Raw genomic sequence first — 60,369 nt, forward strand, 5'->3', positions numbered from 1 at the left:
TTTTTTTTTTAAAGAAGTCATAAAATTATATCTCCTGCCAAAAAAGATCTATTTCAGCCCTGCTTCTTCATTGGACATAATTTGAGTGAATGCTTGAATGTTTGTATCAAGTGCCATACATGACTGCTACACTCAGAAAACACCAAGGTTTCAAGGGCTACTCAGCCTTTAAATACTCTCTTTTTTTTTCTCCCGCGTAGACCGCCACCATCAGCAGCCGATGCCTCCGACCCTTCAGCTGGCATCATGAACATGATGAAGCAGATGTATGATGAAGGTGACGACGAGATGAAACGAACCATCGCCAAGGCGTGGACGGAAGCCAGGGACAAGAAGGGCACCATGGATCTCCCCTGAGGGGGGAAAACCAGAACCCTCTTCTCTTGGTCTGCACCCCTCTCCAGGGATTGGCTCGGAAGATTGACCCAACTTGTAACTGAACCAAAGGAATTCTGTTCCACTTGTACGTAAACTTATGAAAAAAGCAAGTAGGCCAGCCAACACAGCTGGCTGGTCTGGTGTGTGTGAACTTTGGCTCCAATGAAGTTTCTGCTAAGATTGAAAGTTCAGGTCCCATGTGACGGGAAAAAAACGAGGAAAAAAAACTTTAAAAAAGGTTGCAAATGTCAAACATTACTAGAAGAAGCAGACATCTCACTGATACTGCAAGTAGTATGTATGTACCAGTAAGATGCCCACAGAGTGAATGCAAAGGGTTTGCTGATTTCCAATACCCAACAAGTGACATGGACAAAACATGGTATTGTTAGAAAGTGTTGGAAAGTGCTGTCCAACATTAAATCAGGTATGAGGTATTTCAATTGGCTTTCATCATGAAGTTCCTAGGAATGCCAGATCTGACACTGTGACAGGTAGCTCTGAAACTATGTATGAAAAAAAAGTTAAGCAAATCTTAATAGCTCTATGTTGTTTTCAAGCTGATACCAAGACACTTTAACAAATCCAATTACAGTGCACTCCAGTTATAATGAGCACGGTTATAATGAAATTATACTTACAATGAAGTAAAAATTCAGGCCACAACATTATTTGCTCTTTTTTTTTTCCTTGTTCAGTTATAACAAATTCTGATTTAACAAAAGAAAACTGTCAGTCCCAAGGACTTTGTTGTAACAGGAGTCCAGTGTAACAGCCACTGCTTGTTTTATGGTACAGAGTGGAAGAAACATCGAGAAGATATATACACTTTGCATGAAATGTAGCCAGAACATTTGCCATGCATACACATTATTCTCCTAACAAGAATAAAGTTCTGATGACCTTTGTTCTCTAAATTTCCATGTGCTTGGACACTGTGTTAGTACATACATATTTTTTTGTTTTGTTTTTTTACCTAGAAAAGACCTACACTATATACTCTATGAGACCTACAAAGTTTCATCCTTAGGAATACACTTGAGATCAGTGGTAAACAGACAACTTGGGAAGAGGAATATTGCAGAATTACAATGTACTTGTGGATCAAGTCAGTAAAATTTTTCAATGTGCAAGCCATCAGCTGAGTACAAATGTAAAGAAAGAGAAAACAATCAAACTGATACTAGTTTGAACCTGTTCCCTCATCAAAATCATGTGACTACAATGTGTAGCTCAGACAGACAAATTTAAAATGTTGAAATACATGTATTGAAATAAAAAATCTCATCTTGCTTCATGAAAAGAAAAAAGAACAAGATTGTACCACCACACAAGGACTTCTTTATTTGAAGAGTTTGTTCGCAAAAACCAACAAGTCCATATTTGCCAAATGGAGATATTTGCGATTAAAGGTCAAGAAAAATAAAGGGAATAATAAGAACATTTTTCTTCTTTTGACCATAACTTCAAAAATGTGCCTTTATATATAGTATATCATTTAAAAGGTATTATTTTGTACTTTATGACAGAGACCATACTTCAAACTCTTCAAAAATTGACTTACCGGTTTTTGCGAACAAACTCTTCATTTGTTTTATGAAGGACATATCTCCACCTCTCAGGCCCAATAGGTCACACTGTGTATGTGTGTGTTTGCTTGGCCAGTGAAATCCAGTAAAATTGGTCAGTTGCTTCTATCCACCAGTGTTAGGAGTATACCATAATGGGTAGACAGGATAAGAATGTTTATGTCGGTTGATCAGCATATGTGTGTGTGCTTGTAAAATGGTGATTGACTGGAATTCTCCCCAGGCAGTGGAGAGTGATTACTGTCAGTGCTAATTGGAAATAACTATCCAGAGACCTGGGTAATGGTAGAGGGCATCAACATTTTTAATAAGTCTGAAATGTGTAGCAAAAAAAGCTGTTGAAAACTGCTTATCCAATAGTGGCGAGCCAATGGAGTAAAGTGGAGGAAAAAGGAACCTGAGCTTTTGTCTGAAATGTGCTACAATAAAAAAAAAAGTTAAAAAAACTATTAAATGATAAAAATATCATTTTTTTTTTCATATGGCTCTTTTTTTTTCTGACAAGCTGAACCATTAAAGGGGAATTAACCCCCAAAATACATGTTGATTGAGTGAATGGAGTAATACAGCAATACATCAGTGAAAGTCTGAGGAAAATTGTACAATCCGTTCAAGAGTTTTGGTGATGAGACCGCTAAATCAGAAGACGTGTACGGATCATGACATGGACTACCACATAAAGAAAATATAAAGATTTTTTTTTTTCACTTTTCTAGCATAATGAAAGACCACTAAATTTACCTCTTTCAGAAAGCAAGGGGAATAATACAGCTGTATTTAATACCCTTGTCATATTATGTCGGTTACTAACAAGTCCAGGAAATATGTACTTTTCATAGTATTTTGTGGAATTTTCTTTATACTTTCTTTATATTGTAGTCCATAAGTGGTGTCATGATCTGGGCCCTGTTTTATGAAGAGTTATAACTGATTATATAGTTGATTTCCATGGTAAGTCTATGGTAGCCTGTGTGGTAAGGAATCTATTTTATCTTTTGGTAAAACGGGGCCCTGTAGTAGTATTCTGATCCGGTGGTCTCGTCACCAAATTTGAAAAATTCAGAACTTTTCAACAGATTGTCCGATTTTCCTCAAACTTTCCCTGATGTCTTCTACTAATATTGCTGCGTTCACTCAATCCATGTGTATAAATGTATTCTTGGTTTTCTCATATAAAGTGAGGTCATTGCACTCTGATATCCCACAGTACATATCTGTAATTCTATCCATGTGTGTGTGTACTACAGTGTATTACATGTAGTGTTGCGTTCAGTCTTGTTTATGACTTGATCCTTGTGCACTGTGGTAATCTACTAGTACGTACTTGGTGTGCAAGCCAGCTGCCAGCTCTCAGCCATGAGTGTAAATCTTGCGACACATGTGAGCACAGTGGGTGAAAAGGTCACGTAAATTCAAACTAAAACATGGTACATGTATAAGCACTACGATTCATCACATTAGAGTACACATGAACAAGTCTAGTTTATAAATCGTGTTTATTGTTCCAGCTTGCTCCACCTATAATATTCAAATAGTGTGAAGGTAGACATTCTTTTTGTGAATATCTGCATTACAGTTGAAATCACGCAATAAAAATCTGCCTGCGTCTGCAACCCAAACTGCAACCCAAACTGTCACATTTTGATTTCCAGTGCCATCAGGACAAGCTGTATCAGATCTACCAAGCTAAATCAGGGCCACAACATTCCTCTGTCTGGATAGGAATAATCTTTTTTTTTTTACTTGCATGAAAGTTGAATACAAGTACAATGCATTGCCTACGTTGATGCGTCTCCCTCAGTCCCATCAGATTGCCTCATGCGGAGTAGACTGGACTGGATATGTCAACCACATTTAACTATACACTGTTCAAGACTGGAAGGCAAAGTGAGGCAGAATTATCATGTTGAACAAAGTTTTAAAGCAAAGGAAAGTCATCCATTCATTCATCTTTATGCACTATTCTGAAGGGCTGTCTGAAAGGTGACTTACATACCCACAAAATGGCACCAGCTGGGGTAAAATGTTTTGGCTTTGTCATGATAGAGATACAAAGGAGATGTCATAAGATGGAAAATAAATGCACCAAATGATATTAAGACAGAGCAAAAGAAGCTACAAGTACATTTGTAGGAACTACATGAATACTTAGTGTGTCTGTCCTTCATGGCAACTCTAAGATGGTGTTTAATTATTCAGGATGAAGTAAGCATGATCACTGATATACATGTACATTGTACAATTTGTACATTGTAATTCATAGGTTGAAGTAGCAGACTAATTTTGATTTTACCATTGTAGGGACTGTATTAATTTTTATCAGAATCAGCTGCTTGCACTCAGTTGTTTTATTCATATACATTGAACAACATATCCTATGGCTCTTACATCTTACAGTCTGAAATCTTTCTCAAGTTTGATTGTGAAACTACTGAATTTTATTTACTTACATTTCTTTTTTTAAAGGTCAATTATCCATCATAATAGCACACAGGAGCAGCTTATACATTGTACTTCTGTGTGATTGTGTGTGGCACTCAGAAGAGAAACTCACAACTTCTGCTCTACCCAAACACTGTTTGCTTTAATGTCACAAACAATTGTTAGAGTAAGCAGTGTAGCCACTGTGCTAAAAGAAAAAGAGATGACCTTGAAGATTGTACATGTACTGCATTAGCAACCAGCTCAAAATGTATAGGATAATGAATTTCTCTCCCCCCCCCCCCACCCCCCAACCCAATAAAAAGAATACAGTGTATATACCAGACAAAACGAAAACACCAACTCAAGGACACCAGAAATCATTTCTCTCATCCTGGACCAGTCTCTGATATCAGAGAGACATTTGACTTGAACATTATCCAAGGGAGCACTCCTACGTTGACCAATCATGAACAAAACCTACTGTACTTTTACTCATAACATTAACTTCACTTGATCACTTCTGGTTCTAGAGAAGACTCCTACATATTCAGAGGCTTTGGAATACCCCCCCCCCCCCAACCTTATGAAAAATTGATAATCCTTCACAGGGTGTTCAAGAAGGTGAAAGCATAAAAAATTTATACACAGCGCATGTAACATTCAGCAGACAGTAAGTTACTAAAACTGCAATGGCTCACCAAAGCTTAGGTAAGCTAAAAATCACACACACTTTATTTGAGTCGGCCACCCATGACTGCTCAATTAAAAAAAAAAAAAAATAATAATAATGATAATAAATAATTAATAAAAAAAGACTTGATTGACAGATCCCTTGGATTGGCACCACTTCTGATGCATCTATTTGTTTTGGTCGGTTACAAAGTGATCCATTAAAAAGTGAAGAAGTTTCCCCCAAGATGTCATTGGATGTAGCCTTCTGCTAGAGACCACTGCTTCGATCCATATCAACAATGGTTTGTATCTTGGCACTTCTCTTCACTGGAGTTGACAATGATGCATCTGCATACGGGTGAACTCCAAATCTCTTTAAGCTGGAAAAGATCTTGACCATGTCAGCTCCTATCAGGAGAGGATCACTATGATGTCCAAGCTTTCATTGCACACAATCATCTTTACATCAGCTCTATCTGGGTTTCTGTTAATCACACCAATCAATGTTGAGTGTCTCATCATTCAAAAATGGGTTCATTGTTCTGGGTCTGAAGTACAGTCTAGTTGTGACATCACATGACAGCACACTGCTCTCCACTGGGTAAACCTGGTATTCTTGGCAGTCCATTTTCATCAAATGTCAAACCGGTGTTCTGTAAGGAAATATGAATTGAATTGAATTGAATTGAACAGGTTCTTTTAAAAGTCATGTCTGGCAGCCAAAGGCTGAATTGCACATGTTTTGCAATCAGTCATAAAAACAGAGAGACTATTTCAGTGCCCTGTACAAACAATGATATAAAGACATGATATTAAAAAAGAACAAATACTACAGTAGTCACATGTGACAAATCACAAGAAGTGGTCGATCAATGAGGGGACCAGCCCAATCAATTATAGAATTGCTTTTACAAAAACAAAAACAAAAACAAAAAAGAGATAGAATTATCCTGTCAACACGGCAACACTGCTAAATACTGAAAAAATAATATAATTACTATTACAACTGATAATGAAACTTTATCAGTGAGGGTACCAGCCCGATCAATACTCGGATTACTCAGATTACTTTATCATAAAGAAAAGAAACGAAAGAAGAAAATGGTGGAAAAGAACAAAAAAATTCACTGTCAACATATCATTACACAGCTAATCATTGAAAAGTGCCATTACTATTTCATCTACATATATTGATTTTGATTAAAAAACAAAAAATAAAAATTACCCATCTGCACATCACATTCATCACATGTGCCAAATTTCAATAAAAATGAGCAATATTTCTTTTTTTTCCATAATTATCATCATAACAGCTCATCCTTCTTTTCATAATCATCGTGACAGCTCGTCCTGCAACATAAATAAAACATTTCTTTTAGGCCTACATATCAAAGAACTATATCCATCGGAAAAACTAAACCTCAATTCAAAATCTGAGATAAAAAAACAAAAACAAAAACAAAAAAACCTCGACACCTTGTACATAATTAAAGATGCAGAATTATGGACTTTGATGCACACTTTCCAGTAAGTTTTTACTTTTGGCAATGAAAAGAGAGAGGTTAATGGAATGACACCAACGGCAATTATTTATGTCGCTGATTGTTCATATACAGTGAGTGAATGAAGGGGCTCTGGCGTTAGCTTTGGTGTCAGTATTTTTTCGTTTCTATTATTCCCAATGCAATTGATTCAAGCCTATACAGTTGTGAGATTCACACACAGAGAGGTGATAGGAGAGAAAAGAGGAGACATTTTTTCACTCCATTCTGTGCATTACAGCAATGGGAATCATTTCACTACAGCAATCTTACTATGGTTGTGTGAAATGTGGAACACATTTCAATGAGGTTTATGAGGAATATACAGGAACATAGAAGACAGCTTATCTAGGGTTATTCAGGACTACGAAACAAAAAATAACAAAACTACATTAATTGTGAGGTGCAAATTTGAATCAGAATTCTGAATCAAATCGAGTAGTATGTATGAGTGTATTTACCATGTCACCAACAATTTCAGCTGGGGGCTGACCGAGACTTTCCATCTGTTATACACAAACAAGTTATAAAAATTATATCTTTATATATTTTTGTTTGAACAAAGGGAGAAATCAGATAACTGATTTGAATGCATGGCATAAATGTGCACTGATATTATAGGGAAAAACAAAATAAAGAAAAATAGTGCACAGTGTTGCTTGAATAATATCCACACAAAAGTTTCGTATAGATGTGGGTGCTCCATAACTTGCTACAGTCTATCTCTAGTCGAGATTTTCTATAGAAGAAATGAAAAGAATGATTTCAATGCATGTATTCACCCAAATCACATCTTCACATCCACAAAACAGGTTCTAGCAATGCTTCTTGACATCATGACAGTAGAGCTATTTTCACATCCCTTCATATTCTATTCATAATTCTTTGCCAGACAGAGCTGAATGAACCAAACAAAAACTGTCGTGTTCATGCTTTCTATGGGATAGGCCCAGTTTACCAACCTGACCAAGTTAAATAACTTTCAGTAGAATAAATCAAAATCAACATTGATGTCTATGTACTTCTTAATAGGATTAAAAAAAAAAAAGTTTATCTTCCTTCTAATAGCCAGAGTTCTCTTGGAAATCCTACCTTTTGAATAAGGTCCATGATTTTTGTCATCCTTTGTTGACGAACTGTCACACTGTCAGAATCCTGCTCCCCTTCATACTCAGTACATAAAGCCATCATGATTCTATGCTGCTCACTGTACCTCTGGTGATCAGAGCTGCTTATTGTTGTCTTGTTCTCATCCAACCAACCTTGGTACTACGTGTATTTCATGAAAAAAGAACACAAACAATACTGCATTGAGGTTTTTGTTTTGTTTTTCAGAAACCCTTATTAACATAAAAACAACAATAACCAAACAAACACAATAACAAAAAATAATACTCCAGCTTTGTTGATATAAATTTGACCTATTAAAAGTATGCAAAAAAATATAACAGACAATTGATAGTAGAGCTAATTCATTCATTCATTCACCTAATATTATTATTATTACCATCATTATTATTAGTATTATTATTATTATTATTATCATTATTATTATTATCATTATTATTATTATTATTATTATTATTATCATCATCATCATCATCAAAGTCACACTCATTTTTTTTCTTTTATTTTCATTCTTGTTTACACAATTCTATGCTTTGACTGTGAGGAATCTAAAACACATGAAATTCATCTCACCCTGCCAAGGAAAAAGTTTTTAGACCACATGAGTCCTTCCCGCTCTTCAACATACATGCATTAGTTTCACAACCTCAGCATATCCTAAAGAATTATCTTTCTTCATGAATTGGGTAGTCCAATGTTACTATGGTACAGCATTTCACTGTCAGACTTTATTCTTGTTTTTCAAAATGTGGTGGCGTTTTGTGATTGTTACTTTTTGCAGGAAAATGTTTCATGTATTTGGTATGTAAGTATGGATTAACAGTCGACCACCTTTAAACTGAAAGAGTCAACTAAAAAAAGCTCATAAGATGAGATAAATGCTATGCAGACAAACCTTGTCCACAACTTCCTTAAGAGACGGGTAGAGGACGTCCTTAGAGAGGAGACTGTGCATCATAGTCTGAACCATCGGCAAAAGTTCTGCATCTCCCTCTTCAAGATTCATTCCTCCAAGTGATCTCAGGAGCTCTTCATCCGGTATCTGACCTTCCTGGAAAATTACATATCGTTTTAGCTCACATTTCTATACATGCTGTCATGATCAAAATGCCACACACAATCCCCAAATCTCTGGCTGTACAGTATCATCAATAAAAACATTTTTTGGATTACTATTCTGACCATAAAATCAGTCCTAGCAAGTTTGTGCCTAACCAAACTCATTGTTATTCATCAATAATCAGCGTTTGCACATGGCAATTCCTCTCTTAGAAGAACTATTATTACTTTTCACAGTGATTTAGAGCTATTTAGAGATGTCTATTTTGTTTATTTAGGCAAATCATGAAATATTCTTCTGCATTCCATAATCTCAAAGAAAAACTGACTGAAGCAGAAGCTAGACAGTGTCTTATTTTGAAGAAGTGCTGATACTTTAAGAATTGATTCCTCCTCAAATCATTTTTCCTCTCCCACTCTCTCAAATCAAGACAGAGTACTAATAATTGAAAAAACCAACACTGGCATAACAAACAAGTAATACCATCTTGAAAATTCCAGAGTACTTTTTTTTTTTAATAAATCAAATAGAGTGGTTCCAAATTACACAAAATCTGTATTCTATACAGTCACACACCTATGTTTCTCATCTTGGCTGAAGCTATAATTTTGTAAATTACTGTGACATTCAGTTCGTAAAATGTAAAATGCTACTTATAGACAGTAAACCAAGATCTCCCTTTGAAAGACATTACTTCAATATGGATTGTCGACCAACAATGCGCATTTGAATTGTGTTTTTACCGAAGTCCTAGATTTCAAGTTTAGAGTGTGTGAAGAGAAAAAAACAGAAGGAGGAAAGAAAGGAAGAAGAAAAAGTCTGGATACACTTGCTCTATTTGATGCTGATTTTGTGTGCCATTCTTTACCTGTAAGTCTCTTGCATTCTGACTTCATGAGTCATTCATTACCTGTAAAGGCCACCACACACTACATGATCAGACTGGCCTTAAAGTCTTAAGCCAAGCTGGGTCTTAAGAACAGTCGTACGACCGGACACCGCACACTATACAACCTAGTAGGCTTACGACTGTAAAGCGCGCGCAGTGCGCACTGCGTGCGCTTGTATTTTAAAGGACAAGTCCACCTTCATATACATAAGGATTGAGAGAATGCAGCAATATTAGTAGAACACATCAGTGGAAGTTTGAGGAAAATTGGACAATCCGTTCAAAAGTAACGAATATTTTAAGTATCTGCGCAGTCACTGCTGGAAGAGAAGACTACTACAGTGTATGATGTCACATGCGTACAACTATATAAGGAAAATAAAAAGAGAATTTCACAAAACTTTACTTTTTGAATAAAGTGCACATTTCTTCGACTTGCTACTAACGTATGTTAAGGATAATATTATTCCCTCTGCCTTCTGAAAGAGAGAAAGTCGAGTGTTCTTTTGTTATGCGAGAAAAATGGAAATATGTTGAATTTTCTTTATTCTTTCTTTATATCGTTGTACTCATGTGACATCACAAGCTATAGTAGTCTTTTCATCCAGCCGTGACTGAGCAGAAACTTCAAAAATTCATAACTTTTTAACTGATTGTCCGATTTTGCTCAAACTCTCACTGATGTGTTCTACTAGTATTGCTGCATTCACTCAACCCACATGTCTATGAAGGTGAACTCGTCCTTTAAGTACTGCATTGTGAATGTCTGAAAGCCTGCGAGCGGTTGTAGAAATTCAACGTGTCAAATCTCTATGACTGGCGCTACGACCCAGTCTTACAACTATAAAATGGCAAGACTGTGTCGTCACACTTCTAGTCTTAACCCGTTGAGGACGAGTCCCCGAGTATACTTGGGCAGGTATCTATGGGAAATGCGTGCTGTAGCAAAAATCAAATCGTCCTCTCAAGGGGTTAAGATCTTAGGACCGGTGAATTGGGGCAAATTCGTGTAGTGTGCGGCAGGCTTAAGTCTCTTGCATTCTGATTTTGTGTGTCATTCTTTACCTGTAAGTCTCTTGCATTCGGATTTTGTGTATCCTTCTTTACCTGTAAGTCTCTTGCATTCTGTGCCAGTCTGGTCATTGTGTCTGCTAAGGTGGAAGTCAGTTCATCAGGATTGTCAGTACTCCCATCAGCAGACACCCCTTAATGGCAGAGAGAGAGAGAGAGAGAGCAAAGAGTGAAAGGGTCAATAAGTCTATAAACTTTCACCTGTTGATCAAGCTATCATCAATTTTTTTCCATTTTTTTTTTTTTTTTTTAGATTGAGGATTGGTGAGCTCTTTTGGCCTTTCTTTCTAAAACCTATTGTACATGTACCTGACATAAAAATAAAATCACAGAAAAATAGAACAAAGATTTCCATTTGAATAGCACAGTTCCTTACCAGGACCCTTTGTTATGCAAATTCCATTATTTTAAACACTTCAAACATGTTACCTCTTTGAATTATTAAAATCAAATTGTGCAAATGATTCCAGCACGAAGGGGTAAAACCTAATTCAGTGACTTCAAGTCAATACAACCAACATTTGTCATCATCTTAGGAGAGATATGGCATCTTGGCATAGCATATCAATTGTTCTGTTTTGTTTTGTTTTGTTTTCAATGACTCTGTGAAAATCACCGATCATATCTTACCATATTTATCATATTGTTGACTTTGGAAGACATTTTGACAAATCAAGAAAGGAAGAAGACGGGATTATTTTGATTTAACAGAAGAAAGCCTGCACACATGTATCACTATCAAATTTATAAGGCTATTAACATTCTATTTTGTTTATGAATCATGCATAGAAGAAAAGAAAATGAAAACAAAAAAGAGAACCTTTAATACTCATCATACTATTTGCATCTTTAGGTTCTAAAGTATCTACAGCCATGGATTTACTATGTGACTCACATTATGCACATACTGTAACTTATCTATCAGAATTTAATATTTTTGTAACAAGCCTGGATTCTGCATCCTTTAGAACTTACTTTTTAACCTGGTACGATGAATAAATCATTTCAATAAAGAACAAGAAAATAAAGCAAAGCAATAATAATGTGTGTCTAAAGATTCACTGTGCCAAGATTCCTACATGTCCTAATAATGTTCCTTTGAGAAAAGTGCTAAATTACGTCTTCTCTTGGAACTCTTCATACAAAGAAGCTCTATGATATTCCAATAAAATCCCATTGCACTGCCTTGACTTACATGAGTTAGCCGTCATTTTTAATTTTTTTTTTTGGGGGGGGGTAAAAATCCAAGTTTACGCACTTACATCTAAGTTAGACATTTAACCCTCCAAGGCCCCCCCCCCCCCCCTTGATGTTCCGCACAATGTATCGCTAACGCGAAAAGCTATCGCCGTGATGTTTCATGACTTTTTTCTTTGAGTCTCCCGCATTGTTTGACATCAAATTTGCAATGCCCGGGAGCGTGGTTCCGAAGTTGCAAATAAATATGTACGTGCATGTCAGACCTAAAACCGCTCAAAAACGTGAATTTCAATGCTAACTGTGCTTACAGGCAAATTTCATAAAAGTATGATTATTTTTGGATTTTATTGATTAAAATCAATTGATAACATATTTTCTTGATTGGAACAAGTCGCGGACAAGTTTCATCGAAAAAACAATGAAAAACATAAAGTCCAAAAAACAAAGAAATACATAAGAAATTTAAAAAACAATTTACTTAAGAAATTTTTTTCGGATGACACAATTTTTTTTTCTCTTATATTTGCTCAGGACACAAGAAAATGTGTCCATTTTGAGCTTTATTTTAATAGTGATTTATACCAAATTGTCTGATTTCATGCATCATTATTCATAAATTAGCATAATTTAGCATAAATGATAATCTTTCTTAAAAATCTACCTCTGTGGTACTTTAGATGACATCATAGGCAACGTGTGCGCCAATTTTCGTCTTGATCGTGCGGTCGACGGCTGAGATCTGGAGGGGGGGCCTGGGAGGCCCCTTCCCGGCTCTAAGATTTACCTAAATAGCACGGCCTATTAACCCTAACTGCACTGGGGGGGGGCCTGGTTGGCCCCCCCATACTTTTGGCGATTGCATCGCGACCGCTGAGAACTTCGGATTCTCGCTTCATGACTTTTTCCCCTGAAGTCTTGCGCACATTTTGATACCACATTTGTCCATATCGGACCTACCTAGGGGATGTTATGGGCCAACTAGTATGCGCATGTCATTAAAACGGCTAATCGCTGCATATATTTGTGTACAGTTACATACTGTCAATAGACCATGACTTGCATTACTCTATAAATTTTGCTCAGAAATTGGTTTTCCACTTGGTTCATGCTTCTATATTGTTCTAAAATAAATTGGGCAAAGTTTAGAAACAATGATATACATGTACATAAGGAATAGAAAACAATAGAAAACATAAGAAATAAAAACAATACAAAACATAACAACAAAGTTGTTTTTTCTCGTTTTTTTTTCTCTCTCTGATTTATTTCACATTTGGGAAACATTATTCTTCATCATTACACAGTTTTCATGTAATTTTGTACTTGTTTAGGCTGAAATTATGAAAATATCCCCCAAATGCATAAAATACGCATTATGAATAATCAATTAGCTAATTATGAAAAAAAATTGCATAATTGATTAAAATAAATTACACTATCAGATTCAGCTTGCGAAGATCTATCAGCATGCAAATTTTCAAGTTCATCGGACATTGCGTTTCCGAGATCAATGGGGGGGGGGGCTCCCGCCCCCCCCCCCCCCCCCCCCCCCCAGTATTTTCATGGAGCCAAATAGCCTAGTACAGTAAGGGTTAAGTTAGCATACAAAAAGTGTAAGACAGCAAAATACATGTACCTGATGATGGTGTGGGTGGAATGGGTCCCATCTCGGCTAAGTTCTGGAACATTTTCTGGAGGTCAGCTGGCATGCCTGCATCCTCTCCAAGATTGAGATCTGACAATAATCCGAGAGAACGTTGCCAAACTCTGCCTCAGATTGCATAGCAGCAGGGCTCTCAGAGAAGAGAGCTTCAAAGAGAGCATCTTGACTTGAAGGAGTCTTGCTTTCCTATTACACAGTCAATGAAATATTTGTAAGTTTTCCTCTGTGAAGTACACCATATCAAACAGCTGGCATGGATTGGTTCATCTTGAAATTGAAAAGTACAGTTGTACAAGAGCTTCACACTTATAGGACCAGGGGGTGTTTCATACAAATGACCTACATGTAAGAACAATTGAAACACATTCTGATGTGCTTTGCCTATGTAGATCAGAATTTCAATAATTCATCACAAAAATTGATCACCAGCCATTTTATTAGAGTCATTCCTAACTTTAAGAACAGCCTTATGGAACATACCCAGGTGTTCTGTTTTGTTTTGTTTGTTTGTTTTTTTGTTTGTTTTTTATTTTTCCACAAAGGGTCATACAGTGTACCCACTAGATATGACTCAGGCAAACGACTTCCATGTTCAAACTATTTCAAAGTGCTGTCCGGTGTCTTTGAGTGGACAGGAACTTTGCCTGAGACCTGGGTCTGCTGACTGAATGGCAGACATACTATTTAAACACTTGGTCACCTTGCTTCAATGAATGTGAATTGATTTGATACCAGATAATGTCCTTACATTGTAGTTGTATTTTCTTGACACAAAATCCCCTTAAACCAACATCTTATCTAAACTGTATCAGAGTCAAAATTGTGTGTAAACCATGGTTACAATGTAGGTCACCTTATTTTCCTTCTTTTCTTCTGCATCTTGCACTTTTGTAGTAAGAATGTTCAGTCCAGGAGTTGATGTGGCACCACCATCTTGTGACGAGGCACTAGCTGACGGGGGATGAAGAGGTCCATCAAAATCACTCAGTGCACCTGAAAAGCATGACCAGAGTAGGATGATAAATTATGTTCAGTTACATAAAATTTACTCCAGAAATGCATACACCTATGATTAATCCTAACTAGGCCGGGGGGAGGGGGGAGGAGGGAGGGGAAGGGGGAAGGGCTCTGAGGCCCCCCCCCCCCCCCTTGACATTCCGCGCGATGTACCACTAACACGAAAAGCTATCGCCGCGACGTTTCATGACTTTTTCCTTTGAGTATCTGCATCTTTTGACATCAAATTTGCGATGCCCGGGCGCAAGGTTCCGAAGTTGCGTATAAATATGTACCTATACGTGCATGTCAGACAAAAAATTGCTCAAAAACATGAATTCATACAATTTCAATGCAAACTGTGGTTACAGGCAAATTTCATAAAAGCACAATTATTTGGGGGTTTTATCGGCTAAAATTATTTCATAACATATTTTCTTGTTCGGAACAATGTCGCAGACAAGTTTCATCGAAAATAACAATCAAAACCATACAGTCAAAAAACAAAGAAATACATTAGAAATTCAGAAAACAATAAAATGAGAAATTTTTTTCTGATGGCACAATTTTTTCTCTTATATTTGCTCAGGACACTCAAAAAAATATTTACACAAAAAATGTGCCCATTTTGAGCTTTATTTAGTGATTTATACAGGGATCATTATGCATATAAAAATTAGCATAATTTAGCAAAAATTATATATATTTTTTATTATCTTTGTAGTACCATACTTTAGATTATGTCATAGGCAATGTGTGTGCCAATTTTCGTTGTTGACGGCCAAAATCTGGAGGTGGGAGGGCCTAGACCCCTCCCCCCCCCCCCCTTTTCCAGCTAGGGTAGTTGACTTGAAGCTGGAGGTGTCTGGGAGGAGAGGGGGTAAATTGAGCTTGGCAAGGAGCTGCTTCCAATAGGGGATGGAGGGGGTGTTGTTTGCCAGTGCATGGAGGAGGATCCTGTGCTCGAATCTGTCTGAAGACAGTGTGACTAGTTGTCCTAGAGAGAGGATAGGGCAAGTCCAAGATAAGGTCCCCTCAGAAGGCAAAATTTCATCTTTGCTCAATATTGACATGTTTGGTATCATTTTGAAGCTTATGAGTTGAAGTTTTGATTTCCATGGAGGAAAAAATGATATTATGTAAATTTATGCAAATTTCAAGGGCTTCATTTGCATATATGTGAAACACAGCGTTACGTATGGGACATTTTATAAAAATTCATATTAATTCAAAGGAAAGCAAATAATATTTGATTAATATGTGGACATAAGAAGTTCATCACATAGTTTAACTTGGTATGAAAATTTAGGGATTATGCAAATGATTATGCAAATTAGCTCGTGTCCTATCATGAGATGTCCCATACGTAACAAAATGAGGTCATTTTTTTAGGTTTATTCTGAAATTGCTAAGGTTATTTTAATGCCCTTTTGGAAAGTTCTAATTTATTGTTTAGAGAAATTAGATACCAGAGAAAAGAGAAAAAAAAGTAAAAGAAATATTTTTTATTAGGCATTGAAATAATGTTACGTATGGGACAAATGCGTTACGTATGGGACATCCTCATACATATTGCATGTGAATGCATGTAGCTAGCTGGGAAGGTTTCTCAGTACACAAATGGTCAATCATCCTGAAGAAAGCATCCCAACATCGTAGCTACTTTTTGAGTTATAGACACTTGAAACAATACATGAACTTGACTGAACAATTTTCAGAAAGGGGGAGGGGAAAATGGCAAAATACACAATGAAAAATCAGCATTAAAGGGATGGTATACATTGTAGTTTTTTGTAGAAATGGGGATTCAGTTTTCAACATTTAAAGAGATGATTGGAAACCAATTATATGAATTACTTAGGAGCATAAAATCCTAAGACTAGAGGAATTCAAAGTTTATGTGATGGAGATTCAATTTGAAATGGTTGTGATATATATAGAAAAAAAATATAAAAGGTAAAATGATTTTTTTTTTAATTGCAAGTGATACACAAATTGTCCTTATTCAGTTTTCAGTAGTAGCCACAACAAAATTCATGGGTATACATACTGAGGTGTGACTCGAATCAATGACCTGACTGCTAGACAGACATCATATACAATGTATCTACTCGATCACTGGGGTTCCACGCAGCAGGTATTGCTTATTTATTAAACTTAATATTTCTTGTGTCAAGTTGTTTTTTATTGAAACTAAATGGCAAACTGCCCTTCATCAATGGAAGAAAACACTTTAAACTACCAGGTATTCAATTTTTCAGTAGTAACTATCCTGATAAAAATAGGGCATACATACTCAGGTTGGTCATAAAAAATATAGAATATGATTGAATGTGATTATGATGGTAAATATCTGGGGAATATTGTTCCCTTGTCAATCTGGATCAGTATTTCAGTAATTTCAACTGATTCCACCTCAATAATTATGCAAAAAATTTGTTTATGGGTATTTTGCAAAATTATTTTGCAAAATACCCATAAACATGCTTCTCCACACACTTAACGAATGGGGGACAAAGGGCATGCATACCCAGGTTGGTCATAAAAATATAAAAATATGATTGAATATGATTATGATGGTGAATATTTGGGGAATATTGTTTCCTTGACAATCTGGATCAGTATTTGAGTAGTTTCAACTGATTCTACTTCAATGATTATGCAAAATACCCATAAACATGGTTCTTCACACACTAAATGAATGGGGGACAAACTGTCCCATACGTAACTGTCCCATACGTAACACGTCATGTCTGTCTTTAATTAGAACCTGTAATTAGAGCTTTTTGCCTAATGACATGAAACTTACCTGTGATAATCTTGAGTGTTGTGACTTTCATCACAGTGAGTTACAAGTTGTAGAATGATATACTTTCAGAGAGTTTTGAGGTTGAAAAAAATGTTCAAAAAAAACAAAATTTTTCTGGTCCCATACGTAACGGCACATATTTTCCCTTTTAGAATATAATTGTCAAGGTCATTTTTCTCAATTTTTTACAAGATTATACTTCTCCTAGATGTCAATCACCATGATGAAGTTCAATATGATCAAAGGCCATTAACACTATTTTTCAGGTCATAAAAGTCTCTGAATGTCCCATACGTAACGTGCGTGTTATCTTGGACTTGCCCGATAGTGAAGAGATCAGTGTGAAGGGAGAGAGGAAGGATGCCTGTCAGAAGGATCACAGCTTCATTCACAGCACTTTTGTTGAGGCCAAGGAGTTTCTTGAAAAGAAGAGCCTGTGCAGGGTCAAGCTTTTCCCGAGATCATTTGCTGAGCTTCACTACTGCAATCCCGTACAACATTACAGCATGCAGATGAGTCCGAAGTGACAAACATGAATCAACATGAATCAAAACTCAATACTCTATATGATCGACGTGTGTCGCTGTAGCTCTGTGTTTTTGGATCCAAACTGGTATATCTTAGACTACAAAATGTGTAGATCTAATGTCAATTACTATTAAGTCGCCAGACATTCACACCGCATGTAACGTGCTGCAATCAGTCGGAGAACAGCTGGGCCGGAGAGACAAATTTTCATCACTCTCATCCAGATCTCAAGACATTTCTAATTCAAGTTTCCCTCCATAAATACATGATTGTAATCCAAAAATATTTTACCATATGTACCAGGTGACAAAACCATTTTTAATGCGATAATGTTTTTGATTTCAAATGGATTTCAGGTGGCAGATTGACAAAGTTTTTCAAATGCGATGATGCATGATGCATCCTATTCCTACATTGAAGTGTGTTAACACATGATATACATTTACCGTAGTTATGCCAGATGGGTAAACTCGGCCTAGCGGGTAAAACTCGGCCCCCAGCGCGCACGTTACAACTACTGTATCTATAATGTGCGCGCTGGGGGCCGAGTTTACCCATAACTACAGTACACTACACTTAATATACATCATATGTATGCTAACGCTATAAATGGTAATAAAACGTGGCACGCTATCTATGGACGGCGAACTACACAGGTACACTCTACAGTGCCTATCGTGAGTTTGCTAACCCGGGAGTGCATAGCCATAGGATAAAGTTTAGATAGACCTAGAACCTAGTCTAATTCAAGTGACGTTAGACCAGAGTTAGAGAGCTCGAGAGGCAGAGCCCTGCGACTGTCGTGTTGTGTACAAAGTCGTAAAGTCAAGACTCAATTTTGTGTATTAAATTTACTATGCAAGAGATAGGGTCTACATTTTTGTAATTTAGCTAGATCTAGTCTAGTCTATTTAATTTTAGTTAGGTTAGGATTAGGGTTTAGGGTTAGGGGCTGTGCTGACGTTAGAAGCCTATTGCTTATTTTAGCCCCCTTAAACCCAGGAGTACCCTCGACTGGCTGGGCGGGGGCACCGGAGGCCGGAGAGCCGCGGCCGGCGCCGGGGAAGGGGTGGGTGCGGCATGCGGGTGGGAAATTGACGTGGGCTTCGTTCCAGCAAGAAAACTATCGCATGGGACTACATGTCAGACGCCCCCTTTTTGTCTGGTTTTCGGACTTGAAAATTGAATTACTGTACGGCCAGAAAAGATATGAATCAATGTAAAAAGATAGGTGACTTACTGTCAAGGAGGTGATCAAGATCAGCGTCATCTTTGTTTTCAGGTGAAGTACTGTGAACGAGGGACTCCTTCGAGGGTTTTTCGTCTGTTTGTGTTGATAAACTGCTCGCATCTTCCGAGTTTCTGCTGGCTGCCATGTTTGATAATACTGCTAGCAAACGTAGATGGCGTGCGAACATACCAATAACCAGCCATATTAAAGAGGTCATTTTTCTTATTTTGACTTTTTGATATCAGAAATGTGTTTTTGATGATATTTGCCCCTACATCATATGGGAAATTGCACATTCAAAGGTTATAAAGTTTCTCAAAGAGACTCTTTAAGAATTTATGCCCTTTGGAGTTTTTTCAAAAATAAATCTGGCAGTTTTGATTAGTTTTTTTTTTTTTTTTTCATGAGATGAATACATAGATGCATGTAGTTATCCTTTAGGGGGTGTCATCATCACCTCATTGCCTACAAAGTCCGGTAAAACACTTCTATTTATCAAACAGAGTAACTTGATGTATTTGGAGCTGTTTCAGTGGTAGCCCAAACCAAGAGATACATTAAAATGACATAATCATCAAAGTTGCCTGATACTGAGGACTAGTTTTTACCAAGATCTAGTACCACAAGAACATAAGGGGGGGGGGGGGGGGGGGGTAGAGGGGGGATAAGGGGAGAGGAGGAGGGTAGGAGAGGGATGGATTCGACAGAATAGATCAACATAAACCAGCAGAGCTTGTATAGGATGAATACTCCCTATAAACGTGTGTGCATTGCGTGCATTCTCTATAGGGCTCACACGGGTAAATAATTCCCCATAGAGTCGTGTGTTAAAATTCAAATGTCAAAAAAAAAGAAGAAAAATCTGTAAAATAGCTGGGAGAAATGAGGTGTTTCATTTTCACTAACTTGGATAAGTGAGCTATAGGGCCTACCCTGTCATCCATCAAATTTACAAGGCAGGTTCTCCGGCTCAAACTCTGTCCAAGGGTCCGCAAAGCCAGACTACGTGTTCTTCTAAAAAATACAAAATAATAAAAAAATAAAATAAAAATCACCTATAATTTTCCGCACACGCACCCAATGAAATAGTCCCCTCAAATTCCATGAGAAAAACTTTCATCTTCCAACCAAAATGCAAATTCGTACTCGGCATCTACAGCTACATATATATATATATATATATATATATATATATATATATATATATATCTTTTTTTCTTTTCTTTTTGCCAAACTGAATCATTGATTTTTAATCGATTCATTTCTTCATTTATTTTGGTATCTTTGGTACGATTTCGTGAAGGGGTCTGGGACAGTCCATTCTATTTACAGGTGTGATCCCTGGAAGGCTCTGCCGATAACTACAGTAGCGTAAACCACCATAATACTTTACGTGTGTGCCTCGTTTATTTCCTGTCCATTGGTTGTGTTCAAAATTTGTTTATATTTGACTCATTGGCACAGCCTAAAGGATAATTGCTATAGACGATGCTTTTCAGCTCTTTATACACGAAAAAAACTTTGACACATAATGTCTCAGGTAGTAATAACGTTATTCTCAATAAAGGCACTGGGTGATTTCAAGTTTGATGCTAGTGCTGAGATAGCACTAGCACTAGCACTAGCACTAACACTAGCACTAGCACTAGCACTAGCACTAGCACTAGCACTAGCACTAGCACTAGCACTAGCACTAGCACTAGCACTAGCACTAGCACAAGTAGCACTAGCACCGAACTTGAAATCACCCAATATATTTAGATATTAAATTCTTGAAAATTCTGTATGAAAATATGCTAGAACAAATGTCTAGCGTATCTCATATGTCTTTCTTTTACAACATTGTTTCTAAAATAGATTTCAGCAAGACACGTTCTGCTGCTCAAACTCTGTTCAGCGAGATCTGTTAAAAAGAAGAAACATGAAGATTGATTTGTCATGTACATTAACTGTATGACTGACTATACACAAATTGTGACTCTGTATATTATTAATTACAACAAACAATAGAAGAAAAAATTAATGATAATGCATTGAGTCTAAGAATATGGCGAACTAAGTATTCAAATCGTCAAATCAACCTGTCAACTGCTGCTTATTTTCATACCCCCACTGACACATAGTGCGCAACAATAGGAATAAATAGGAATCACTCTGAAGTCGGGTGCCCGGCCGCCCGGTACGTCGGACGGTCGGTCTGTCGGTCGGTTGGTCGGTCGGTCGGTCGGTCGGTCGGTCGATCGGTCGGTCGGTCGGTAGGTCGGTATAGGTCGGGTTGTCGGGCTGTCGGGCTGTTGGCATGGGCGTAAATCCGGGGGGGGGGGGGGGGGATATATCCCCCCCCCCCTGAAATGGAGGAGGGGGGATGGCCTGTACAATCATCCCCCCCTCCCCCCTGAAATTTGAGAAAAAAAGTGGAGGAAGCTGAAATGTGATTGTATCAATTTTGGCATATTGTATGACGTTCGTACGCCCGCCTTCAGACAGGTAACAGCGCTGAACAGTATTCTATCTTGTAGGATAGTGTATACATAATTTTCTCAAGCGCTGGCTCTCTTCGCTCGCTCGCGAAGGAAGTAATATCAACATAAGGTATGGTCCAGATGTTGACAACGTCAAACATAGGCTTACATGTAAACATGCTATGACGCGAGCAACTCGTGACCATCTGCAAACTATATGTACGAAAACAAGCCCTAAAACAAACAACAAAAACTATACCGCCATAATTGAACACCCCCCCCCCCCCCATTTCCTGAATCATTCCTGAAACGACGATGGGGCAAAGGGGCACGGCCCCCGCCCCTACAGAAATGTTGGGAGCAGACAATTTGTCCCCCAAGCAATTCCCGAGATGAGGACAAATCTCAAACTTTCTTTATGGAAAATTGTCCAACTACCACCAGAACTATGCACCGGATCGTTGAATTGCAATTATAAATAAAAAGCTATGCAAAAGCTCCGCTACTGAGTCCCTTTCGATAGACCTTGCACACTTTTGAGATTGACGTATTTTTATATTTTATCACAGAGTGTGCAGCAGATCTTTCACTTTAATACAAAAGCTCCCTCATAATTATGCAGAGGCGTCAGATGGAGGATGAGGGGGATGGTTCCCCCATAAAAGTATTGGGGACAAACATATCATGCATGCTCCTCCTCGTAACTCCCGAGATGTGGAAATGTTTTTCACTGTTTTGATAGAAAACTGTCTAAATATTTCACCCAAAGATGGCTGAATTTCAACTCTGAAAATACAAAATCTCCCTCGCGTAAGAGGGGGATAGGCCTAACCCCTTCTATATCCTCCCCGTTCAGTCCTTTCTACTTGATACACTTTAGATTGACAAATTTTGAAATGTTTCATCTAAAGTGTGCACCAGGTCTGTTACTTCAGTTTAAAAAAAAATGCAAATATGTTCCGTGGGTGGGAAGGGATATCATACTTTCAATTAACGGAGGGTTCCCACTCTCCCTAAAAAAAAAAAAAAAAAAAAAAAAAATAGTATACACTTCTTGGATTGAAATTTTCCCAGATTACATCATAAATGTGTTTACGAGATTTTTTCATCTGAATTCTAAAAATGCAAAAGCACCCTCGTATGCAGGGGCGTCGATCCTGGAGGACCATGAGCGCGGACGGGGGAGGAAGGGAAGGGGCAAAGATCTATATACAGTAATCGAGAGAGCTGTTTTTTGTTGAGCTATCTCCTCCGAAGCCGTCGGATCGGGGCCGCCCAGACCGGTGCCGTCGGCAGCGGGAGGGTCTCTTCTATTCGGTAGGCCGGGTTTCGGCCGCGCTCCTCCTCCGTGTCGACGTCGAGAGCGGCACAAAAAACAAAGACAAACAAAAGACAAACAACAACATGCAGCATTTGCGCGCTGGCGCGCTGGACTCCCGCTTTAGTGGCGAAAGCTCTATCATCGTTCTGAATTGGACGCACACACACGCACACGATGTATACGGGTTACACAGCTCGCGCCAGCTCGCAGGCTCAGGTCGCACACACAGAACTCTATATAGTAGAGCAGATAAGCCGAAGAATTGTGCAAAATTTGACTAAGGCATGAAACTTTCACCATTGTTAGTACATGCTATAAGATTAATTTTAAGATCGGGAGGTAAGTCTGAATTGACCTCTGATGACCTCTAGAGGTCAATGACCTCAAAATCTAAGAAAATTTATATTTTGCGTCATTGGTTAATGATAAACACAGTAATGATGTACTAAAACTTAATATTTGTCACAGTGAAATTGTCTTTATGTTCCACAGAGCCCTGACAGGTTTCTACCTTTGACCTTTGATGACCTCCAGAGGTCAATGACCTCAAAATGTCAGAAAATTGATATTTTGCATCATTGGTTAATGATAAAACACAGTAATGATGTACTAAAACTTAATTTTTGTCACTGTGAAATTGTCTTTATATTCCACAGAGCCCTGACAGGTTTCTATCTTTGACCTTTGATGACCTTCAGAGGTCAATGTCCTCAAAATGTCAAAAAAATTGATATTTTAATGCGTCACTCATAACTGAAACACGATAATTATGTACTAAAAACTAATTTTTGTAAGAGGAATTGCCTCAATGTTCCACTGAGCCTTTCGAGTCAGATTTCTACCTTTGACCTCTGATGACCTCAGATGACCTATGATGAGGCCAATGACCTCAAAATGTCAGAACATTGATATTTGGTGCAATTGGTTGATGACAAACATGATTTAGATGTTATATTCATTTGTATTACAATTGAATTGTTTTCCTATTCCACAGAGCAAGAGAAATTACTCACGTGTCTCTACCTTTGACCTCTGTGGAAGGTGACAGGTGAATGACCTCAAAATATCAGAATATTGATATTCTATGTATAGTCAATGGTCAACTTTGTAATACCCGATGTACAATCATTTATGCTATAATAGAAGAATCTTGTCATTCCATGGAACATTGGTCATTAGCCTGTGCATTATATCCAACTTTGACCTCTCAGGACAATGAGAGGTCACTGAGGTCACATGTGTAGGCTTACCTGTATTGATGTTTGGCTTCATTGGTGTAATCGTAAATGCTTAATCATGTACAAATCACGCATTGATGTTTTGATCAAAGTATGTATGCATATTCCACAGAGCATTGGTTTATAGTAACAGGTCTCTGAAATGTGAGAGGTCAATTACTTCAGAAATAAAGCTTAAGTTTCTTGAGTGATGGCAGTGACCTCAAATACAACTGTTATGTTTGGGTTAGTTATGTAGACTAGCAAATATGGCCATTATCTCGACACTCGAGGAAAACAAGGTCCACGAGACTGATATACAGAGTGTTTAATCTATTCAGTGTAAGTCTCATAGATCTTTTCCCCCATTTGTCGGACTCATTATGGGACTGGTTTGCCTAAGTGTCAAGCTCATGGGCAATATTTGCATAGTTTCCAGCTGGTGGGCCTGTATTGGCCAGTGTAAAGCTGGTGGGTTGTTACAGTATGACTGCGATGAATGACTCATGGTCCTGGAGTATACAGTCCACAGCTGCGACATCATGGACCATCTTGAAAACTTCGACATACTGTGAGGCCCAACATGCATTCCACATGAAGCAATCCTGTGTATTGCAACTAGCTATTGCCATCCGAGACCTACCCAGGGAATAGATAAGCATTCATGGCAAACCATGGAGAAAGCGGATTGTGCAAAATATTTTGGAGTTCCAATAGGAGGCTCAGCTGGAATCAAATCGCCACAGCAGCTTTAAAAGGTTATACTTCAACCAAAGACTCTCTCCAGACGAAGATACGAGTATCATAAAGTTCAGGTGTTTTGCTACTCCATGCCGCTCAGGACTGTCCTGGAATATGCATGCATCATCTGGGATCCATTCACCCAGGTGAAACATCATGAAGTTTGGAATGATCCAGAGAAGATATGCACTCTTTAGCTGCAATGACCATCATATGCAAAACAAGCAGTGTTACAGCCACACTTGAAAAACAAAACAAAGCAAAACTATAATGGCAATCCCTGTAAGAAAGTACAGCTCAGGCAAATTCAGCGATGATGTTCTGCATCAAGAACCCCACAATATCCACTCCGCAGGAAGTTGTGGCTCTATTGCTGCATTCTTCAAAAAGGGCAAATGACCAAAAATGTCAGGCATCATTTGCAAGAACACAAAGTAGGCCTACTCCCAAAAAAGGTGGCGGCTACTCTCGGCCACTATCTCTTGTATCTCTTTGAAACACTTCAGGAGAGAGATACTCAATATTCAGCTCTGTTATTAAAGATACATATGTCTCTCTTTTTGTTTTTGCATTTGTTTGTTGTTTTTTGCTTCATATAGCTCTTTGGATACCTTCTTTAACCAATTAAGAAAAGGCTCCATGGCAGAATATTACAAGATTACACAGCATAATGAAGAAGAAGAAGAAGAAGAAGAAGAAGAAGAAGAAGAAGAAGAAGAAGGAGAATAGGAAACGAGATCTGCTGTCAGTGATGCAGAGCCAATACCAATCAGTTCCATGGCAGATCTTAGTCGGCACTGCAAAGGTTTGGATGTCTCTCTCTGTTGACAAAGGATATTCTAAAGCTCCAAGTAAGTCCATGGGGTGGTTTACATTGTCTGGGCATAGAGGGTTGGGTTGGGTATATGAGGATATGATGCTTTGTTATAACAATTAGGTCTGAGATATCTATTTTTTGTTTGTTTTGACCATCCCGCATAGATCTCCAACGAAAAGGAATGATAATGTGTTAGACCCAGCCGCCACCGTGTTTTTTCAATAGATTTTGATATTACAGTGTAGTTGAGAAAAAAGTAACCGCTCATTGTCCTAGATGGAAGTCAAAATTGAACTGTGTGTGGAATACTCTGCATACAATTTTGGACACACACACACACACACACACACACACACAAAATGCATTTTTTTAAATATAATTATTATTTCATAAGCAGCAGGCCATTACAAACCAATGAGACCAGACATCAATATTCTTACATTTTGATGCATATCTTTCAATATCCTCCAGAGGTCAGAGGGTCATCGCTAATGTTCATGTGAAATGAGTACACGCCTTTTGAATTGCTCACTTTTATTGCTATAGAAATACACAATATGTGCATCATGTCAATCATTAAAGGGAAGGTAAACCCAAAGAACAATGTGGAGTGAGTGAAAGCAGCAACATTAGTAGAACACATCAGTGAAAGTTTGAGGAAAATCGGACAATCGATGCAAAAGTTATGAATTTTTAAAGTTTTGGTGTTGGAACCGCTGGATGAGGAGACTACTAGAGGATATGACGTATGAGTGGACAACAATACAAAGAAAATATAAAGGAAATTCAACAAAAGTTCACTTTTCTAGAATTATGAAAGAGCAATGGACCAACCGCTTTCAGAAAGCAGGAAGAATAATTGCTACCCTTAACATATGTCAATATCAAGTTGATGGAATTTGTAATTTTCATGAAAAAGGGATTTTTGCGGAATTTTCTTTATATTTTCTTGGTATTGTTGTCCACTCATACGTCATAACCTCTAGTAGTCTCCTCATCCAGCAGTTCCAACATCAAAACTTTAAAAATTCATAACTTTTGCATCGATTGTCCGATTTTCCTCAAACTTTCACTGATGTGTTCTACTAATGCTGCTACTTTCACTCAATCCACATTGCTCTTGGGGTTTACCTTCCCTTTAAATATTGTATCAGTTTCATTTTCAGTCTTGGATTATTTTTTCTATGTACAAATAAAATCGTGGCAAAGTAAACAACTTTCACATCAAAATATAAACGAGAATACTAAAAAAGAAATAGATGTAATAACGTGCAAGGCAAATACCAGGCCTACATCATCTTAAGGTATACAGGTGAAGGAAATCACCTTATTGATAAACAATTTACTTGACTGGGATAGCGACCACTGAACAATATTGTTTCTTAAAACTCTCTCTTCTTTTCAACAAGTGGAATAAAACACATGCACATACCGGGGCATTAGTTTGGAGGAGGGGTGGGGTGGTGGCAGGGATAGTTGACCCCCACCCCATTAAATTCTGAGATGTGGACTATGTTTTGTTGTTGTTACTTTTTGTTGTTGTTTTTTGTTTTTTGCTTTTTAGACAGAAAACTGCCCAAGTTTTTCACTTTAAGTGTGCATCGGATTGTTAAAATTTAATTCTGAAATGCAAAATCTCCCTTCTGTGAGAGGGGATATCTCCTTTCGATAGACTCCTTCCCCCTGCTTGGTTCCTTCCACAGATATAACATACTTTGGGGAATGATAATTTCCCTTATTCTATGAAAAATATTTTTAAGAGATATTTTTATTTGAATTCCAAAGATGAAAAGGCTTTCCTATATATGCACGATTGTTCATTTTGGAGGGCAAGAGGCATTTGCCCCGCCTCCCGAGAAAATATGGGAGGGGGAATGGTGGGGACATAAAACTTTGCCTCCAAGTATTTCCTGAGATTGAGATTTTTTTTCTTCACTTTTTTGACAGAAAAATGAATTGTCACTGAACATTTTAGCTATAGTATGCACCAGAATCTCCTTTGCATACCCCCTCCCCCACACTATCTTTCGTTATGTCCCCTTCCATATATGCTCAGTGCTTTTGTCCCATTTTTGTTCTATATCATCACAAATTATGTACTAGATCTTTAATTTCAGTTCCGACATATTAAAGAAAATCCCTCTTGTTGGAGGGGTATAGTGTATAATCTTTCAATTAACAATCCCTCCTCGGTTTCTACCCTTAGATTTGGTACACTCCTTTTACTGATAATTTCCCAAATATTCCATCATAAATGTGTATACTAGATTTTTTTTTTTACATTTCTATTCTTACTGCAAAGGCTCCCTCGCATGGGAAGGATTGGGGGACAGCCCCTTTCATACCCTCCTCTCGCTGTATCAACCTCTCCTCCATGCATTGATTATGGCTACACATTTGGGTATGGACTTTTTTTTTTCAAAATGGTAGTTCAACCAAGAGTGGCACGAGATCATTGAATTGCAAACAAAAGAATGCAAAAGCTCCATAATGTGGGAGGGGGATACCTCCACCCACATCCTTCTGTCGATTGGTCTTCCTCCATAGATGGCTGACTTACTACACCTTTTTGATACAAATTTCGAGGTATTCCTTCAAAAGTGCCTGTGTGCCAGGTCGTTGAATCTCATTTCTCAAAATACAAGAGCTCTGTCGAATGGGAGTGGAATACCCTACCCTCGCCAACGCTGCGCTTGCTGGGTTCCCATCCATATAGACTTGGTACACCTTGGTGATCCATAATTTTCGAAATATTCCCCAAAACGTATGCATCAGATTCTTAAAAAAAAAAAAAAAAAAAAAGAAAAAACTTCGTCTTTGGGAGGAGGGTAGGTGAGATGCGCCCACACCCCATCAACTTCCGTACGTGATGACGCACACATTAAACAAGAGCTACACTAAATCACTGATTTCAGGTCTAAACCTGCAAAAAATCCAATCCCCCACCCACATCCTCCCCCTCCCCCTCCGCTTCATTCCTTTGCACCATGAACTTATGCTTTTACATATTTTCAAAGTTCCCCCCCCCCCCCCACGTGAAAACAGATCGACACCCCTTGCTCTGTGCACATACCCGACTTAGATAATTACCTGAAAAGTTCTGCGGAATGAGTAGCCACTTTTTTGGTAACAGAAATGCATGGTTTGTAAGCCCTACATTATAAACAATTATTAACTATTAAGTATCGCAATATCAATATTAACATCCTCACATTTCATTCGAGGTATTTGACCTTGTGTGATTTTCATAGGTGAACGGTAATGGCTCGTTAATAAACAGGGCCTACGAGTGCTCTCTAAAACATCATCATGTTTACCATTGATGATGCCAAACTATTCTGATACTTTGAGGTCATTGACCTCTCGAGATCATCAGAGGTCAAAGGCAGAAACTCGTCTGTGTGCCTTGGAATATGAAGACGATGTCATTGTACACAGATATTCTTGTTTTGTACATCCTTACCATGTTTGACCTTTCACCAATGATGTCATACTTTAATATTCTGATATTCTGAGGTCATTGACCTCTCAAAGTCATCAGAGGTCAAAGGTAGAAACCTGTCTGCTCTTTAGAATATTAAGACAATTATCTGCTCTACTAATACAATCTGTGGTAGCACAGTGGGCATTCTCGCTGGCCCAGCTGATCGTTCGCGGAGACATGATACACGCACTACGGGTACGAGCAATGTATCGCGGAGAGTGGTGCATTGAGCCTGTCGCTGTGTTGCATTGCATAATCATGATGCGTTCTCGGTACACGGGAAGCTACGAATGCCGTATTTTATTTCGCGAAACTACAGGATCATGTGCACCTCAGCTACGTTATTTAGTTTACTCCCAAGTCGGGTATCATTGTACTCAGACTGTTTAGCAGTGATGTCGACGGCTAAAATTAATATCCACTTAAATTTTGTCCTTGCCGATCGTGCCTTTCCATATCAGTGCATAGCTGCTGTAAACATGAATATTCATAAGACACGTGCGGACGTAAAAGAAAACCTCGCTTTGCCGACCGCCTATTTTTGAAGTTACAAGTGGAAATTAAATGAGTGGTTCTATAGTCCGTCAAACCAAGTTTTGGTGATAAAAATAAAAAAAGAGGGAGCAAATGAAGATAAAAATATTCTTTTTCCCATAACGTGGGAAAAGAAAAAATACGAGGCCCTGCGATCGAAGGATACCCACGGATGCCTACTTATTAATCCTATAATGACTAAATCATCTCTCCTCCCAAAATAACATTTATTAAATGATGATACGATAATAGTAGGTCTATTCATATAATAATGATAATAATAATAATGTACAGTCTGAAGCAGATAAACGGGCGAGGATATGTAAACATAATCATAAACATAATTGTCGTTGTGTGTGTTTTTTTTTTAATGACGTGGTAAAATTAATATTATTCATGACATACGCCACTTTCAAGCTTTTTCATGAAGAGAAAAGATGTGTGTGGGTTGGGGCCAGATAGGGCTCATGTATTTTTTTTTTCAGACTGAGGGCGAATGGCATGGGGAAGGGGTAGATATGCAGGGCAAAATGTCAATGGCACCCCCCCCCCCCCCCCGTGCTTCAACGGGAAGAATCTTAGGGCAAAGAAGAGAATCCTTGAATTTCCACGGGTGCTGCTATAAGTTGATCTGTGATAACAGCAAGCGGGGCGATTTTAAAGTCCCATTCCATGGACCGCTTCCTCAGCTCAGGTGTTAGAGCTAGGGGATGGCCATGGGTAGAAGAGGGTGCAAAAGAAGAAAGGAGAAAATAGTAAAGTTCTTTCTTTTCGACTACTAAAAACTAAAAATTCAAAAAAATATGACGCCCTCAGACCTGTGGATTTCCACGGGTGCTGCTAGTATCATTATAATCCCCAATGATTACCGAAATGAGGAAAATTTTCTTGTGTTTTTTGATAGAAAACTGGAAGGGTGGTGTTATCACTCGCCCACGCCTTCTCCCTGCTCGCCCGGCCGTCCCCTCCCCACCCCCGCTAATTTGCATAAAGTAGACTGTGGTTACACTTTGAACATAGACAGTTTTCCAATGAATAATTATGCCACAAAATGTGTGCACCAAAACGTTTAAATGCAATCAGAAAATATAGAATCTCCCTTGTGTAGGAAGGGGGAATAGGTAATAGGGCTTAGCCCCTCCCATCTTCTCTGACTGACAAATTTCCAGATATTCCAACAAAAGTGTGCACCAGATTGTTGAATTTCAGTTCTAAAACTGAAAAAAAGCTCCCTCGAATACTTAAGTATGGGAGACCGTATCTTGCCATCCTCCCATTGCTTGGTCCCCTCTATAGACTTACATTGGTATACTTTGGGGAATGACAATTTCCGAATTTTCCGCAAAAAGTGTGCTTCAATTTGCTTTATTTCAATTCTAATAACGCAAAAACTCCGTCTTGTGTTCCCCCTCCCACACCCTCCCCCTTTTAAGCTCTACCTCACTTAGACTCTGTACATATAACACAAAGATGGTGCACATTCACTCGGAATAAGAGCTAGACTCCATGATTTTAACACTTCCCTGCAAAAGTCTGAAAAAGCCTGAACAATTTATTTCTTCAATTATTATTACTTTTGGGGGGGGGGCGCTGAAAAAAATCCAAGTATTGCACCAAAAGTTTGCACCATATTGCTGAATTTCAGGTCTGAAAATGTCAAATCACCTTCGTGTGGGAGGAGAAATGCCCTTTATCTACACCCTCGTGTGTTTGCTTTTTCTGTTTGAATTGCTTAACAGACAGCGGTCGTGATAATTATTCATCGTAAAAAATATTACAATGAGTTTATTCAAATAATACCATTTTATAGGCGAATTGTTCATTGTAATCTGCATCAAGATATTCTGCTATCTTAAACAAGTGGGACTGTTTCAAGTCGATAAAACACCCAAACACGCCTAAAATTGCACCATTTACAACATTAAAATGCAAAAAGTTCTCACCGTGGGAGGGGGAACATCGCTCGGGCTCGGTCGCGTTCATGACATTTAGTGAATCAATACAAGAATTTTATTTAAATGATACCATTTAAGGCAGATTGCTCAATAATAATAGACATCAAAATATTCTGCCATCATGAACAAGTGTTACTGTTTCAAGTCGATAAAACACGTAAAAAAAATAAAATGCATACATTGCACCATTTACAAAATCAAAATGCAAAAAGTTCGCACCATATTAAGTGAAAGAATTAATACAAGAATTTTATCTAAATAATCCCATTTCATAGCCAAACCCTTTAATGGTTTAACAATAATTGATATCGAAATATATTGCTACCTTAAACAAGTGGGACTGTTTCAAGTCGACAAAACGCGCAAAATCATGCATCAAATTGCACCATGTACTTACAACATCAAAATGCAAAAAGTTCTCACCCCCTCCCACACCCCCTCCACCCGGGCCCCTCCTCCCGCGCTCTCTCCGCTCGCTCGGGCTCAGTCGCTTTCATGATATTCAATGTTAGATTTAATGCAAGAAGTTTATTTAAATGATACTATTTTATACCAAAATTTATTGTATAATAATTATCGACATCAAGATGTATTGCTACCTTAAACAAGGGAAACTGTTTCAAGTCGACAAAACGCGAAAAAAAACATGCATCAAATGGCACCATGTACAACATCAAAATGCAAAAAGTTCTCATTGTGAGACGGGGACACCCTCCTCCCAAACCCACCCCCTCTCGCTCGCTCCACTCGCTCGGGCTCGGTCGCGTTCGTGATCTTCAGTGTAAGAATTAATACAAGAAGTTTATTTAAATGATACCATTTTATAGGCAAAATTGTTCGATAATTATCTTCATAAAATGTACTGCTACCTCAAACATGTGGGACTGTTTGAAGTCGATAAAAAATGCGTCAAATTGCACCATTTACAACATCAATATGCAAAAAGTTCTGACTATGGGAGGGGGGAACCCCCTCCCACCCCCTCCCCCTAGCTCGCTTCGCTCCCTCACATCTAACCTCTCCCCCTAAGATCAAATCCTGGCTATGCCGGTAATAGGCCCCACTATTTAGTAGGCCTTCACAGTGATGTCGCACAGGCGGAGCAAGAGCTAATACCCGTAGTCATTCCATTATCTATATGAATATTTCTTTTTCTTACTTGTTTTTTGATAGAAAAACAAATCCCAAATTCAACCAAAAGTGTGCACCAGATCGCTGAATTTCAGGTCTGAAAAATGCAAAATCTTCCTCGTGTGGGAGGGGGATACCCCCTCCCAACCCCCCCCCCCCCCCCCCCCCCGGCTAGGTCGCTAGGTCCCTCGCACAGATATTCCAACTCAAAGTCCCTCTCCCACGCGCCATCATTAAAACGGAACGATGCCCCTGGGATGATTGCTTTATTGACTCAAATCAAGAAAATTGAAGAATACAATTAATAGCTGCAGGAAAATATCTACTACGTTATTACATACAAAGAAATGGATATCCATATTACCATTTTATTGAATTTATTGGGCATTATTCAGGGCTGCGCAACGTTCTTGAAAGGGGGTGGGGGCGTCAGAATCGCCTGTCAGTCAGGAAAAAAGAACATCAAAAGACAAGAGAAACAGCAATCACAAAGTGTTCATGCTTTTAAGGTCTGATTTTCCGCCGAAAGTCGGCTGACAAGCAACTAACAAACAAAAAAACAAACAAACAAACAAACAAACAAACAAACAAACAAAAACAAGAACAAAAAGTAGTCATATTTTTGCTGCCACTTCCATGCCACTTTGCATGCAAGAGAGTTGGACATTCGATCCCTGTAAAGTGTGTGTGTGTGTTTGTGTGTGTGTGTAGGGGGGGGGGACCAAGCTTCTCTCCCCCCCCCCCCCCTCCCCACCCTCCCCCCCCCCCCGGGCTGCGCCGCTTCGGTTATGGGTTTGTAATCGTGGTGATGGTGACTATCGCCGATCATCCCTCCCCCTACTCCTCAGTACGGATTTACGCCGTTGGCTGTCGGGCGGTTGGTCCGTACGGTTGCTAAATAAATATTGTGGATCGAACTATTGTAACTCTCTCATTTTTTTTTCTTTTTGTTCTCTTTCTTAACCATTGACACCTAATTTGGCATGTGTGACCACTACCAAAGGTGGATGTGCAAGACACCTTTTTCGTAACTATCGCATAATGCGTTGCCATGGCAACGGCAAATTTCCATAAAAACTTGTAGATTGAAGTACTTTCTCATTTTAGAGCAATTAAGCCCAAATTTAGTATGTGTAACCATTATCAAAGAAAGATGCCCAAGACACCTTTTTTCTTTTCTTTTTTGTAAATATTGCATAATGCATGAAATATTATTGCCAGGGCAACTACAGCAAGTTGTGAAGAAATCTTGCAAAATGTTGTGGATGAAATTACTCTGTCATTTTTAATGCAGTTCAGTCAAAATTTGGGGTATACGATCAATGTAATTATGTACACGTTGTGCAAGACGCCCGGCAGGCCTTGTTCGTTATTGTGTGAATAAATCTGTTGCCATGGCAACAACAGTTTGCTATAGGCCTACCAATCGTACAAAATAATTCTGGGGATTGACCTAACTCCCTGAGTTTTGGAGTATTTGGCATGAGTTTTGGCACGTGTGACCCACTACAGTATAGATGTGCAGAACTCATCTTAATTCTGTCGATGTTGAATAATGCGTTGCCATGGTAACGACATTTTTCACTGAAAAGCGTTCAAAACTATTGTGGATTCAGCTTACTCCCTCAGTCTTTGAGCATTTAGCTTTAAATTTGACCGCTATGGTACGTAGATGTACAAACTTAATCATCCGTCATGATCAAACAATGCCTTGTCATGGTAATAGCATATGTGACCCTTCACCTCAAAACAAACAAAAAGTCGCCAGACATGAATTTTTAGTTAAGACCATATTCTGACAGAGCAAACTTTAAGCTTTAAAATGATGTATAACTCAAATCAAATGGACTCTCCTAACCCATCTAAACATCGGAAAGAAAGCACAAACTCAGGAAAATGTGAACTAAGAAAAGAGGCTCTGAAGTACAATGTCTATTCAAGCGCTTCATCTTTACCAAACCGTGCTGGCTGTGCGATGAATGGGACAAAAAACAGGAAGTAAACCACCAGAGTAACAACAATGAAGGGACTATCAGATTAAACTGAAATTGAGCATGCCTCATTAACACATTCTGTCCATAATTAATGCCAACTTTCAAAGCAGTAGCACTATCTTTTCAAAAGTTATCAGAGTTGAAAGTGAAGAGTGTGGACAAGGTTTTTCAGAAATGAAAAAAGGATTCTAAAGACACACCTAATCACACTATTCTACCAAAAATGTTCGAGATGAACTGCTAAAAAAAAACACACACACTTTCCTGCCCGTTTTAGGATACCAAATTTTAGCATAATGTAAAAGAAGACCCGTTCTTTCAGAAAATATGAAAAAGTCAAGTTCGGCTAGGTTGACCCATTTCACTTATTTTCAGTCCTCACGCAAAATCAGTGTATGCGACTTTATGTTCGTTTTGAGGTGCACGGTCACATATTTTGAATAAAATCATACAAAAATACCGTGGACTCAGTTAACTCCGGATTCTCAGTCTTCGAGCATTGACAGGAGCTTGAAATAAGGGTTGGCACATGTGACTGTTATAGTAGTAGGGGAGAGCGGGGAGAAGTGGGACATTATTTCAAGTTCGCCAATTTTCTTCTTATATCTTTTTATAGAAGAGATGATTACATTTCCTTTTGGGCTTGCATGAAGGTTCATATGGTAGGTTACATAAAGAGCTATAAACTGGGGGTGGCACTGTTCTCAATTTTCTGCAGTTAATGAAAAGAAAAAACCTTATTTTGGGGGAGAAGTTGACCCACCCGTGGGTAAAGTGGGACAACGGCAAGGGAGAAATGGGACGGTGTTGGTAAAGTGTGACATCCTATAGAAATGTCGGAAATGTCAAAGTTGGAAGGCGTAATGAAACATTGGTAATGAAAACAGTCAAACATGCTTTAAAATTATCTCTGTTTTAACAAAACAAGTTTGAACGACATGTTTGAAAATCTCAACTTTTTTTTTACATGTAATGCTATTATGAGGGACAAATGGGACACGTTGTCCCAATTGTCCCTCACATGGCATATACATCCTTCAGTACATTGCATTATAGATACCAATTTTGCTGTGTATTATATAGGCCTATACAACCGATTATGATCTTTAATAGTTCCTGTTCCTGCTGAAAGTACAGCTTGGCTTGATTTCATTATAATTGTGTTTTGTTGAATCGTGGATTCTGTAATACATGTGATTCGATTTATCATGAAATTGTATTGAATATGGAATCAATAAAAGATTATGGAAAAAAATAGTCTAACGTCATATTTTATGAATGTTCGAAAGAATCAGATTGATTTTTTTTTCTTTCGGAACAACCAGATGGTTCCTGCCAAAAGAAGTCATATATCTTCTGGCGCCTCCCATCGACTGAGTTACAAGTGGTAAGACTAAGACCTTCTGTACATCATTAAATGCTTTTGCTGAAAGACATCGACATATTCAAGCAAGTCGCACAACATTACTGCTACATTATTAGTTTATTAACTCAATCACCCCTTTAAGCGAGTTTGAAATCTTCAAACAAAATACAAAATAATATGTAAACAACGTACATGGATTGTATACAGAATGGCAACAAATCAGCTTGGTAAAATCTTAAAGAAGAAATTTATAGGAAATATTATCATATAAATGACTGTTTTCCATCATTTAATGTTATTTTGATTAATTTCTGACATAAATCATGCAATAAAGTTGTCTCTGCTTTGAATATGAGAATCTTTATGTTTACCAAGTTTGAGCACTGGAAAAAGTTCGATGCAGCTACGAAAAGTGCCAAATCTGTGACGTCACCACGTGTGTATGCAACCCAGTGGGATTTACCTATAGGCAAACTGTGTGCATTTTTCAGGAAATTGGTGTGTAATTTGTTGTCAATCTAGAATAAATCGCCCGCCAAAACTATATATTCACGTCGTGAAATTGTTTGTTTGTTGTGTTCATCGGAATCATATTTTACACCCATAAATTTACGGAAAAACAAAGTTTCAAAGCACAAAACCTATCGTCAGCTCAAGATTCACGATTGCCGTGATCAGCTGTTCCTTCGTACAGCCACAATTTGCTGTTATTATTGACACAACAAATCGAACATTGTGAGGGAAGTGCGAATAGCTGAGGTAATCTTACATACTCATGAAGGATGATGATTAAGTCAAAGAGCTGTAATTGATTGGATATCATTTTTACACCCATAAATTTACGGAAATACGACGTTTGAAAATCACAAAACCTACCGTAATCAGCTCAAGATTCGCGATTGCCGTGATCAGGTGTACGCACAACAGTACCAGCAGAATCGGCAGTGAAGAGGTATTCCTTGATGCCGTGATTTCAGCTTGATTCTTCTTCGAAATGGCATGATGAAGGTTTGTTTGATAAATGTGACCTTCTTTTTCTCTTGTGTGTTGGTTTGTTCTAATATAATTTCTACCTCAACTTGCTAAAAAAAACCCAGTCTAACAAAGTGGGAAACTGCAACATTTCCGTGCTGAGCAGTAGTCACGATACACGTGTTGCATGCAAGCATGCACCGCTGCTGCAGCGATCCCCATAGTACACGTAGGTTGCTTGTAAACAAGGCTGTTTACGCGTCTGGGAGACGATTTGCATAAACTTACGCATGTTTCAGACGAATTTATGTATGAAAGTGAGTAGCATGACATCATGCCATGACCATATTTGGAATAAGCAGAGGTAGAGCTTTCAGTAGGTACCAAATGTGTCAGGGTTCAACGCAGAATATCTAAGACACGATCGCCAAAAGAACAGTCATTTTCGTCGTAAGCGAAGGCGATTTGGTCTCTAGACGTAAGATTTTGGCCAACATTTGAGATTGACATCCCACTTTTCTCTTCAAAATTCCACATTTTGTAGGTTGTATTTCGAAATGCTGTTGATATCAATCAGAAACTAGAAAATTTCCCCAACAACTTGATACCAAAATGTCAATTTGGTCCCTGAGGTAGGTCATTTTTTGACCTTTTTCGGGCTGTAGCGCGAAATCACATTTGCCGAGAAGTTTCGGGTTTTGTGGCCAGAGCGTGTAGCCGTACGGCAAATCAGCTCATACACATTGGGTGACGTCGCTGAAATCCGATGTTTCTTGTAGCAAACGGAGCTACGTGGTCATGGAAATTGGATGTTTTTTCAATCTCAAAAACAGTTTGGGGGTAAAGTTACATCGTCTAAAAGATATCCAGTTTTGTTAACTAGCTTCTTAGCTTTCCGTAGATATCAAACTTGTCATATTTCTAGATTCTCTATAAATTTCTACTTTAACTCATTTCAAAATACAAAAAAAACTAGAGAGGGGCCGTCAAAGGCGGCAGACCCACGCCTAAGTACAAAGTCGGGGTAAACATAATGTGCATTCGGTCATCTACCAGAATTCGGCCACTTAATTGCCAGTGTGCTTTATCACCAGCCAGTGAGTTCTACCAAAGATCGTACACTGAAGTGTACGATCTTTGGTTCTACAGTCACATCACACGCAAATCACATAATTACACATACGGTATTAACACTCATTCACGTACAGGAAAGTCCTTAAGTCTCCTCCAAAAATCCATCGAAAATCCCAAATTCCACCGTCAAAAGTGCAGAATCGGAACTTTTCCAAGCGCGCGCGAATTAAGTCCAGTTTTAAGAGTATTGTCTACGCGACGGGTCGCGGAAAAAGCGCTAAAAATCGAGAAATACGCCGTTTTCTTGCGGGATATTTTGATTATAGCAAGCCGAGAGTGTGATGATATCAAAGGTCGTATGAGTGTACGATCTTTGATGGTATCCACAAAAGCAAAAAAGAAAAACAAAATTTACGTACCCCCTAGGCAATTACCCCTATGATTAGTGTCTACGGGAATTATTCAATGCAAGGGTTGAATGCAAATGTCTACTGCACCAGTATTCGGCCACCAACGAGCGCCGCAACGTCCCCGGTGCAATTTTGCACCAACAGTGTAGAGCGCGATGCATTTTCAGCGGCCTTGCACACGCATTGACATTGAGCACGCATATCGTGCAGTGTGACTGCGACCGAGCAAAATGCTCCTCCAACGAAAAAAACAATCAATGTTAATTTGAAAAATCATCAAATATCAAAGGTCGTATGAGTGTACGATCTTTGATGGTATCCACAAAAGCAAAAAAGAAAAACAAAATTTACGTACCCCCTAGGCAATTACCCCTATGATTAGTGTCTACGGGAATTATTCAATGCAAGGGTTGAATGCAAATGTCTACTGCACCAGTATTCGGCCACCAACGAGCGCCGCAACGTCCCCGGTGCAATTTTGCACCAACAGTGTAGAGCGCGATGCATTTTCAGCGGCCTTGCACACGCATTGACATTGAGCGCGCATATCGTGCAGTGTGACTGCGACCGAGCAAAATGCTCCTCCAACGAAAAAAACAATCAATGTTGATTTGAAAAATCATCAAAATACGGGCCAGTTTGTGATGACGGAGAACGAACTTTCATAAATCTAGAAGGACATAGTCCCTCAAATAGGCCTAAACGTAAATTTCGGAATTCTTACGAACATTTGAGCAGCGAAGTCGGATCGTTGGGGAGTTTATGTCTTCGTATGGTAGCGGAAAATCGCAAAGTGAGAAACGGGAAATTTTCGGAATGGTCACTATACCATGGGGTCAAAACTTCAAGGTCACACAGAATTTGCAAGGGTCAACCGATTATCACCAAAATCTAATCGATTCTTTCCTGTCATTATCCAAACATTCCCTGAACATTTCGTGCAAATCCGTTTACCCGTTCTCTTGTTATCTTGTACACAAACAAACAAACAAACAAACAAACAAACAAACAAACATACAAACAAACAAACAAACAAACAAACAAACAAACAAACAAACAAACAAAAAAACAAACAAACAAACAAACAAACAAACAAACAAACATACGGAACCCTTTACATAACCCCCTGCCGATTTTCATCGGCGTGGGTAAAAAAAAGTACAACACGTGAGTGGCTATAAACTGTTCCTGGGGAGTATACTTTTGGAGGTCGCTGGCTTCGATGAAGGCGCGTCGCTGTTTATATACAGTACATTGTACTATTAAAAGATATTGAGGTTTTCCCGCCCAATTTCATCAGATTTGTATTCGATTTAACGATTCCATCATCGAAGTTCGAGTGAATTCGAATGATCACCGAGATCGACATTCAAAAAGGTAACTAGTTCATTCAATAACTGTTCATCAGCATGCGATTTCATGAGTTTCTCACACAAGGGTGTAAAAAGGGCATTCAAATTAAAAATCCAAGTACAACGAACGAATTCAAATTCACATCAGCGCTGCCTTGCATGCATGGAGAGCGTTAAGGAATTCAAAATAAATTCACGATAAGGCAAATAACTACAAAGTATGGGCATTCTTTTTCGTCGTTGCTTTTTCTTTCTTTGTAGTTACTCAGCTGTTTGAATTGGTTATATGCAAACTCAATATTCCTTGAGATGTGATTTTTTTTTACTCATCTCATACTGTAATAGCTATTATAATAACTCGTATAACCCCGCTTTCAAACACATAGGCCCTGTATACATTTTCACTTTATTCATACACAATTTTAGCCGCTGCTCTAGTCATTAGTATGTGGGAACATCTCGAATACGGACAGTCAATGTGGATGAAGCATAACCCCGACAACCAGCAAAACTGGCGACATAACCCTTTGGTGAATACAGCTGATCCGATTGCGGCAACTTCTATGGACATGGAGAACCGCCACGGTAAGGAATGGAATCAAAATTGATCAATTTTGATTTGGACGTATACTAGGACCCCTAAGATATTCTATGATATGGCTATTCCCTATTATGTTACATCCATTATTCCATATACTGTTATAGGAATGAATTGAAAGTGACAGAAAGGTCGACAGGAAAGAAATACATCCAATACAATTAAGATTATTAAATGACACTTTGAAATCAAAATAAAATTGTATCATCCAATCGTACGACAGTGAAAAAAGACCCGTAGAAGTTATGTGATCGATCGAATTCGAGAATTCAAAGTGTGAATTTGTGTTTCTATAAATGAAATTGAAACTGGTATATTTGGCACAAATTTAAACGTCTATCCAACTGGCGCGAAATTGAATGCCAACTTTGATTAGTTAAATTGAATGAATTTCTCTCTAAATTGAATGGAATGAAATCCAAAAGGAAGACAATGAAATTGAATACTAATAGTAAACTCTAAGAATTAAAGTGAACCGTGAGAGTAGAGCAGTGACTAAAATTGCTTGAATTTGAACGCCTTTTCATTAATTCGAATGCAAATCTGATGAAATTGGGCGTGAAAACCCACATTATGGATGTTTTCGCCGCCAGTTTGCTTGCCACAATGATCTGTACAGGACTTTACCACAGATCTCAGTGGCGGATCCAGAGGGGCGCACCGGGCGCGCGCCCCCTCTTTATGTTTTGTTAAAACAAAAGATATAAAAAGAGAAAAAAAGAGATGAAACCCGGAAGAAGCACCAAAAATATTGCCCCCCCCCCCCCCAACACCACCTTTACGAAATTCTTGGATCCGCCCCTGGATATTAATGGGATTTACCCCTCTCATAGGCCCATTCACACTGTACAAAGAATATCTGTCATCACACAGCTCCCATCGGAATTATAGATGGGTGATATCGAGGTTTGTAGTACGATAGCGGTGCAATAGCTTCAAAATGATTGGCATATTATGAGACATCCAAATACTCGATCCTTATAGAGATCATAGGTATGCCAGGCGGCACCAAATTTCGGAATGATGGCAATAGCCGGCAATAGCCGGCAATAATCATTGAAATATTTTTTTCAAATAACCGCTATATTTTATATAATTTAAACATTGTTCAGTCCTGGCAGTAAAGGCTAAACTGCTTTAGCGTGGAGTTCAGTGGAGTAGTGCGTGCATGCAGTGCACTCACGTGGCTCTCACCACTGACCACCTCACATGCGAAATTTACGCGAGGACTTCGTCTTCACTAGCTTCGAACCTGTACAGCGCCAAGTTGCATACATATTATACAAATTGTACTGTATATACAATGCACTGGTAGTGCATGTGCATTACATCAAAGATCGTTGACGATCTTTGATTACATCTAGTGAAGAGCTGGTGTCTGGTGAAGATGATGACAATGTCGATGATGATTTGAGACTGGACTTTGCGACGATTTGACCTAACGGTTACAGTGCGTGTCAAAAAAAAAAGAAGGTAACAACTAGAGATTGTAATTTGTCATCACTGACAAATTAAGGTGATCCGATTTTTTTTTAATCAATGATTCGAGTCCTGATACTGTAAAGTCTCAGCTACAACATATTAAAATCTGAGAGAAATTCACCGAAGCATAAGTAAGATAGTGCTCGATAAAGAGAGTCATGTCAATTTTCACATCTAAAAAATTCCCTCCCATAGAGATAACACGTCATAGCGAAGATAGAAAAAGAAGTACATATGACCTTTGACCCCACTTTGCACAGACAAGATGGCATCTGAGCAAAAAGTGGTTATTTTATGAAATGATTCCTGTAACATGGTCTTTACGTGTGCAAAATATGGGAAAGATAGGACCTGTATTCACCAAGATACAGGATGAAACATCTATGACCTTTGACCCTAATTTACATACCCAAGATGGCGTCTGATCAAGTAGTTGTTATTTTATGAAATAATGTTCGTGACATGAACTAAAGATGTGCAAAATATGGTGGTGATAGGGTATGTTTTTCTTGATTTATTGCACATAAAGTTGCAAAAAGAAAGAAATATTTCAATACATCGAAGATAAACTTTAATTTCAACCAAGTTTTTTTACGTGATCCCAACAATGTATGAAGAAACAAAGGGCACACTTACGATAGCTCTACGTCTCAGCTACAACATGTTAAAATCTTAGAGAAATTCACCGAAGCATAAGTGAGCTAGTGCTCGATAAAGATAGTCATGTCAATTTTCATTTCCATAAAAATTGCACTCCCGTAGAGATTACACGTAAACTGGTCAAATTTGACAAGGTTACCTTCAATCCATTTTTTCGAGGTAATGTCGTCATCAAATCAAAATTGTGTAATTACATAAATGAAAGAGCATTTCATAACCTACAACATATTGAAATTTGGGTGAAAATTGGCAAAGGATAAGTGAGATACGCTCGAGTAAACTTGAAATTTGATGACGTCATTTTGAAAATTTTCTTTTTTAACTTTATTAAGAAATTTGATATCTTTTAATCATTTTGTTAGCATAGCCATCCCATGAAATTACATGTACAACTTATCAGCTTTCAGAATATGTAAAGAAAAAGGGTGGTCACCGTCCATTCTGACGAGTAAAATCCAATTTAAAATTGGCGGTTTTTTAGCATAGTTGCACTGTGTATCCCCATTGACGCACGCGCGGAATTTTGAATTTGACGGGCCCGTATGACGTCATATTGATTCGGATCGACTTGAAACTTAGTAGAAATATTCCTTGACATTTTGGCCATCCGATCCGTGTGAAAAAATTGAAAATTTCTATTTTATATTAGCTGTGCGTCCGAATATGTGCGCGCGCGTACGCGTCCGTCCAATTTTTTCAATTTTTCAAAAAATGCTCCAAATGGTCTGAAACGTGTGCAAAAAAAAATTTGAGCTCGATTTGAGCACACAAATATTTCAACGCGCTCGTACGCGCGCGTTTTGAGATAAAAATGAATTTTGAGAATATGAGTAGAATCCACTTGACTTGAAATATATGTGACGTAAATTTCATTGAAATATTCCATTCCATTAATGCGATATTCATGAAAATGTGTTTTCATATAATGACGTCATAGTGACGTCACGGTCGACTGATCACTATGATTTTACTTGCGCTGTCGTCTTTGCGACATGATACATATATGGTATAAGTCTGACATTGAGAGGCAATGCACTTTGTGAGCTAACCTCTGCACAACTTTTGAGGAGAAATAAAGAAGAAGAAGAAAAACTAGAGATTGTAATTTGTCATCACTGACAAATTAAGGTGATCCGATTTTTTTTAATCAATGATTCGAGTCCTGATCGCAATAGGCATGACCATACAAGTTTCATCTGTGTTTAGAGACATTGGCCGTGTGATGTTTGGATTCTCATTTACAAAAGGGAGTCATATCTGCCATCTTTGGTACCAAATTCTGTATACACTGAATAACGAAGATACAGCAACAAATACATATGACCTTTGACCCACCTTTACACTCCCAAGATGGCATCTGAGGAAAAAGTGGTTATTTTGTGAAATGATTGTTCCGATATCGTCTACAAGTGTGCAAAATATGGGAAAGATAGGACAGGTATTCACCAAGCTACAGGATGCAACATTTATGACCTTTAACCCTAATTTACATACCCAAGATGGTGTCCGATCAAGTAGTTGTTATTTTATGATATAATGTACGTGACATGAACCAAACATGTGCAAAATATGGGGGTGATAGGGGCTGTTTTTCTTGAGTTAGTGCAAAGAAAGTTGCAGAAAGAAAGAAATATCTCAATACATCGAAGATAAGCTTAAATTTCAACCAAGTTTTTTGACGTGATCCCGACACCATATGAAAAAAACGAAGGCTTTAAAGCGATAGCGCAAAGTCTAAGCTACCACATATTAAAATCTGGGCGAAATTCACCGAAGGGTAAGTGAGCTAGTGCTCGATGAAGACAATCATGTCAATTTTCACATTAAAAAAAATTCCCTCCCATAGAGATAACACGTCATAACGAAGATACAGAAAGAAGTACATATGATCTTTGACCCAAATTTGCACAGACAAGATGGCATCTGAGCAAAAAGTGATTATTTTGTGAAATGATGCATGTAAGATGGTTTTTGCGTGTGAAAAATATGGAAAAGATAGGACATGTATTCACAAAGATACAGGATGAAACATTTATGACCTTTGACCCTAATTTACATACCCAAGATGGTGTCAGATCAAGTAGTTGTTATTTTATGAAATAATATACATGACATGAACTAAACATGTGCAAAATATGGGGGTGATAGGGGCTGTTTTTCTTGAGTTATTGCAAAGAAAGTTGCAGAAAGAAAGAAATATCTCAATACATCGAAGATAAGCCTGAAATTCAACCAAAATTTTTGACGTGATCCCGACATCGTATGAAAAAATGAAGGGCACACTTACAGTAGCGTAAAGTCTCAGCTACAACATATCAAAATCTGGGAGAAATTTACGGAAGGATAAGTGAGCTAGTGCTCGATAAAGATAGTCATGTCAATTTTCATTTCCAGAAAAACTGCACTCCCATAGAGATAACACGTAAACTGGTCAAATTTGACTAGGTTACTTTAAATCCATTTTTACGAGGTGATACCGTTATCCAATCAAAATTTTGTTACTTTATGTTTGAAAGAACATTAAATAAGCTACAACATACTGAAATCTGGGTGAAAATTGACAAAGGACTAGTGAGATACGCTCGAATGAACTTGAAATTTGATGACGTCATTTTGAAAATTTACTTTTTTTACTTTATTAAGAAATTTGCTATCTTTTAATCATTTTGTCAGCATTGCCACCCCATGAAATGACATGTACAACTCATCAGGTTTTAAAATATGTAAAGAAAATGGGGGGTCACCGTCCATCCTGACGTGTAAAATCGAATTTAAAATTAGCAGTTTTTGGGCATAGTTGCACTGTATATCGCCATTGACGCGCGCGCGGAATTTCAACTTTGACGGGCCCGTATGACGTCATATTGACTCGGATTGACTTGAAACTTGGTAGAAATATTCCTTGACATTTTAGACATCCGATCCGTGTAAAAAAACGGGATATTTTCATCGCATATGAGCTTTGCGTGCGTATATGCGCGCGCGCGTACGCGTCCGTCGATTTTTTCTGAAATACTCCAAATGACCTGAAACGTGTGCAAAACAATTTTGAGCTCGATTGGAGCATATTAAAATTTCAACGCGCACGTACGCGCTCGTTTACCAGGGTCGCGATGAAATTTTATTAAATATATCGATAGAACTTGACTTGAACTATATATTATGTAAATTTCATTGAGAAATTCCATTTCATTAATGAGATACGAATGTGAACGTGATTTCAGATAATGACGTCATAGTGACGTCATGGTTGACTGATCACAATGATACATTAGATCTGTCGTTCTTATGACGTGATACATATATGGTATAAGTTTAAAAGTCATAGGTGAATGACTTTTTGAGTTAATCGCTGCACAACATTTGAGGAGAAAGAAATAAAGAAGAAAGATTCCGTACAGATACAATAGGTGATCCGAGAGGATACTCGGATCACCTAACAAAGAATCCGTACAGATACAGAAGGTGATCCGAGAGGATACTCGGATCACCTAACTAGAGATTGTAATTTGTCATTACTGACAAATTAAGGTGATCCGATTTTTTTTTCATCAATGATTCGAGTCCTGATCGCAATAGGCATGACCATACAGGTTCCGTCTGTTGTTAAAAACGGTGACCGTGTGATGTTTGAATTCTCGTTTAGAAAAGGGAGTCATATCTGCCATCTTTGGTACCAAATTCCGTATACACTAGATAACGAAGATACAACAACAAATACATATGACCTTTGACCCACCTTTACACTCCCAAGATGGCATCTGAGGAAAAAGTGGTTATTTTGTGAAATGATTCTTGCGACATCGTCTATACGTGTGCAAAATATGGGAAAGATAGGACAGGTATTCGCCAAGATACAAGATGAAACATTTATGACTTTTGACCCTAATTTACATACCCAAGATGGTGTCTGATCAAGTAGTTGTTATTTTATGAAGAAATGTACGTGACATGAACTAAACATGTGCAAAATATGGGGGTGATAGGGCGTGTTTTTCTTGAGTTATTGCAAAGAAAGTTGCAGAAAGAAAGAAATATCTCAATACATAGAAGATAAGCTTTAATTTCAACCAAGTTTTTTATCGTGATCCCGACATCGTATGAAAAAACAAAATGAATTTAACGATAGCGCAAAGTCTCAGCTACAACATATTAAAATCTGGGAGAAATTCACCGAAGGGTAAGTGAGCTAGTGCTCGATAAAGACAATCATGTCAATTTTCACATTTAAAAAAATTCCCTCCCATAGAGATAACACGTCATAACGAAGATACAAAAAGAAGTACATATGACCTTTGACCTCAATTTGCACAGACAAGATGGCATCTGAGTAAAAAGTGGTTATTTTGTGAAATGATCCTTGTAACATGGTCTTTGCGTTTGCAAAAAATGGGAAAGATGGGACATGTATTCACTAAGATAGAGGATGAAACACTTATGACCTTTGACCCTAATTTACATACCCAAGATGGTGTCCAATCAAGTAGTTGTTATTTTATGAAATAATTCACGTGATATGAACTAAACATGTGCAAAATATAGAAGTGATAGGGCGTGTTTTTCTCGAGTTATTGCAAAGAAAGTTGCAGAAAGAAAGAAATATCTCAATACATCGAAGATAAGCCTGAATTTCAACCAAAATCTTTGACGTGATCCCGACAGCGTATGAAAAAATGAAGGGCACACTTACGGTAGCGTAAAGTCTAAGCTACAACATATTAAAATCTGGGAGAAATTTACCGAAGGGTAAGTGAGCTAGTGCTCGATAAAGATAGTCATGTCAATTTTCATTTCCAGAAAAAACTGCACTCCCGTAGAGATAACACGTAAACTGGTCAAATTTGACAAGATTACTTTCAATCCATTTTTACGAGGTGATACCGTTATCCAATCAAAACTTTGTAATTTTGTGTTTGTAAGAACATTAAATAAGCTACAATATACTGAAATCTGGGTGAAAATTGACAAAGGACTAGTGAGATATGCTCAAATAAACTTGAAATTTGATGACGTCATTTTGAAAATTCACTTTTTTTACTTTATTAAGAAATTTGATATCTTTTGATCATTTTGTCAGCATTACCACCCCATGAAATGACATGTACAACTCATCAGCTTTCAAAATATGTAAAGAAAATGGGGGGTCACCGTCCATCCTGACGAGTAAAATCGGATTTAAAATTGGCGGTTTTTTGGCATAGTTGCACTGTATATCGCCATTGACGCGCGCGCGGAATTTCAACTTTGATTGGCCCGTATGACGTCATATTGAGTCGGATCGACTTGAAACTTGGTAGAAATATTCCTTGACATTTCAGACATTCGATCCGTGCGATAAAACGGGAAATTTCTATTGCATATGAGCTGTGCGTGCGTATATGCGCGCGCGCGTACGCGTCCGTCGATTTTTTTTGAAATGCTGTAAATGACCTGAAACGTGTGCAAAACAATTTTGAGGTTGATTAGAGCATGTTTAAATTTCAACGCGCGCGTACGCGCTCGTTTAGTATGAACGTGACCATATTTTATGAAATATATCAATAGACCTTGACTTGAACTATATGATATCTTAATTTCATTCAAAAATTCCGTTCCATTAATGAGATATTGATGTAAACGTGATTTCAGATAATGACGTCATAATGACGTCACGGTCAACTGATCACATTGATACACTAGATCTGTCGTCCTTAGGACATGATACATACATGGTATAAGTTTGAAAGTGATAGGTGGGGGACTTTTTGAGTTAACCGCTGCACAAGATTTGAGGAGAAAGAAATAAAGAAGAAGAAGAAGAAGAAGAAAGAATCCGTACAGATACAATAGGTGATCCGAGAGGATACTCGGATCACCTAATAATAGAATCTAATCCAACTTTGGAGCGTTACCATTTCATTATTTGTGATTTGTCAGCTACTACGGAGCTCCCGAGCACAATGTTGCGTTGGCCGTTGGCGTTGCCAGTTGGTTGTGATGTGGAATGAAGAACTCTTCCTCTTTCCATTGTCCATGGCATGCTCAAGTCGTACTGGTTGGTAGCCACAAACCTAACGGGTTAGACAGAGAAAGATCCGGAGTCCGGAGTCGGTATTTTTTTTTTTTTTTGGACATTATCGCTCTCCTAGTACAGTATGCAATTCAATTCAATTCAATTCAATTCATGCTTTATTTCATTTGTAGTAGTATTATGAGTTGTATGAGTAGTAGGAGGAAATCCGTGAAGTCAGACGCAGTCTCAGTGGAACATATCCCCGATGACCAGATACAGACCGATCTTTCGGTCAACCACAAACAAACCATGTTTTGAAATTGGAATATGAAGGGAGAAAATGGATACCAAGGTAGTGGGTTAACCTTTGTAGGAGTTACCATACCAAGTTATCGACAACATGGCCATGACAATGTTGAAGGATACAGACCATGAAAAATATGTTGTTAGAACTATATAAATAGAAGAAACTCTAAACAAAACATGCAGTCATGCAGACTAGCCTGTTAATTTGACTACTTTCATTGACAGATGTCATCCATCCAATGTCAACAGTGAGACATTCATTGCTCCTTCATGAGACACTCAATAAAACTTGGAAAAGGGGCAATTTGTCATTGTCAAAGTTCATGTGCTTAGTCATGCATTACATTAATTTGTCAACATAGAATTACTTAAGGTATCAATGGAAAGAGGAATAGTTTCTCTTTCCTCACAATCATTATTTAGCTCTCCATATAGCTAAGAAAGGAATATGAAATAGTAGCCCTCCAAAATGATGGATTACCTTTTTTCTTTTATATACCGCATACCGTATATGTACTGTATGTTTGTCATTAGAGTATATATACATGCCCAAGTTGGGTTATCATGTTAACTAGTATAGTTCCCAAATAGATGAAGTCATGAGTGTATCTTTTGGAACATTGTGTGTCAATATAATGACATTCTTAATGCATATTTAAGATATAAAAATTATATAAGAAATTTTGCAAAAAAAAAATGGTTTTATGTTACCTTCTTTGGTGCCATGTTTGGTACAGTCTGTCCTTGAATGGTACACACACATGATTTGTATGCGCTGTAATACAACTTCATTCATTTTTGCACGCTTCAACATTATCACCCATAAGAATCATGTAGCTGTACCAATGAATGGCACAGCGCTGTGTGGAGGCAAGGCTGACATTTTTACGTAAACATCTTTGTGAGCTCACTAGTCATTTGTAATCTGGCTGCTGTTAACTGAACATCGTGACAAACTTCACTAGCACAAAAGATGACTATAAGTATTCGCCATTCAGTGCCCAACAACTGGTTAATAGCGGTCCAAAATTTCCAGCTTGAAATCTAGTATGGCAAGAGGTCATGAAGAGCAAAGACTTTTTGTGAAGCTCTACTGGTCTTTGCTGCCCTGTTTACTGTGAGTTCTAAGAGGTAACAGGCTGCATCTTTCAAACATGAAATACATCAAGACTGAATTATTTATTAGCTTCAGTGTGTCAAAGAATACTAGGCTGTACCAATCATGGGCTCGTTTCTAACTTGTTTCAGAATGGCTGTATCAACATTACCTTCGGATGATGGTGGTGCTGAACTGAGAAGGTGCCGATCTCCTCTGGTTTCACGGTATGCCAGCAAAGAAAGGGCCTTTAATTTCAGTGAAGAAAAGAAGTTCTCAACCTGGAGGAAATTATGGCTGTGGTTGGCACAAGGGGAAAAGGTATGTTGATCTTATCGAATGATATTACCTAGTTGTAGGTAGGTCTACGTCATGACGTAGCAGTATTCTAAATGCCCTTTTTCTGTAATATCGAGATACCAGTAGGGTTGGACCTACTACTCATCGACCGCCTAACGTTTATTTGCTTGATAAGAATATTTAACACTGAAATTCACGTAAAAAACTTGACCTACGTGATTGAGAAAATCCAGCTCTATCAAATGCCGTTGTTCCCTTTCCGATTCGAAGTTTCAGTGCAAAAATATCGCCGACGAACTTGCGTGGCCTCGTTTCAGCTCCCCGCGGTAAACCGCGTTATTATGATCGACCGCTGTTTTTGCATTGACAATGCACGCAAACCGAGTTGTATCGAACACCGTGTTGTACGAAGCTTTTTAGAAGCCTTTTAGAAACTTCCATAGACATTACATTGTGCTGTCATTACGATTCGGTGAAAATATTCATTCGAAATTTTGTCCTTGATTAAAACCATTAATGAACAGAGAATTATTGCGTTTTCCCACACCATCCTCGTCTACATAAAAGCCAATCCATTTTTATGTGCTTTGCGCGCAGAGAAGTGCGTACTAATAGACCGGGGGCCCAGAGCATTTATTCAGCTGAAAAGGGTCACACTTTTTGATGGTCTCATCGTATAAGGATGTGGCCAAGGGTCAATAAAATGAATTGCTGGCAAGTCACATCCTGTACCGTAAGCCTAGGGGCGACAAAAAGGGACCCCGAAAAATGGATTTATTCAGCCGAAGGGGGTCACGGACAAAAGTTGGTGGATATTGTTCCTTTGGGTGTACTTATCATGAAAACAGCAATGCCAGCTATTTTATCCTGTACGGGGCCCCAGACAGTAGCCCCAAAGGGCCCCACCCCCCATAGGCCCTACGTACAAACACACACAAACATTGATTTTATTCAGTTGAAAAGAGTCACGGCTAATTTCTTTTGCAATGGAAGTAGTTCCCATCAGAGATATCCAAAACACCAATGCCAGCTATTCTATCCTTTACGGGGCCCCAGACAGTAGCCCCAAAGTGCCCCACCCCCATAGGCCATACGTACAAACACACACAAACATTGATTTTATTCGTGCAGCTGAGAAGAATCACGGCTAATTTCTTTTGCAATGGAAGGAGTACCCATCAGAGATGTCAAAAACACCAAAGCTAGCTATCTTATCCAGAACGGGGCCCCGGACAGTAGCAGCCCCCCCCCCCCCCGGCACACACACACACACACACACACACACACACATTAATTTCATTCAGCTAAAAAAGGGTCACGGCTAATTTCTTTTGCAATGGAAGTAGAACCCATCAGAGATATCCAAAATACCAAAGCCAGTTATTTTATCCTGCACGGGGCCCCAGACAGTAGCCCAAAATTCCCCCCCCCCCTCCCCCTCCCCCCTCCCCCCCCCCCACACACACACACATTGATTTTATTCAGCTGAAAAGGGTCACGGCAAATTTCTCTTGCAATTTAAGTGGTACTCATCAGAGATATCCAAAACACCAAAGCCAGCTATTATCCTGTACGGGGCCCCAGACAGTAGCCCCAAAGTACCTCCCCCCCCCCCCCCCCCCCACACACACACACACTCATTAGCTTCATTCAGCTGAAAAGGGTCACGGGTATAATTTCTTGTGCAATGGAAGTTGTACCCATCAGAGATATCCAAAATACCAAAGCCAGCGATTTTATCCTGCACGGGGCCCCAGTCAGTAGCCCCAAATTGCTCCCTCCCCCCCCCCCCCCCACACACACACACATTGATTATATTCAGCTGAAAAGGGTCATGGCTACTTTCTTTTGCAATCGGAAGTAGTAGGCATACTCATCAGAGATATCCAAAACACTAAAGCCAGTCATTTTATCCTGTACGGGGCCCCAGACAGTAGCCCCAAAGTGCACCCTTACACACACACACACACACGCACACACACATTAGTTTCATTCAGCTGAAAAGGGTCACGGCTAATTTCTTTTGCAATGGAAGTAGTACCCATCAGAGATATCCAAAATACCAAAGCTAGTTATTTTATCCTGCACGGGGCCCCAGACAGTATAGCCCCAAACACGGGTAATTTCTTTTGCACTGGAAGAAGTATACCTATCAGAGATATTCAACACACCAAGGCCAGTTATTTTATCTTGTACAGAGCCCCAGACAGTAGCTCCACTGAGTGTCCCATCCATTATACATGTACTGTGAATCAGCAGAAAATGGTCTTACAAATTCTTTTGTAACGTAAATATCAGGGCCTACTGAACAGAGATATCACAAACACCAAAGCAAGTCATCTTATCCTGTATACGGAGTCCTATAGGTTACTACAGTAGCAAAACACCCAAGAAATTTGCAAAGGAAGCATACTTCTGTATAGTGCACAACCGAGCTACGAAAACCAGTCATTTCATCCTGTACCGGGCCCAGTACAGTAGCCATAAAGTGCCCCTCCCCCACATAATATATGACATCATTTAGCTCAAAAGAGTCATAGTTGTTTTTCTTTTACAATCGAGTAGGCCTTATTTTACATCTCACGGTCACAACCCCCAAAATCAGCCTGCTCGGCGACCGCTCGGCGAGTTTTTAGCCAATATCGGTCGGTCGCCGACCGGTGACCGACCAGGCACTGCTGATTTTTAGGGCATCGGTCGGTCGCCGCTGAAGTTTTAGCGCGGAGTTAAAATTTCAGCGGTGACCGCTCGATTTCTACCCCCGTCCAAAATACGTTCGGTGCCTGGGCGGCCACCGCCCAGGCACCGCCCAGGCACCGACCTAATCGAGCGGTCACCGATCTTATCGAGCGGTCGCCGTTGGGCGGTTTAGGTTAAAAAAAAAATTAAGCCCCAAGAGAATCAGTTGCCGAGCAGTGGCCGCTCGATGACCGATGGGAGATCGGTCACCGGTCGGTCACCGGTCGGCGAGTTAAAAACTGACCGGCGTCCGGGCGGCGACTGCTTGATTTACAGCGGCGTTCTCCAGGGCATATATAAAGAGCTGCCCAGCACCCGCCAAGAGAAACAGTAAGATTTCTGATCGAAGTCATCAACTCAGCCTGGTTTTCCCAACAATTTTCATTCACAAGAAAATGCAAAAAGCGCAAAGGAAAAGCACTTCAAAGCGATAAGAAGGGGAGGAGGAATCGGGGCCGTCTGGAACAGGTATGGAGAGAGAAAGAGGCAAGGCGACCGTCACCAGGGTTTATCCCCGGAGGAAGAAGCAGGAAACTGTGGCTCTAATTGTCCACTCATCAGAAGAGGACTCGGTCACGTCGGCTGGAGACATGGAGGACAAGGAAGGAGAGGATAGCAACTGTGGGACAAATGACGACCTGCCCTCCATCCAACAATCACTGAACTCCAGCAAACGGTTCACAGAGGAGCAGGAAGAACATATCGCACAGGTTTTTTTTTTTTTTTTTTTTTTTTTTTTTTTTTGAGGAGCATACATTGTTCTATAACATGGGGAACAATGATTACAAAAATAAGGCCAAGAGAGGACATCTGTTGGGGGAGCTGGCTAAATCCCTAATGAGACCGACTGTCACAAACTGCTGGACTTGTGGATCTCGTTGTCGAAGTATTATAGTTGAGGTGGAATCAACGACATCTTAGACCTCGTTGACCTCTCTGATGCAGAGAAAGAGCGTTATTGTTTATACAAAATGGACATACAGTCCCAAATATTGCATCCTGGCAGGGAACGACGCGCCACCGCCCGTACGCCGACAGGAAACCTCTGATGCCCTGCCGATCATTGGCATTTTTTTAAAAATCGACCGGTGGCCGGTGGGAGACCGCTCAGTTGCCGACGGGTAATCGCTCGGTGACTGATCGGACTCTGCGCTGAGAGGATCCTCGCATTTCGCCAAGTTTGACCTAAAATCGGCCGGCAACTGACGAGTCACCGACAGGACATCGACAGATCATCGCTCGGGCACTGCTCGATTTTCGCTGGGGCTGTCAGCCTGCTCAACAGCTCCAAAAACTGCTGGGCAGTGCCAAAATCTCAGCGGCGACCGAGCAGGCTACAAATCGGTCGGTCGCCGCTCTGAGTTGTGACCGTAGCCCAGATACCCAAAACATCAAAGCCATTTAGGTTTTCCCAGCCCATTTCGCACTTTTTTCGGTTCATTAATTGATAGAAGGTTCGAATTCGTACAATGGGTATTCAAATTGGCTGGTACCCTACGTTCACTCAAATTCGCCTTGACTTGCCGAAAAGGGTATTTCAGTCATTATTCGCGAAAGACAGTCAAATTCCAAACGTGTTCATTCAAATTTAAATCATGCTATTTCTTTGTTTCAGATCATTTTAACGTGTCTTTCTATGTGTGTTTTCGTTTCATCTATAAATTACTGTTATAAAGCAGTAAAAGTATCATATTTCTTATCTAGTATAACTGGATTTGGTTGTTCTGTAACCAGACTGGTAACGCTCCTTCTCTTTCATATACATGTCATTATAGGCCTATACGTGTACCAATAATGCAGATTAACTTCATATTATATAGTCATGACAGCACAATAGATACAGATGTATATCTCTAGAAGACATAGAAAGAATTATTTAAAAAAAATTGAGGATCATAACCTTGACTTCCTGGAACTGGCTGACCGCTCGTAATAAAGCGCTCGTAACGGCCAGATAATTTGTGGCTTCTTACTTCTTCGGATTCAAAAAGCACGTAAAAAAAAAAAAACTGGTGTCAAAGTCTCTTAAACGAATTCGAAAACATGAAAAGCTATGATGCTTACAAAACGATAGCTACGATGAAAGAAAATAAGGAAAGAGGTCAAGCATGAACATATCTGGACTGCAGACACGTTAAATTAGATGGCCAGAAATCAATTTGAATGAACGAGTGCAGCATGTGATCACGTGACTATATCATTATGAATTTATGAATGAACGGATAGTGGAATGGTGCTTGTCTTATATATGGATTTCAGTTGAAAAAGTGTTATTTAGAATAAGGTTAGAGGTAATGTGAATGTTTCAAAATGAATTTGAATGAAGAGATTATGACATTAACTACCGTGTCATCTAGGCGAAATTTTTGCTAAATTTAATTCAACATTAAAGAATTCGATTAAAAGAGGTGCGAAATTGGCCCGGATGCAGGACCTTTGACAAATATAGCCCCAAGGTATTCCCACCCCATATGAATTAAGTGTTTTTAGGTGAAAAGAGTCATGTATGCCTATTTTCCTTGGCAGTGGAATTAACAGCTGAGATACGTAAAACACAAACCCATCCAGTTAAGGGGCCCCCAGCCAGTAGCTGGAAAGTGCTCCCGTATTATTTTATTCTAAGTGAAAAGAATCACTGCTATAATTTCTTTTGCAATGGAAGTAGTACTCAACGAGGTATCAAAAACACCGAAACCAGTTATATAGCTGTATGGGGCCCCACGGAGTGTTCCTAAAGTGTCCCCACATGTAATTCCACTATCAAGATCTGCATCCCGATCTTTTCAATCTGTCAGATCGGGAGAGAGCGGCAAAAGTGTACGGGGACCGGGAGCATCGTAGCAGCAGCGTTTGGGTGATGGGGTTGGATCTGGCAACTTTACAGAAAGGGAAGAAATTTTGAACTGGTTCAAAATTTCTTCCCCATCTCCCCATTAAGATTGACCTATTTTGAATCGTAGCTCAAACGGGGAGAGAGCAGTGACAGTGTAAATACCGCGGGATGAGCATAACAATTCTAGGTTTTTCTGACCGTAGTAACAGTGGCACAAGAACGGGAAGTAGTCTAAACTAGACACCGACGACATGGTCCCGCTGCTGCGCCGCTTTCTTGATCAAAGCACAATCTTCCCGCTTTAAAGGGATCGTACAGTTTTGGTTGAGACCCAATTTGAGGTTTCTAACATTTTTGGTGAGATAATGAGAAACCTCAATATGAAATATGAAAGAGCATGGAATTCCATGAGGAATTCAACATCTATTTGATTAAAATTGGCTTTGGAATACCTGAGATATCCAAACAGAGCGATTCTAATAAAGTGTGGGACCCACACTTTATCCTGATTGCTTTGTTTTACTTTGTTTTTGTATGTTTCAGTCATTCCAAACCAAATTTTCATCAAATAAACTTTGAATTCCTCTTAGAATGGTATGCTCTGTACTATTTCATTCATGTTTTTTTGGTATCTCACAAAAAGTTAAAAGCCCAATTCTCATCTCCACCAATACTGTACTATCCCTTTAACGACGCTCTCACTAAGTTCACTACTCTCGTATAAAATCAAGGCCTGTTCCTACGACGCTTCATTCCTGCTTCGATAACGCTGTTGGCCAGACTCAATTACGCATGTCTTCCGCTCTCGCCGCTCTAAAGTCGAACGTAGCCGATACGCTGGAAAATGTTTGCCAGAACAGCAAAACTGATGATGATGAGGAGGACGTTGTCGTTGTCGCGAAAATGAAGACGAAGGAGCGCATATTTAAGAAGAAGAAGAGATGCAAACAATAAAGAGAATAAAGCAAAACACATTGAAGCTACTGTCTGGGGCCCCGTGCAGGATATAATCTGACTTTGGTATTTTGGATATCCGATGGGTACTACTTCCATTGCAAAAGAAATTAGCCGCTGCCGTGACCCTTTTCGGCTGAATGAAACCAATATATATATATATATGTGTGTGTGTGTGTGTGTGTGTGTGTGTGTGTGTGTGTGTGTAGGGGGCACTTTGGGGCTACTGTCTGGGGCCCCGTACAGGATAAAATAACTGGCTTTAGTGCTTTGGATATCTCTGATGAGTACTACTTCCGATTGCAAAAGAAAGTAGCCGCGACCCTTTTCAGCTGAATAAAACCAATGTGTGTGTGTGTGGGGGGGGGGGGGGGGGGAGGGGGTAAGGGGACAATTTGGGGCTACTGTCTTGAGCCCCGTGCAGGATAAAATAACTGGCTTTGGTATTTTGGATTTATCTGATGGGTACTACTTCCATTGCAAAAGAAATTAGCCGTGACCCTTTTCAGCTGAATGAAACTATTGTGTGAGCATGTGTGTAGGGGGGGGGGGGGCACTTTGGGGCTACTGTCTGGGGCCCCGTACAGGATAAAATAGCTGGCTTTGGTGTTTTGTATATCTCTGATGGGTACTACTTCCATTGCAAATGAAATTAGCCGTTACTCTTATCAGCTGAATAAAGTCAATGTGTATGTGTGTGTGTTTGTATGTAGGGCTTATGGGGGCGGGGCACTTTGGGGCTACTGTCTGGGGCCCCATGCAGGATAAAATAGCTGGCTTTGGTGTTTTGGATGTCTCTGATTGGTACTCCTTCCATTGCAAAAGAAATTAGCCATGACTCTTTTCAACTGAATAAAATCAATGTTTGTGTGTGTTTGTACGTAGGGCCTATGGGGGGTGGGGCCTTTTGGGACTACTGTCTGGGGCCCCGTACAGGATAAAATAGCTGGCATTGCAGTTTTTGATATCTCTGATGGGAACTACTTCCATTGCAAAAGAAATTAGCCGTGACCCTTTTCAGCTGAATAACACCATATTTGTGGGGCCCTTTGGGGCTACTGTCTGGGCCCCGTACAGGATAAAATAGCTGGCATTGCTGTTTTCATGATAAGTACACCCAAAGGAACAATATCCACCAACTTTTGTCCGTGACCCCCTTCGGCTGAATAAATCCATTTTTCGGGGTCCCTTTTGGTCGCCCCTACTAGGCTTACGGTACAGGATGTGACTTGCCAGCAATTCATTTTATTGACCCTTGGCCACATCCTTATATGATGAGACCATCAAAAAGTGTGACCCTTTTCAGCTGAATAAATGCTCTGGGCCCCGGTCTAACTGTACACGTGGTTTACTCACTCGTCAATTCCCATTCACTATTCACAGTTCGCGCCATTCATCTCCCAGGGCCCTAACCGCAGCAGCGACCCCATACGGACAACTGTGTTACAGCGCCCCGCGACGGGGTTACCAGGGCCCTAACGTTAGGCCCGGCGGCGGCGCGCAGCGTTCTCTCCACGATTGCCCTCTCGGCAATAGGGCGCCTAGATAAACCAATCGTGCAAATAATGTAACAGTTGGGATCCCAAAATATGACTAGGCCAAAGAACACTTACAGGTTTAGTTGTAAAACAGGCGTATAGTTCAAGAACAATCCTCGCGAACCCTGGATACCGTTGCAAGTCGGTGCAGAGGTAATTCAGTGTGGAGGGCTAGCTGCACGTAGGCCCAGCTTGTCCAGCAGCAGGTGGACTGAGCTGGCGCGCTGGATATCTGGACGTGCCTAGTACAGTTGTATACTCGAACTCAAGTCTGATCACCTGATATGATCACCTGATAAGTGCAAGCCACTGCACTGCACAGGAATTGAGCACAATGTCGTGACCACAGAGTTCTGTGGTCGTGACCAGGACCAAATGAAGGAACAAGGGGCCTGGGGTTTCAACAACCCCACCCCGTGACGTAGGCCTACACACACACACACACACACACACACACACACACACACACACACACACACACACACACACACACACACACACACACACACACACACACACACACACATAAAATGGAAATGTAGTCAAGAATGTGGTAGGGCGATCCCGCTCGGTCGCTCCATCCCTGTCTTAATTAATACACGTAAACCTTAGCCCTCTCCTGGCTGGACTACTCTTTTTAACTCCGGGGGGGGGGGGGGGGGATTCCATGAAGCATTTTGTCCGACAAAGTTGTCGGACAAATTTGCTCTCAGCCAATCAGATGCAAGGATTTTAGTAGCTTGTAACAGCTTGTTAGAAAAATATTCGACCAAAATGCTTCATGAAATACAGGGCTGGAGTCCCCCAGATCCCAGCATGATCCGGAATGAAACAAAAGAGAATAAAAAAAAAAAACGATGAAAAAAGATGAAAATAAGTGCATAAAGACGAGAACACAAAACATAATAGAAATACACCAAAAAATCATGATTTTACTTCAAAATTATAGACAAAATAAGAATAGACAAATAGGCACACACAGAGAGAGAGAGGGGGTTCTACGTCCGGCATACAACCTATACCAATATGGATCGGGTTATATTTTCTGGTTGTTGTAGGCCTATTATTTCAAATGAGAGGAAACACAAATGCGATGTAAGGAAAAAAAGAAGATGAGAAAAAGTCTGGGCCCCACTTCATAAAAGATGTTAGGATGGCAACTCTTGCTGGAATATGGCAACTTCCAATAGCAACAACCAATCAGGAAGCTGGATTCTTGTCGTCTCTATGACAATTAACATTCCAGCAAGAGTTGCTATCATATCAACTTTTTTTATGAAATGGGGCCCTGGCATGGTCCTGGAGTCGGTTTTTTTTTTTTTCTGATTCAAATGCACTTTTAAAATCTCTGGCATGGTGGTATAGTATGTGTGTGTGCGCGCGCGCGTGTGCATATGTATGTATGTGCATTAATATATATATATATATATATATATATATATATATATATATATATATATATATATATTATATACATATATATCTATAGCAATGATAATGTCACAACAGAGCAATGCATTAAATGCCAATCTTGATTTTAATTAAAAATCCGAATTATCGGGGGTCCTCTCCCTTCGTCAGGGATGACAGTGCGAATGAATTTTTCACAGTGATATTAACAGTGAGGTGTTAATATCCTACTAACACGCGCAATCTGTGTGACCAAAACAAAAAATAATAGATAAACAGAACAGAAAGTAACAGAAGAAACACTTCATTGTACTTTGGTCAAGCACGTAAGTGAAGGAGGGTCAACGGGAGCACAAAGTCTATACTAGTGACCGTGTCACTTGATGTGTGTAAATACAATTGAGTAACAAGTTTAAGTCTTTATGGTCATGCGCAAAGTTCGGTCAATCCCT

At 39.2% G+C, this 60,369-nt stretch overlaps 2 protein-coding genes and 1 long non-coding RNA gene across 3 annotated transcripts in view; 1 reads left to right on the forward strand and 2 right to left on the reverse strand.

Moving 5' to 3' along the window:
- The window catches only part of LOC139722742 (calcyclin-binding protein-like), a 9,976-nt gene extending 8,740 nt beyond the window's left edge, over positions 1-1,236 (forward strand). Inside the window, exon 6 of the mRNA XM_071634026.1 lies at positions 201-1,236. Within this exon, the coding sequence (XP_071490127.1) occupies positions 201-357 (157 nt within the window). The 3' untranslated portion in view covers positions 358-1,236. The remainder of the gene's footprint in view (positions 1-200) is intronic.
- Positions 1,237-5,345: 4,109 nt separating this feature from the next.
- On the reverse strand, positions 5,346-13,708 carry LOC139722743 (peroxisomal biogenesis factor 19-like). The gene is made up of 6 exons (XM_071634027.1): positions 13,589-13,708; positions 10,789-10,886; positions 8,628-8,783; positions 7,697-7,873; positions 7,066-7,110; positions 5,346-5,716 (listed from the first exon to the last, which is right to left on the reverse strand). The coding sequence occupies exons 1-6, from the start codon at positions 13,659-13,661 to the stop codon at positions 5,636-5,638; spliced, it is 630 nt and encodes a 209-aa protein (XP_071490128.1). The 5' UTR covers positions 13,662-13,708; the 3' UTR covers positions 5,346-5,635.
- Positions 13,709-13,717: 9 nt separating this feature from the next.
- Positions 13,718-19,316, reverse strand: LOC139722744 (uncharacterized). Its single transcript, XR_011710305.1, has 3 exons — positions 19,189-19,316; positions 14,469-14,608; positions 13,718-13,801 (listed from the first exon to the last, which is right to left on the reverse strand). It is a non-coding gene; the product is annotated as an uncharacterized lncRNA (long non-coding RNA).
- Between the last annotated feature and the right edge of the window lie 41,053 nt (positions 19,317-60,369).

This window comes from Diadema antillarum, unplaced genomic scaffold (assembly GCF_040938485.1).
Source record: "Diadema antillarum isolate AM-2024a unplaced genomic scaffold, OU_Dant_1.0 scf00000170, whole genome shotgun sequence".
Classification (NCBI taxonomy): domain Eukaryota; kingdom Metazoa; phylum Echinodermata; class Echinoidea; order Diadematoida; family Diadematidae; genus Diadema; species Diadema antillarum.

Coding starts and splice junctions, on each gene's coding strand:
- LOC139722743 (XM_071634027.1), bottom strand. CDS start 13,661: ATGCCAGCTGACCTCCAGAAAATGTTCCAGAACTTAGCCGAGATGGGA. Junction 10,887..13,588: donor TCCACCCACACCATCATCAG/GTACATGTATTT, acceptor TCTGCCATTAAG/GGGTGTCTGCTGATGGGAGT. Junction 8,784..10,788: donor AGAATGCAAGAGACTTACAG/GTAAAGAAGGAT, acceptor GTAATTTTCCAG/GAAGGTCAGATACCGGATGA.